The sequence below is a fragment of the Passer montanus genome, unplaced genomic scaffold (genome assembly GCF_014805655.1).
Source record: "Passer montanus isolate IOZ18808 unplaced genomic scaffold, ASM1480565v1 scaffold40, whole genome shotgun sequence".
Lineage (NCBI taxonomy): Eukaryota > Metazoa > Chordata > Aves > Passeriformes > Passeridae > Passer > Passer montanus.
This window is the reverse complement of record NW_024368819.1, coordinates 212,475-282,431: the sequence shown is the minus strand read 5'-3', so window position 1 is coordinate 282,431 and position 69,957 is coordinate 212,475. Positions and strand designations below refer to the sequence as shown.

The 69,957-nt window shown below is 45.2% G+C and overlaps 4 protein-coding genes across 7 annotated transcripts; 2 read left to right on the top strand and 2 right to left on the bottom strand.

Moving 5' to 3' along the window:
* Positions 1 to 12,394: 12,394 nt before the first annotated feature.
* Positions 12,395 to 36,854, bottom strand: HNRNPLL (heterogeneous nuclear ribonucleoprotein L like). The gene is made up of 13 exons (XM_039718971.1): positions 36,523 to 36,854; positions 28,227 to 28,345; positions 27,876 to 28,113; positions 24,585 to 24,670; positions 22,478 to 22,574; positions 22,308 to 22,380; positions 18,319 to 18,390; positions 16,523 to 16,740; positions 16,238 to 16,359; positions 15,436 to 15,637; positions 14,502 to 14,559; positions 14,303 to 14,401; positions 12,395 to 13,163 (listed from the first exon to the last, which is right to left on the bottom strand). Exons 1-13 carry the CDS (start codon positions 36,730 to 36,732, stop codon positions 13,108 to 13,110), a joined length of 1,650 nt encoding a protein of 549 aa, XP_039574905.1. The 5' UTR covers positions 36,733 to 36,854; the 3' UTR covers positions 12,395 to 13,107.
* Positions 36,855 to 49,331: 12,477 nt separating this feature from the next.
* Positions 49,332 to 60,471, top strand: GALM (galactose mutarotase). Its single transcript, XM_039718849.1, has 8 exons — positions 49,332 to 49,672; positions 50,179 to 50,333; positions 53,036 to 53,242; positions 54,607 to 54,688; positions 55,632 to 55,773; positions 55,866 to 56,040; positions 56,515 to 56,626; positions 59,872 to 60,471. The coding sequence occupies exons 1-7, from the start codon at positions 49,477 to 49,479 to the stop codon at positions 56,590 to 56,592; spliced, it is 1,035 nt and encodes a 344-aa protein (XP_039574783.1). The 5' UTR covers positions 49,332 to 49,476; the 3' UTR covers positions 56,593 to 56,626; positions 59,872 to 60,471.
* LOC120506822 (serine/arginine-rich splicing factor 7-like) lies at positions 59,596 to 65,181 on the bottom strand. Its single transcript, XM_039718831.1, has 9 exons — positions 65,067 to 65,181; positions 64,558 to 64,738; positions 64,345 to 64,425; positions 64,216 to 64,290; positions 64,024 to 64,125; positions 63,609 to 63,662; positions 61,442 to 61,486; positions 60,842 to 60,877; positions 59,596 to 59,909 (listed from the first exon to the last, which is right to left on the bottom strand). The coding sequence occupies exons 1-9, from the start codon at positions 65,092 to 65,094 to the stop codon at positions 59,855 to 59,857; spliced, it is 657 nt and encodes a 218-aa protein (XP_039574765.1). The 5' UTR covers positions 65,095 to 65,181; the 3' UTR covers positions 59,596 to 59,854.
* A 45-nt stretch (positions 65,182 to 65,226) lies between these two features.
* On the top strand, positions 65,227 to 69,360 carry GEMIN6 (gem nuclear organelle associated protein 6). Of its 4 annotated transcripts, none has more exons than XR_005628612.1 (4): positions 65,227 to 65,424; positions 66,774 to 66,919; positions 68,748 to 69,200; positions 69,283 to 69,360. XR_005628612.1 is itself a non-coding variant. In XM_039718850.1 (3 exons), exons 1-3 carry the CDS (start codon positions 65,695 to 65,697, stop codon positions 69,124 to 69,126), a joined length of 918 nt encoding a protein of 305 aa, XP_039574784.1. In that variant the 5' UTR covers positions 65,501 to 65,694; the 3' UTR covers positions 69,127 to 69,216. The 4 variants fall into 4 exon arrangements, 1 of the variants encoding a protein (XP_039574784.1); XR_005628611.1 differs by lacking the exon at positions 65,227 to 65,424 and adding an exon at positions 65,501 to 66,087; XR_005628613.1 differs by lacking the exon at positions 65,227 to 65,424 and adding an exon at positions 66,067 to 66,172.
* Positions 69,361 to 69,957: the final 597 nt, after the last annotated feature.

Below are 69,957 nucleotides of genomic sequence, written 5' to 3'. Positions count from 1 at the left end.
TGCCACTGAAAAGCACCTTGCAATGAGGAACTCCAAGGCTGGGAAAGGTCTGAGCATGGGACTGCCCAGAAGTGTGTTACTGCTTTTCCTTCTCCTTCTTGTCCAGTGGACAGTGATCCTGTTTTTCCAGCAGCCCCACTGCCAGCTGCAGTGGCCTGGCAGGCGCAGTGACCCCGAGTGATTATTTAATAGCGGATTGTATAACAGAGCAGGGCAGACATTACATTTCTGTCTCTGACCTCAGCCCTGGGACATCTCCCACCCATAAAACTTCCAGTCTAATCTTTCAGACCTCAGAGGAGCAGCCTTAGGCATGTGACACCATCCTTCAGAGAGGAGTGACCAGTGGGGACCAGGTAGCTCTGGGCAGGAATGGGCTGCCCAGCACATCTCAGTCCCACAGAAGGGAAAAGAGAAAGGAGCCTAATGCTCCACAAAGGCTCAGTTTTGGAGCCCAGACCCTGCTGAAGTGCCCAAGATGACCTTGCAAAGTCCCTCTGCTCCCTGCTATTCATCTAAATTAAGTACTACACTTGCCTCTCCATTCATAGTGAGCTGTTTCAGCAAGGTGAAAATGGATGAGCTGGCCTTAAGCAGGGCAAGCCAGCTCCACCAGCTCCCCTGCATTCCAGGCACACAACCTCTGGAATCTGGGAGCAGCTGAACCCCTTGGACCTACTCCAGTAGGGGTGGACAGTGCTCAGGAGCCTGTGGAGACGTGCCTGCTGCTCTGAACTGTCCAGAACTCAGGACATGCCAGCCTTGTGCTGGTGATATCCCCAAACTGTGTTGCTCTTCCATGGGGCTGAGGAGACAGTTCAAGGCAGTAGCCTGTAGCCCTCAGTGGTCAGGAGGATGCTGTGGTGTTGCAAGGAGACAGGCTCAGGCAGGCCTTGCTTATCAGTGCTGGGCATGTGCCAGGTGGCTCAGACCAATCTCATCCACAAATCCATCAAAACCAGCTTCTCCTGAAGCCTTACTGGAGCAGACACAACAAGGAGCTTCTTTCTGAGCTTGACTTCAGCATGTCCTGGCTCTAGGCATTCCCTTTCAGCAAGACTTGGTGGGTGTGAACAGCCCCTCCAGGATGAGCATGGAGCTGCTGGAAGCTGGAGAGGACTAGCAGGGCCACCAGGCTGCTTGAAGTCAGGGGACATTGCCTACAGGGAGAGGTGGAGACAGCTGGCTTGGTTAGTTGGGAAGGAGAGCAGGTTGGGGTGATGTAGCAGAAGTCTACAGTGACTTGGCAGCTAGAAGGGCAGATGAAACTGAAGCCTTTCCAGGAGGTAAGTCAGCCTGGCTGGTTCAGGGTGTTAGGAAAAGCTCCTTCCCTGGAAGGGTGGTGCAGCCCTGGGACATGGACCCAGAATGGAGGGGTTTCCATCCTTTCAAATTTTCCAGCCTTAGCTGCTCTGACCCAGCTTTGGCAACAATCCTGCTCCAAAGGCTGGCTGAATCTGAGACAGCCACAGGCCCCTTCTCACCAGCATTTTCTTTGAGAGGCAATTCTACACCAAACTGAGCCAAAATCAGCTTCCTGCCTTGAGCCATTTGTGCCACCTTCCATCAGACCCTGCTCCTGTACAACTTACCAAAATGTACCTGCTCAGGGATGCAGCAGTGCAGAGAGGATTTCAGCAGCCTGAGCTTAGAAGCACACAGTTTACCAACAGCCACAGCAAAAATAAGTCCAAAGGGCAAGATCAGAAAATCCAATATTTAAAATCCGTGATCCACAGCTGGGCCAGGGAGGCAGCTGCTGCAATGTGGGTCTAACCATTAACCAGGGGGCTAGAGAGGTGTGATGCTCTATGAGAAACAGGGTGCTGTGCCTGAGGGCTGTGTGTGCCAGCACCGGGACAGGGTGTGCAGCAAGGCACAGGGATGCTCCTGCAGAGCCCACTCCGAGTCTGGAAACTGCTACCATGTCTGACCCCTCTGCACTCTTCAGCAGCAACCAACTCTCAGAACTCACCTGAAACCGTGTCTCACCAACTCCTTGGCAAGGAAGAAAAGAATAAGAAGGCGCATAAATGTACTTTTAATAGGTTACATAAAGTTACATTTAAAGCTGCCTTGCAAACAGGTGACACAAGATACCAGTGCTTCCACAGAGAGGAGAGCCAGGCCTTTCATGCAGAAAACATTTTGGCTGTCTCAAAGGCAAAGTGTCCTCCCCTTGGAGGAGACAAATCTCAGCTGGAAGCAGCAGCTTCCATTTGCTAGGAGTACTTTTATTTTTCAAAGCTAGTCTATTTCATTTACAGGCAATGGGAAACTGGATGGGAGCAGGTCTGGATCTTTAAAGCCTCCTGTGCCTGCCTGGTGCCTGCAGTGCTGCTGCTGGCAGGGACAGCCCTGCCTGGCCCTCACCCCCCTGCAGTGATGCAAGAGGTGCCTTTGCACTTTGCCTTAGTAGGAAAGCAGAGCTGGCAGCAAACCCGCCTCGGAGGCAGTGCAGGAGGCTGGGGGTGAAGGACCAGAGCTCGGTCCCCGTGGCAGCGTGGGTGACAGCTCTGGGCAAAGGCTTTGCCCAAGGAGTGTCCAGGGCCAAGTGCTCCCTTATCACACTCACGGGGCTGTGTTTACCAGGCTGCTCCTCCTGCAGCTGCCTGTCAGCTGGAGTTTCTACCCTGCTCAAAGGGCAGGGGCTCACAGTGGATTTTGCCATCTGATCACACAGATCCAGCAGTGCCCAAGGGCAGCTGGCCACGCTGTGTGTTCCCCATGTCACAAGGATCAGGGGTGCCCTGGCATGGAACAGGCCGAGATCCCGGGCCCCAGGTCTCTCCCAGGCCAGCAGGACAAGTACCATGGAGTTCACTGCCTGACACAGCTGTGGGAGTGGGATTGCCAGCAGCTGCCCTGCATTTTCAGGCTACTCCTGTCCCCAGCAAGGGGACACAGAGAGCAGCCCAGAGTCTGGAGACAGAGGGCTGCCAAAAATACCAAACCAAGGTTGGTTCTTCTCCCCACAAGTGTTACAAAATCCGTGGCTGAGTTTAAACATCGAAGAGACTGTGAACTCCGGCTCTAGGCCGACCCTTGGAAACATGTGCCCCAGCCTGAAAGAAAGGAGCATAAACAAAAGGAGAACCCAAGAGGAGCAAATCCAGAAGGAAAGCATGGCAGGAACAAGCTGAAGCCAAGAGGGGAGGGCAAAGGAACAGCTTTCCAATTGGCACAACTATGCAGCTGCTCAACGACTGTTGCAACATTCCTGTTCTGAAACACCATCTAAAGCCAATTTTTCTTACATGTAATGAGGACAGAAAACAAAAAGAAGGTGGAAAATTCCCAAAATAACCAGCATGGTTAATGTGGTATCAAAACAACTGTTTTGCTCTGGGTAGAAGTGGACTGTCTCCAAGTTTGAAGCTGCCCCCACCCCCTCCCCGGAGTTAAGATAACACTCCAGGGGAGTCCAGAGAACAGCCAGAGCCCGACAGCACATGGCTGGCAGGATCAAGACTTTGCCCAGCTCCTGCTTTGGCCCATGGCAGCCTCCACCAGTGTTAGGGCTTCTCCTTCACCTATGTCTTCCTTCTGCAGCTCATTATGGGAATATGTGCCCACAGCCTCTCCCTCCCACCCCAGTCTCCCTTTTGAATCTCCCACTTGTTTTGCCAATGTGTCAGTGGCAGTAAAGTCCCTGAAGGCCCCCACACACACACACACACTCTGCTCAGCATCCTTCCAACCCAGCTCTCACCTCCTGCTCTGTGCGTGGTGAGGGGGTGTCTCTGCCTCGTGACCATCTGAAAACAGGCTCCTCCTTGAGAAAAGCCAACAGAGAGCTCATCAGCAGGCTGAGCTTGCTGCTCCCTGCGTGGGGGTGAGCTCCAGACAGAGCCTGCAGGGCATGGCTCAGGAGTGGCACCACCCAGCAGCCAGGCAGGAGCCAGGAAGACAGGCACAGCCCCACCTCTGCCATTATTTCCCTGATGCCCCCACCGTGAGAAGTGGGACAAGCCCAAAGGAAAGAGCCCAAAGGAAAATCAGGAGGAAAGGGACTGGGACCCAGTCCCGCCCTCTCCCTGCATCTCTTTTGTGAGCCCTTTGAGGCAAATGTCTCACCCTACGGGGGACCCTCCAAGCTCCACCTATGCTGCTGTGGCTGTCACTTTTTCATGCCTTTCACTGCCTCATTGCATTTATTTAATTACTACTCCTCAGGAGTAGCATTGCTCACATCTTTGGCTGTTGGATCCTTTTCCATTCTGTCCCCAGTGGAAGCAATCACACTTGTCTTGCAAGATCTGTTCTTGCTAAGCCAGGCTGCCATTTATCCATTATTATTCAAGTATCAAAGGCATTTGCACATGTTCAGAAGCACACCAGCTCCGTCAAGGAGGAGGGATGAAATATCACCTCTTGCCTGATAAATTGCTTACACAAGTGGAACCAAACCCAGGTTTCTGGATTATCCAGTGGGGCTCTTTTGCAATGCTGCTCTTAGGAACAGGGTTGTGGAGATGTCTTAGCTCACACCCCAGGGCTGCTAAGACTGCAGGAGAGATTTAGACATTGAGTTTTCCACCTTAGGTGCCTCTTGGTCACCGAGAGGAGATTCCAAAGTCAAGAATGGGTTTCTGCAGAAACAATCTTACACACTGCCCTCTCCAAAGCACAGCTGTGTTCAGCCACATATGTCCTTGCTGCCCTTGGCTGTGCCCTACACAGTCTCTCTCTTCACCCACAACAGCTCAGCAAATTCTGGGGTGACCATTTTGGTGAATGAGAGTCCAAACTCAAGCACCTGGGAGTCCTTCTGCACGTCTTGGCTGGTCCTTGAGGGTGATGGGTGCAGGACAGCATCCCATGACCTCACACAGCCCTCGAGCACGTGCCAGATCTACTTCAGAGAGTTAGTCTAAGGTTTCACTGTCCCCAGTTCAGCAGAAGCCAACACAGCAGTCCCGGCGCTGAACTCAGACCCAAGGGACCTGGATTTCCTGCTGCCACCTGCTGTCCCCTATCAGCAGGGCAGGCTCTGCCCTGCTCCCTGCCAGCTCTGCCCCAGAGCCCCTGCCTGGATCCAGGGGAGGAAACAGCAGGACCCACTGACCCTGTCCCCCAGCCCCTGCTCCCTGGGAAGCACGAGACAGACCCAAAGCCTGGATAGGAACACAAACACAAAAGCAGTGGTCTCTGTGTCCTGATTCTCCTGTTTACATGAACACTTCAAAACTACAGTTGTGCCTGATTTTCCCCCTGGAAGACACAGACCTGGGGAATAGTGGCCCACCTTTGCTGTTACCCCACAGGGGAGCTTCCTCCCTGCTAACTAGAGCCCATCACAGGGAGGGAGGGAAGGCGACAGCTGCAGACATGGAAGAAATAATAACAACAATAACAACAACAACATAATCTATGCCTGCTACTTTGAGATGGTAAGCTTCCTGCTTCAATTGACAGAAAAGTAAGTTGAGCAGATGCCAGGACACATTTCAGGTGATCAGGTGTCTGGTCCAGAGATGCAAATCAGGTAAAATGCTGCAGAAACCTGACAACAGCAGAGCTGCAGGTGCTTGGTCCTGAAGGACCCTGCCCTCTCCTCCACGGCAGCCTTCTGTTTTTCAGATAAACAGGGCAACCCAGGATTTTATCACCTGGGCTGTGCCTGGCATAAAAGGAATTTGTGACTACACATTATCTAAGGCCATTTTTTCATTCTTTTTAAAAATATTGTATCATTTATTTCTAGGCAGAACTATAGGCCATGAAAGGAACCAAAAGAGGGAGGAGAGGCAGCAGTCTGTTGTGAAACGCCTGCAGAGACATAGTTGATAAATGTCTTTGTGGCAATAGCTGCCTTATACTCCACTGAGCTCATCTCCTCACTCTCACCAGATTCCTGGCAGAAACTGGCACCCCCTGGCCTTACAAAGCCCTGCAGGCAAAACCCAGGCACAGGTAGGTTATTCAGTGTCACCTCCACACAATGCACAACCAGTCCAGTGACATTCCCCAGCATAGTCTGGACTTGTGGGAGGACAAGGACACAAACTTGGCTGTGCACCTGTGAGGACCAATGCAATCTCCAAGGTCAAGCAAGCTGCATGGGCATGCTGCAGGGGCAAGCTGCTCCATTTCATTAGGAAACCAGGAGGAACTGGCAGGAAAACAGGGAACTCAAAGATCCTGGGCCTCATGTATTCATCATGTGCAAGCCAGGTGTTACAGAGCTACCTTGTACTGAGCCCAAAGCTATCTAAACTGCATAAATAAAATCCATTTTGCCACAATCAATCTACCAGACACCTGTGTGTAAACTCAGTCAGCCTGGCTCTGAAAGCTTTACAGGCCAGCAGCACAGACACTGGTGTCTGTTCTGTGCTGCTGCCACAACCAAGAGCCAAAGGTGTGCTCGTGTTCCCCTGTTCCTTTGCTCAGCTCCCTGTTCACAGAGCAGATAAAAACGCTATCTCCCAGCTGAACACAGCTCAGCCTCTCCACCTACCCTTCTCTCAGATCTCAGCAGGGAAACTTGGTCTGGGCTTGGAAAGGACACAAAGCAAAATGCAGTTGTTATCAGCTTGGCCTCTGTGCTGCACAGCCCTGGGTACAAGGCTGATTCAGGGTTATTGGCAGGGTGCTCGGCTAAAGGTAAACAGACTCCTCAGCAAGCTGCAGGACAAGTGTGGACAAGTGTCTGAGCTCCCAGTGAAACCTGGACCACTGGGAAATTTGTTTTTAGGGCTCTTTTAGCTTAAAATATAAGGGCAAATTCCCACCCTCCTTGGCTCAGAAGCCAACCCCACAGCTGGCAGGCCTAAGCTCAAACCACACACACAACTCAAAGCAGGCACTCAAGTGAGTGACTCTTTGGAATACTGATCTACAGAATCTTTAACAGGAACCAGGCTAATGCAAGGTACAGGCAGTCACACAGTGACTGGGGAAATGGGGAATTTCAGCATCTCAAGAGGACTACAAGATAGAAGCAGCTTAAGTGCTTGCAAAATGGCTTAAGAGCAGCTTCACATGGAAAGTGACTGCTGCTTAAGCAGTTTAAAGACGAGCCCCTCTCAAACATTGGTCAGCTATGAGCAGCTTAGTGCAGGAGGGGCTCCTGCCAAGGCTGCTGGGATGGCAGCATGCCACAGGAGAGAAACAAGTGTCCCCTTGGAGCAGGGAGCCTCGCCCCACACACATCCCACCCATGAGCCATCCTGGCCTTGGAGCTGCTCTTTCCTCCCCGTGAAAGGAGCCTTGTCCTTGGCCGGATGTTCTCCGGAAAGGTCCACAAAGCAGAGCTCCTGGAAAGCTGAGTCTGCTTTCAGCAAGAAAATAAAATAAAATAAAATGGAGGCTGTGCTGGCAGTGTCAGGCCAGGAGCTCCGACTTGTTTCTTCCTGCCAGTTTCAAAGAGTAAGATTAGCTTCTGTTGTCCTTGCATCCTTGAATATCCCTGCCCTATTTCTTGGGAATTTTCAAACTGTGCAGAAGACACAAGAACAAGCTTCATTTGGAAGCTATGGGAGATAAAAAGGAAAAGCTCCATTTCTTCTTTTTTTTTCCTACAATGCCAGGGTCATCAAAGGTGGGAGCACTGGGGGTAATGGCAGGGGCAGATTGGAGCAGCACTCAAACACAAATGATGTGTTATTTGCCTGTGCTGAAGAAAGCAAGAAGAGCGGGGTTGCACTCAGCTGTGAACTTGGGGTCCATATGCTTGAAGACCTGGTGAAGTGTTATCACCTTTTTTCTCTTCATGAGAAAAACCTGCTCTTCCAACTACTTCAGGTAGGGTTTTTTTTATTATTTTTATTATTATTATTATTACATGAAAGAGCTGAAAAAAGCAAGACTAGAGAACATGTTACTTTGAAATAAATCAATAGCTCAGTCCTAATCTGGACTCCTCTGGCTAGCTCTCATTGCTTCATGTTAAAAGGACACAAAAAGGAGGAGTTAGGTGCATATAAAGGATCCTTATGAAGGCACGGACAGGTCTGTGCCCATACAGCAATACAGAGATGGAAAAAATACCACAGAAATCTTGGGCAAGGGAAACGTATTTAAATGTAACTAAAATACTCCAGTTTGAGCTCTATCCTCAGAACTCAGGAGTTTGTTTTGGATTTAAAGTGCACCCCAAGAAGATAAGAGAACTAGAAGTTCAGTAAGTAGGATTCCCACCTTCAGCTACTGAAGTTTTACGTTGCTGTGGTTCAATCAGAAGCCATGCAGCAACTTCAAAGAAAGATTACCAGGTCACTGTCTGACTAGGTTATTTCTTAGACACTTCTGAAGCCTTTTGACAGGATGCTTATCTAAAGCTCACTGATTTAATCTGATTTAGCAGTTACAGTGCTGTGGTTAACAGAAGAGAAAATAGAAGCATAATCTATATTACATGCAAATCCCTGCATCCATGCCATTCAGTTTAAAATGGCCAGAAGTTTGCACTTTGCTGATAAGAGAAAGCATCACTGAAATACAAACTGTGCTTCCTGAAACATCCAAAATCTATTGTATTAACAGCCTAAGAGACAAAAAAATTAGTATTTTCAGTAGGAAGCACTCCAATCACTTCTGGAGACTTATTTGACTACTACCCACTTGAATTTTGAATGGAGCACAAGCAATTTAATTTTTTTAGTAGCTTGAAGAAAGATGAAACCACAAATGGAAAGAAAAGATGGCAAGAGAAAATAAACAGATAATGGCTTATATGAAATTGAGTAATTACATCCTCCATTGTGCTTCAATTGCCAGCCTCAGCCATCCCCCATCCTACAATCCCATTCCAGTGTTTAATTCTGAATACTGCTATACTATCCCTGCAAAGATTAATTTGTTTTCCTGGATCTCAGATGCTTTGGAAAAGAGGGTTAATTATCTTGCCATAGCTGCTGGCTTCCTGGCACATTCCTGCAGGACTCTCTCCCTTGCATGAAGATCCACTCAGGCTGCAGCTGCTCCATGAACACCAGAGAAGGAAAAGTTAAATAAATCATGCCAGAAATTAAGACTACGCTTCAGCAGCTGCAACAGCAAGGAGGAAGAGCAGGGAACCCATCTGAATTCATGTATGGCTCCTGCCCAGGGAGCTGGCTGGGAAAGGCCAGGACAGGAAGGCTTGGCACAGGACAGATAAAGCTTTCTGAATACAAGAAAAGGGACTGAGGTTACTTCCTTCAGAGAGCCATGATGAAAGCACAGCACAAGTAATCTGGCTGCATTAGATTCCTCCACATCCTGTGAGAATTACAGTCCTTGCAGGAAGAAATCCTCTATTTTAACAGGGAAAGGCTATTATGCATTAGGAGACTAAACAGAACCCAAATATTTTGCTCTTTTAACTTGATAATGCAGCTGTCTAGAAATGGATTGACCATTTATCAAATCAGATGCTTTAGCAGTAGAACCTGGGGACCTCATCATCCCAAAAACCCTGAACACCTATTTGGTTCAGGTTATTTTTATCTGATTCTGTTTTTGAGGAACCCAAATGGCACCCTAGAAACATCACATTATCACAGGAGTGAGCACATCTGATCACCCCTCCCCACACGTGTCCATATTAATTGTGTAACTGAGAAGATACTTGAATTTCACAACGAATCAGTCATGCAGAATACTTCTCTCTGACTGGTTAGACATAAAAATAGACATAAAGTAGCCACAAAACCCTGGAATGGCTAAAAGACCCACTGGTAGCTACAGATGTGGGAATGCAAGGTATTTTTTAAAAAAAGGGAACACACAAAAGAATCCCAAATATGTTTAAACACATCCCTGAGATAAAAAAAATAAGTGAGCAAAAAGTGTTCATGATCCCAGACCTTGATGCATTATTTAACAGAAGAGACTGAGTGTCTCCTGCTAAGCCACCAGCACATTCAAACAAGTTCAAGAGCTGTTCACAAGAAAACACACAGCAGGAAAAGGAGCAAGTTGCATTTAATTACACAAAAGGGTTTCAGCCAGTAACAAGCCAGCTTGCCCCAAACATCATCCCTTTCTAAAAGACAGACTTAGTGACACCACATCCAGTTGTATCGTTCCTTTCACAAAGCAGCACACCCAAACAGGACCTCCACGTTTTCTTTTTACTCTTCTCTTTCACCACCCTAGCAATACACTCTATCTTGCTGTGGTGGTATAGAAAGTCAAAAAAACAACTCTTCACACTTCTTGCATATAAGGAAAAAAAAATATCAACAAGAATTAGAGTATCATGAGAAGAGGAACATATTCCACCTCAACACATCTTTACCCCCAATGAAAGGTGATCAATTGGACAAACAAACAGAACATCACCAACAAACAAAACCCAACAAAACAAACAGTGGGACAGATGTGAAGATGTTACATTGTGAATGACAGCTGCTTACAAGCAGGGAATGTGCATAGCAGTGTTCAATGTTTTACTTGTGTGACTTAGGCAAAAGAGACAGGGGAAAAAACCCTGCATTAAGAGACCTTGAAGGTTTAATTTTAATCTAACAGGTATGGTAATACCATTGCCAAATGAGAGACAAACCTCACTCCCTCTGGAGCAACTGATTCCCCACCTGCCCCACTGTTTGGGCTCTGTTCTGAAGAGCAAGATTAAAGGTGAACACAGACCTCATGTGTGGAAGACCAACCTCATTCCTTCCTGAGGACAAGCATCCACTCTTGTAGGCCCTGGAGAAAACATTATTTCCTTTTAACAGCAAAACACCAACAAGAAATCTTTCCTGTTCTCATGAGGACATGAATAAGATAATTATTTTGTGGAGAAAGAAGCTTGCACAATTCTTCAGTCTCCTCTCTTTTCTGCCTTGCATGTCACAGGCTACTCATTTTGCATATGGGCCTTCCAGCTGCTATCAAGTCCTCTATGATACACCCAGAACCATGCTCCATTTGATCTGGGAAGACACAGGAAAGATGCCTTTCACCTGAACATCTTAGGCACTGAATGCTGTGTTCCACTGAGGACACCAAAACATTAAAGTGCATTTCTCTTTTTTTTTTTTGTTTGATGAAACCTGAATGTTTTAAGGGTCACTCATCCCACAATGCAATTTGAAAACAGACTGTTTTTAATGCTCAACTACAAACAACTTCTGGAACTACATTAACACAACCAGCAATGGAAATTGTGACAGAAGAAACAGGCTTCCACAGAACATTCAAGTTGATAAAAGAGAAATGAGAGACTGGGAGAGATCTTTTACAGTTAAAACACTGAGCAGCACAATCTTTTTTGCTAATCTTTAACAGAGCATTTCACCAGCAGCAAGATATGGCACGTGGACCTCTGCACTGGAGCTGTCTGGAAGCAATTTCTGGGGAAAGAGCACTGAGGCTGAGAGTCTCAGCAGTGCCCCTAAAAGGAGAGTCTCATTGTCACCTTGCAGACAGGAGGCTGGGATTATTCCAAATCCTGTGCTGAAAGACCTGCCAAAGAGCAGCTGGTTTTCAGTTCCCAGTTCAGACACATTAAAAGCCTGATGTGAATACCTAAAACATCCATTACCTGAAGCATGAACAAAATGGAGGTAGACAGGGCAAAAATGAATCATTGTTGATGAAAAAATCTGAAGGACATGTGACACATTTTCCCTTGTATGATAAGGAATATTTGGCTTGAAATTAAGAATGGGGAAAATCCAGCCAATTGAAAGATGTGCAATGCCCACAGCCTGTAAATATCCTACAACATAACCTCTCAAGGACAAGCACTCTGCACAAATCATCTTGCATAAAGGATAGATATAGATAAAATCCATAAAGACAGAACCAAGAACTTGTAGGAGAAAGCATAAAATAGCTGATAAATTAACTTCTCTGCAATGACTAAGAACAGAACTGAAAGAAGCCCTCAGCAATGCACTGCAAATTCAGAAAGGGGAACACACACAGAGCATAGGACAACAGCTCCCAGACTCCACTGCTTGGATTCCTCTTTCTGGGGGCTTAGCCCCAACAAGACACAACTCCAGTTCCAGAAGACAGGTTTCAAAGTACTGGGACAAAACAAACCATCTTCTCCAAAGTGAGAGATTTCTCACCTCATTCATTTCACATCACACAGTCAGTTACTTTATCTGAATCCCACTGAGATTCCTTCATCTTAAGCTACAGACAAGCCAAGACTATTCACTCAATGAATTCTTTCATGGTCATAATAGGTGCTTAAGGTAAATCAGACAGAAGAAAGCATTGAATTAACTGTCCAGATAGGAAAGGATATGGTGGAGGCTTTCTTTTTGTTTTAACTATTTTTACTACCTTGGTTTCTATTGTGATCCATGTTGTCACCCCCCATGCCCCCACAACTTTTACCATTTAGCATGTCATAACCACTGCTTTAAAAAAAGAGTCAAAAGGATATGTTAAACACCAAAGATTTAAGTTTAAATCATGGAAAATGAGGATGAACACATTGATACAGGCTTGCAATTTTAATTTTTAAAAGGCCCCTACCGTGGGACTAGCTGTAGATGGCATCATGCTAATGCAAATGGAAAATAGGATTAAAAAAAAAACCAAAACCACTTTAAATAAGTATGAATTCATACCATACACATGTACATACTTAATTTTCTACGTTAGCTCTGTTTGAAACTATAAATGAAGTCTGTACTACTAAAAGTTCAGTATGTGCAACATTAACCCAATCAAAGCATTTTATAAATACAAGCTTCTTTTTAGTATTGCAACATACTTCACTACTTAACATACTGAAAAACAAGTTCTACATTTAAAATTCTGCTATAATAGTTCTATCTGCCAATTAAGACTACAAATGGAAAAATACTTGCTAATCTTTAACATCTTGAAAATGCAAATATATTTTATTTTTTGAAAAGAAAATCTTGTTTATCCTACTGGTGCTTCTTTAGACATTTGAAGATACTACACTAACAAAATACAAACTTTGTAGTAAGCTTACAACATGTACTTCTCAGAGGCAAAAATAAAAAAAAATCTGGTTTGTATTTATGAAGGAACATCCATTTATTATAAAACAAGATAAAAGATATTAGAATTAAGTTGAAACAAGGCAACATTAGAACAACCACTTTAGAGCTTTGTGAACGAAGTGTAGTTTTTAACTTGCAAATCCAGGTGAACGTAGCTCTTAACATGCTGTCCTCTTCTCTATAAATGGGATGAAGTAGAGAAGCAAAGCTTCAAGGTGTAAGGGTTGGAGCCATCTGTGAGGAGACAACACAGAACACACCGTGGGCACAGCTCTCCTGCTGATCCACCTCCCATCACCTGGCACGTTCACCAGTGCTGTGTGCTGCACACTCACACCTCCACTGGGGTTTGCCCTTTCCACATTGCAAGGGAAAGCTTTTCTGCTGTTACCCACTCTCCAAAGTGAGATAAAACTGAAACTGTGCAAAGTGTGTTATCCATATTATCTTCAAAAATATCCTGCTCCTAAGGTTCATTATTAAGAAGGTGGACCAAAGGTGGGGGAATAGAAAAGATTTAACCTGTTAACACTTCACAGGGAGACAAACTCCTAACAGTTAGAAGGAGGCAGTTTAAAATAATATTAGACACTGGCCTGGATTCACTATTATGTCTGGGAACACCTGGAAAAATTCAATTTAATTCAGTAAACTGTCTTAATTGTTCAGTGCAGATCTGGCCTGTTGTGTACTTGCTTAGCAGGTGAACTCACCCCACTCTATTCTTGCCATCTTGGAGCTAAATTCAGCTTGCCTTCACAATTTCTGGCTCTAAAGGGAACATGCTACAGGAGCAGTAAATTGAGAGTAGTGAGCTGAGTAACTTAAAGAATCCTCTGTTCAAGACATTGCAGATTTCTCTCTATTTATTGTGAAAGAATTACAGAAGGGTTTGGTTGGAAGGGATTATCTCATTGGATCATCCCATTCCAGCCTCCTGCCTTGGGCAGGGATGCCACACACTAGACCAGGTTGCTCAGAGCCCCATCCAGCCTGGCCTTGAACACTTTCAGGGATAGGGCATCCACAGCTTCTCTGGACAACCTGTGCCAGTGCCTCACCAGCCTCACCATCAGGAACATCTTCCTAACATCTAAAACCTAAATCTCTCTGAGTCTAAAACCCTTAACCCTTCTCCTATCACTATTTGCCCATGTTGAAAGTCACTCTCCCTCTTTTTATAGGCCACCATAAGGTTATCCTGGAGCCTTCTCTTCTCCAAGCTCAACAACCCCAGCTCTCTCAGCCTTTCCTCACAGGAGAGGTGCTCCAGCCCTCTGATCACTGTCTACCAGACACCCTCAACTACCAGAACCCTCAACTCCTTCTCCACAGCAAAAAATTCCACAGTAAGATCAGCAAAATTTACTTACTTGGGACTCTTATCTGGTAGTGATTAAGTACAGTGAGAGCTTCCACTGCATCTGTCTTACATTCCCATTCCAACAGACCAGACAGTGTTTTGGCAGAAGCTGTCAAAATGAGAAACAACAGGAAGGAGGGGATCAGTAATGGATACTCAGATCAAAACTGGAATCAAGGAACTTCCCAAACAGGTCTAATTTTACTTACGTTTTGGGTCAAACACTTTGTATTTAATAAAGCTGAGAACTTCATGATCCTCACATAACTGTCACAAAAATAAAATAAGATATAAAACTCCAGCAAAAGTGCACATAAACCAATTAGCAAAAATTTCAAGTTCCTGGAAAAGACACACAAAAAGGAAGATTCTGACTTTTTAAAAGAGTTTGCAAGAATTTAAGGCAAATCATTTTAAAAAATCTGTTTAGATTGGTATTCTAAAGGGTGACCATTCTGTAGTATGTAAAACAAGGCTCCTGTATCTGTGATATCACTGCTATCTCCAAAAACGTATTAATATAATAACAAATTCTCCTTTTTGACATTCCTACTCCAGTACAGTAGCTCTGAAGTTGTTCATACAAGGACACCACTTGGGAATCAGAGTTCACTTTCAGACAGAGTTGGAAAAATATATTTTATTGAACTGAAAAAGAACTCACTGAACTGTCAGCAATCTTACCACTGCCTCCACTTAAAGAGGCCCAGTACTGCATGTTTTAAGCATCCAGAGTTCATTTAGGATACAACTGTGCCAAGGGTCCCAGATGCAAGCTGGTCTCCATGTCAAAACATCCTAGCAGCCATTACAGGGAGTCAGTAAATCCTTTGTGAGTTGTAGTCCTACTTTCAAGTATTTGGCTTTGTATCTTTTCCCTTTCATCCAAAAACCCCCTACATTAAGCTCAATTTTATTTTCAAGATTTTGTCACATTAATTAAAAAATATAAATAAATAAAATTGAGACAGTAACTCCAGAATTGTAAACATATCCACATGGGCTATAAATATATTTTAAGGAACAGCTCTCTGCCAGTGGCTCTGCTACAAGCCTCCCAGTTACTTGTTTTTAAAAGCAGCACAAGGAAAAACCAGGACAGGGCCCAGAGAGCACTGCATGTCAGCCACTCCAAGTGCTTACCTTTACAAATGTTTCCTCAGTCACACACAGGGGAACATTGTAATAATGCAGCACACAGGAGGGTGGCTGGATGATGTTCTTGGATGCTTGGCCAGCACTGGTGAAGCGATTATTCTTACTCATGGCAAAATCCTTGTAACTACTCGTGCCATCCTCCAGTTCAAATATCTGGCTTGGAACTACTGAGTGCTGCTTGGAAACACTGGAATTTAAGGATAAAGTTTATTAAATAATTAAGACTATCATACTTTGCAGGTTATTATCTAACTAGAAAAGAGCTGATGCTTCTTGGTTTGGATTTGACACCTTCCTTAAAAAATGCAGAAAGAATGGAAAAGACACATTAGGAAATACAGTTTATCAGTGGCCAATCCATGTAATAATAATATGCCTTATGAACATAAATAAATAAAATTATAAATAGTAATAAATCTTAGAGTGGCTGGGGTTGAAAGGGACCTTAAAAATTATCTCCTTCCAACCCCCCTGCTATGGGCAGGAGCAGCTTCTACTAGAGCAGGTTGCTCAAATCCCATCCAACGTGGCCATGAACACTTCCAGGGATGGGACATCCTCAGCTTCCCTGGGCAACCTGTGCCATTGCCTCACCACCCTCACAATAAAGAATTTCTTCCTCATATCTGACCTAAATTCACCCTCCTTCAGCTGAAAGCCAAAATAAACAGTCACAAATTAGAAATCATAACTCCAACAATGATAACAGAGTAGTGTGATATTGTCCCTTTGAAACCTCATTCCATCTGCCCACTGGTGGACTATTAATCTGATAAAACATATTTACCAGACATTGAGTCTCTTTCCAAACAGCTTGACATTATTGAGATGTGTGACCGCTCTTTCTACAGCGTATTCGTCACCCATTTCAACCAGTGCTGTGCCTGGAATAGTCTTCATAAATTTCACCTAAGACAGATAAGGTAAAAAAAAATATATGTTGCAACAAAGAGCTCAACCAATAGTTTTACAAAACATTAGGCTATATTTTTAGACAACCTCAGGCAGGCTTTTTCCAAAGCATTTGAAAGAACTATAGCAGTTTCCAAGTTTCTAATCAATTATGCCTTACCTTCTCAATGTTTCCATACAAGCAGAACAGGTTGAATACCCTTGAGCAGTTCATCTTGAGCTGATGCAACCCACTAACCATGACAACTGACCCAGAAGGATTTCCCCCGTGCATGTAAGAGGAGGATGCCTGAGGCAACGGATAAGCCACGAGTTCTGGAGTGTCCCGAGACCCCATCCGGTACCGGCTTGGCAAGGGCAGCAAAGGACCATGGGAGCCTAAGGAGATGAGAGACCATGGTTTTAAGTTGTTTGAAATCATTTTCACTACTTAATCATGCATCAAAGCCCACATACATCATGTATATTTAAAGGAGGGGCAGAAGGTTACAGCAAATGCTGAAAAAAGATATTCCAGTAATTACAAAAATCATTATCTTCCCTGCAGCGTGGAAAATATTTGAACATAAATGTATCAGAGGAAATAATTAAAACCAACATTCAGAAATATTTCCATCTACATACAGAGCTACATGACACCAAGAAAGAATATTACAAAGTTGGGATAACAAACCAAAAGGAGTGAGACAGAGGTCAGGAGATGACACAGCTCTTTTTCCCAGAGACATGAGATGAAGTCAGAAGCCTGCCTTTCTACAAAATGCTCATTTGGAAGAAACAGGAATACTTAAACCTCCACACTAATGCAAAATGAAGTGGTCCTATTTTCCACTATAGATAAAGTGACAAGTTTCACTGAAATAGACAATTTCTTTTTTTTTTTTTTTCCTTTTAGTGATGAGACACTTCTATTAAGCAATACCTCTGTTCATAGAAAACGTCAGTATAACAGACCAAGGGGGGAGGATCCCTGTTTTTCTGAGACAAAAATAACGTGAAACTCACATAAGCCAAGTATAAAAGGAACCTTTTGTCTTTTTTTTTTTCCCAGCAAAAAGCAGTAATGACAGGGAAAGAATAGTATAGGAGATGGACACATTACTTAAGGTAGAAGGATGTATCAGAAGAATGAAACATCGCTGAATCAAGGTGGGACTTGGAAATGCTAGAGATTTGAAGAACCTTTGGAAGGATGTCAACCTACATTGTAAAATATCATAAATACCATATCATAATACATAAATAAAGAGGCAAGACAAATCACATTGCATTTGACAGCTGAGAGAGTAACTAACAGAAAAGTCACATGTGAGTGGGAACATTTGTTTCTCCACCCTGAGGTCTTCACTCAGCACATGAAAGTGACAGCAGGTCTTGCCTTACAGAGAGCACTGGTAACAAACACAGTACTTTAGAGCACTGATTCCAAAACATAATTTCTCTACAGTCACATAGCTGTACCTTTTCTGAATTATCTAAATTAGAAGTGCAGGAGCACTGATTCCAAAACATAATTTCTCTACAGTCACATAGCTGTACCTTTTCTGAATTAAATTAGAAGTGCAAGTGTCAACAAGTCATAGCTTTGTATGCAAAAACATTAGAGCTCTCTGTTGTACCAAACCATCGCTTATGCCATGTTGCCATTTTCTAGAAGAAAACTCCTTTCCCAATCCAGATATCATTTTCTACCCATTGCCAGGGTGATGGCAACTGAAAGGAAACTTTCTTCCAAGGAATAAACCTGTAGAGCTGGATGCTTTGGGTGACAGGAAGAGGTGAGGCAATGAGTGCACATGGATTTCACTGAACCAGCAGTGTTTCAGAAGGCAGACTGACAGCACTGCAGGTGAACTGCTCATGCTGAAGGGAATCACAGCCAAGCATTGATTAAATATTTAGAATTCCACAGAGCATGTAAGAAATCATAACCAGCTGTCATCCCATGTTACTTACCATAGCCATCATGTCTAAAGGATGATGGGTGCTCTCCCAAAATAGCTTGTCTCTGCCGGCCCTTCCCTCTGTCTAATGTGGGAAGGGAAAGAAATCAGTTTAGTATGCACAACCAGGCACTTGATTTCTCCATTTAAGACACAAAGCTTCTAGTTAAGAAGTGAAAAAGTAATTTGAGTCCTTGTTAATTTTATAAATGATTTCTCATTCACTCTATGTCTAAAAATACAAGCTGTAGCCCTGGGACACCAAAATTAAAAGACTGCCATCTGTATAACAAATTGCACTTAAGTTGATTGGGGGCAGTGGCCAATGAGGAGATGCAGACATTTAAGGTTTATGGAGATACCCAATAGTTCTCCTAAACAGACATCACACATTAGTATAGAAAACACCATACAGCAGGATTTACCCATGTGTCTCTTAAAACAAATTTGAAATGCAGTACTTTTGAAAGACAGTACCTGAATCATAATATTAGCTTCAACAGCAACACATTTTCAAAGTGGGCTTCTTTCAAGAAGTTTCAGCATAAGCCAACAACAACCTGTATTACATGGTTTCATAATCAGTAAACAGAGAGCATTACATATGTGTACATATATATTTACAGAACACCTACTGATTTATGGGCGTGCTGAAAGGATTGTACATTGTGGCACTATCAGCAGCACATAACAGTTCAACTGAGGGAAAGTATCACTGAGTAATGCACTTAAACAACAGTCAATCCTTTAAGAATATCCCAGTTCTCTAGGATATAAAGTTAAGCAAGGGGTCTACATTAATGGAGGGAGCAATGCCTCACAGCCAAAGCTGTATTTTCCAATCAGATCCATGCTGCATGACAAAAAAAAAATCTAAACTTCCAGATTTCTTTATGGTAAGCAACAATTCTTTTCTTACAATACAAAAAAAAAAAAGCCACATCGAAAAGATGGGGCAAGGCATTTATCAGTTTACAAAAATTCTCAGGAAATTTGAGTATGACTGCTGAAAAGAGTAACTCCAGCCCAATGCAGTTGAAGGTATTTTCCCCAAAAAACAGGAACTATTTGATTACACAACAGTGGTAGATGAAAACACATGTGGCCCTTTCTGCTCAGGATTTTGAGGCCAGGTTCCAAGTCAGATATTTACTTTGGCAGTAAAATCTGAAGAGAGAGCAGTCCTGAATACTTCCAAATATATAGAAGAAAGATTACTGTTGTCAAGTTTACTTTTCCACTCCCTTTTCAGGGTAACAGCTCTGGTTCTTGGCTCTAAAAAGCAAATGAGCAGTCAGATCAAGTATTTTGAGCATTTGAACTGTACGGAGTAATCATCTTTCAGAAAAATCAGTTTTGTAATTCCAATCTGCATAGCTAAACGCTTTGAAACTGCCCACAGTAAAACAGTCAAGAATCACATTCTTCAAATAAAGAATTCTGTGAGAAAAGTTTGACAAATATTTCATCCTTGTGGTGGTGCAAGTCTCTGTTTGCCCCATGCTTATTCCTTTTTTGAACAAAGCCCCTGGATTGTGCCAGTACAAATACTTGTGCAAACAAGCATTGAAACACAAGAACCAACCTGTGTTAATAATATGAAAGAGAAGGTTCTTTATTATTTTGTTTAAGCTTGGGTTCCTTGATTTTTAGTTTTGTTTTTACATCAGGTCCTTGAGTCACTGAGCAAGGTGGTACTACCACCAAAAGAAATGCTCCAAATGACAGTTTGAAATTTCTGGCTAAAGGCCAGTAGAATACTAAGTCAGGTGGGTTTATTTCATTCAGTCTAATGCAATATGAGTTCATAGCAGCAGGCACTGTTGGAAGTTTACTTTAGTGAAAAAAGACTATGGGCAATTTATTACCATAAAGAACTAAAAAACACTTCTTAAAATAAATCATTAGTAAAATGCATTTCCTTCCTAACATTTGAAGGGCAGGTGTGAAATTCTGAAAGGATTTATTGGCATGTCTGTCCTTGGAATGAAATTCCTTTGTGATAAGATCTTTGCTGCAGTGAGAGCCCTACAGCTCAGGTCACACTATGTTCAAAACCCAAACAGTGCTGTTGCAAGAGTGAGCTGAAGGACAAATACGTAAACTCTTTCAAAGAAAACCCCAACTCCTGGATTACTTTATGAGCAAAACTGCTCTATATGTCTCTTTTCTGAAGTACATTTTACTGTTCATTCAACAATTTATATTCCCATTGTCCACATAAATGGATGTGGATCACAGTAAATGAAAAATATTGCTACATACAATATGTAATGATTGAGATATATATATAAAATACAAGTCTTGGTTTTTTTCCTCTTATATGTAGTAGGGTGCTTATATATAGAGAATAGAGACAGTAATAAAAGAAAAACAAAAGAGCAGAGCTCTTGAAAAGAGCAAGCCACATCTATCCTAAGTTTTTCATTTTCCACTGTTTGCTTGAGTTTGGGGAAGTTTCAGTTCATACAGTCATACCTATCTGCAGACCAATCACACAATGCATTTAGATGCACAGTGTTACACATCAGCCTCCAAACACTGCAATGATCAAAAGATACAAGGATCAAATTAATCCTTTCAATTTTTCAAATTCAAACCTTTAGATTTTTTTTTTCTTGCCCTTGGGTTTTTTCAGAATCCCTTTTTTTGACTGAAGAATTTGAGAAAAAAAATTGAATCCCAATACCAACAGTCATAATCTACAAGCTGCACCCAATACTGTAGCTCCCTTGTTAACTTTTTACAAGAACTTCATTTTGAAAAGCCAAGCCCTATGTTTTTAGTTGTACAACAGTTTCACAAGCCCAGTGTCTCTGCAGAATTATTATGAAAGTGCAAATCTCTTGAGACAGCCATAGCCCTGGTTCTCATGTAGCCTTTGATAAGTCGATACTCTATCTTGGTCACATAGTCTTCACTTTTCTAACTTTACATTGAACATATTATTGTACATAGGTTACTGAACACTGCACTCAATAGTTACAGATTTTTGGTTATTTTAAAATAAACACTTAACAGGAGTTAGGCTAGACAGCAGTTTGACTGTACATATATAATCATAGTTTCCACTGACATGAGTTAAGCTCTGAGAATTTTACAGCTGAGTACTCAAGAGACAGTATGCCTGTACCAATTATGAATCTCCCTATTTTATTACTTAAGTATAGCTGAGGGGACTTATTGGTGTTGCACTGCTCAGTTCCAATTATCTGCATAAAAGCACTGAACTTCCCTACTACTAAACAGTATTTACATTGTTAAGTCTGAATGCAACTCTCACATACAGCAAGTAATAAAAAGATTACAACGTCAATGATATCAACAAGAGGTCCTTAATTTTGTAGGTTCTCAATTTTTCAGTGGTATTTTTAAGGGAAATACGACCAGCATACATACAAACTTGAACAGAATGGGTACAGTCTATCATGTTATTCATCCCACACAAATCTGAAGTACTGAAAATGTCCTCCTTTAAAAACTTGTGGTGGTGGTGCATGCAGTATGCAGACAAGGTGAACTGCAAGTCTGAGGTTTTTCAGAGGGTTTTTTTGTTTGTTTGGGTTTGGTTTTTTTTGCTGATGCCGATGTGGTGCATGATGAAGTGTAGAGTCAGCCTGCTGAAGTCCTCTATCCTTCTTAATGCCTTGTCCAACATAGGGGAAAAGAGTCCTTTCGAAGGAGAAGCAGTGTGCAAGTTTGTAGTTTATAAGGAATAGTCTGTGCCAGGTTTCCTCTCCTCCAAAGAGAGAGAGCTGCTTGGAGAAATGCAAGTCCTTGAGAACTGCGAAGGTGCTTGGAGGTGTGGGCTCCTTGTTGCACTAAGTGGCTCAAGCACAGGCAGTAGGGGGCACTAGGGCTCAGGGTTAATTCCCTGCGGTGGCACAGCCTCCAGCAGCACTGGCCTGCTTTGGAAGGACTGCTGCCACACAGCCTGACCACGTGTGAAGGGCTGGCATTAGTACAGTCAAACAGCTACAGGGAGAATGGATCAGAACCTACCTCGGCGGCCCAGATATGGCTTAGTGTAGTCCCAACTATCGTTGTCGTTCCTAATGACATTAAGTCGAGTTGGCTGTTCAAATAAAGTAAAAGTGAAAGAGGTTAAGCCTTGACTACATGTTTTGGGGTTTTTTTTTGAGTAAAATTAAAAGAGAAGGTCCAAGCATTACCCTTGCATATTCAATTTTTAGTGTGCAGCATCCTGCATAGATATCTGCTCCATTGAGTGCAGCCTTCGCCTTCTGGGCACAAAACACTGATTCAAATGTACACATCATGTTAAGGATCTTTTTCCCCAGGTGTCTCATTCATGTCCCTTTTATCTGATAGGGCCTTTTTACTTTTGTAGCCTGCAGGTATTTCACAATTGTATACACTACAAGAACTCCACAGAGACTTATCACATTAGTTACATCAAAAAGGATTAAGTGTACACCCTTTTTAGCTCATTAGCCAAAAACCCCCACATAACTAAAAGAGAGACTTGGAGTGAACAAATACTCATCTTACCTCAAAAAAAAAAAAAAATACAACAGGCAGATGCATGTACCAGGCTCTACCACCCAAATTATTTCATGTGCTCCTCATACTCAAAGATCAGTTTTGTGATTAGCAGAAAAATGTGCCTGAGCCTTAGCACATCACAACCCATGACCTCACCAATACTCAATAAAATATGGTGTCAGAAAGCCTGAACTTTGGAGCAGAACAGACCTTTTGCACTATTTCTAAAATGGTATCAAGACGAAGTCCAAAACAACAGAATGTGCCTGTGCCTGAGCCTTAGCACATCACAACCCATGACCTCACCAATACTCAATAAAATAGGGTGTCAGAAAGCCTGAACTTTGCAGCAGAACAGACCTTTTGCACTATGTCTTAATACCATTTAATGACATTTTAGAAAAAGTCCAAAACAACAGAATGTGCTTGGGTTTTACCACATTCCTGCAGCCCAACTTCTTCCAAAGTGACACAGGTTCACTGGGGAACTTAAAAATTAGGAAAGCTAAGCTTCCCAGATTTATAAGAAACTGACACTGGCCAGAAATGGAGAAATAATGGGTACCTCAAGTAGCATTTAAATTTGAGCAAATTTTTGAGCTTTTCAGATAAGACTTTTATTGAAGCTCACTTTCCTTGCCACCCCCAACTGTTTACCTTGCTGCTGCATTACTTCACTCACATTTGTGAGTTTTCTTTCAATTGCTGGCTGGTTTCATTTTCAATAAAAAGCATATTACAGAATTTAATTCCAAGTACATAAGGATGGTAGTTTCTGAGTGTGGGCAGGACCCTCCCCACAACTTCCCTAATTTCTCACAAGATGAAGGATAACCCCCAATTGTGCAAGACATCTGATCCTGACAATTCCATTTATGAAAAACTTAACATATACAGTAAGTCAAATTATTGTCTGTTAGGGCACTCAGTTTAAGTTTTCTACATAGATAAACAGCAATTAGTTTGATTTAATAGAAGTCAGGTAGTTCCCTTTGCCTGGAAAATCATCAAAGCAGCCATCACATTGATAGCATCTGAAATCACAAAATAATGCCAAATAATTTGGCAAATTTTGTCCAGATAACAGTTCAAAAATTGATGTAAATAAAGCTTTAGGAAGAGGGCTGTTAGAGTTTCATAAATTAAGGCCTAATCATGACAGACTTTGGACTTCACAAACCACAGCAACACACCACAATTCTGAACATTCAACTGAATAACAACTTAAGGCTGCAAATAGAGCCAACAGTAGGATAATAGAGCAGGGAATTGCTTCAACACATGATGCTCAAGAATCAAGGTTAAGGATGCCTAATGAAGTCTTATGACTTTATGAAGTCAAAATAGTAAGACAAGCAGTACATTCTGGGACTATTTGAGAAGAGTCTGAAGAAGACAAACTGCACCTCTGCAATCCCTTACCTATTTCTTGAGTATAAACACAGGCAGAAGCCATGAAAATTCTGTGTACAAAAGTGCATATAAGGGGCTGTCAAATCTATTCTATAATTCATGTCTGCAATTATTAGGCCTGAGGGACTATAAACATGGTTATCAACCACTGTTGACAATGTCATTTTCCTAAAAAGATAATATGTGCAAGTACTACTTTGTATTATAGAAATACAAAAGTTAGAAGCTACCATGTTTTAGACAGAAATTAAGAAATTATTTGGTCTCAAAATCATATTGTATTTTTCTGACATTTGCATGTTAAACCATTTGGAGTCAAGAACCTACAGGGAAAAAAAAAATCACACTCAAAAAGGATATTCAACCATGGCTTGTATTCCATTTCTCTTGAATATAACAATGCGCTGAACTTTTCCAACAGGGTTGCACACAGTGTACAAAACATCCTAAGGAAGAAGAAAAAAAAAATTAGATGTGAAATTCTAATCACTTATGGTCCACAGAACATTCTCCTGCAGTGGCATTTAACTGCCAAAAAGCAAAGAAAAGGACTGTTAACTTTCCATTTCTTATTTCCCCCTCTACAATTAATACATTCACGACTTTTATTGATCAGTATACTACAGGCAATCAAATCTGAAAAACAGGAAAATACTTCTATAAGAAGTACTCAAGCAAATACTGGTTTAACAAGTATCTTCAACTGTGTCAAAACCCAGTAACTGCATCCATGTCCCAAGCTCTGCTACCTTTGAAGCATTAGTATTTCTACCACAGCAGAGACAAAATGACACTTGTAGTTGTAACACATCCGTAGGTTTCCAGCAGCTGAGCTCATGTTCTTTTTCAGAGTAACTGGGAACAGTTCAAAGTGTAAACTCAGCTCATCAAAATGAGAATTTCAAGTTTTCATCCACCTGAGGCAAGTGAGGGCTATGCTCCTTCCTTTCTTTTTATCTAAACCAAATACTTGCAGAATTATCATTCCAAGATTTTGGTGTATATCCTCAGCTTTTTGGGGGGTCAGGAGGGAGAAGTGGCAAAGGAGGTAGGTATAATATTTATTATGTTTTGCAGAGTAGAAGAGCAACTGGAAGGCAAAGGAGTAGGGGGCATGTAGATTTCTTAAAACTAAAACAAACACAGCCCACACAGCCTGAACCCATAAAAAATAAGACCTGTGAGATCATTTACAGTATGCTTGGCAGCACAAAAGGCTACCCACCATCTCTCCTGTTTGGGAGCAAAGATTCCTAGAAACTTTCCAGCTCCAGGTGACAATAATTTTTCATATGACTTTCCTTCATAATTTGTCCCACAAAAAATATCTTCACAGCCATTTACTTAAAACAAAAAAAAAGTCTTTCAAAACATAAGGTCTACTCAAAACCCTATCAGTGTCATTAGCCAGCAGTCACACACACAGCTGGATTTTTAAATTATGTTTCATAATTCAGCTACTTTATATTACCAAATCAATCAAGTGGTTCACCAGACACAATAATGAGGGCTATTTATTAATAATTTAAGCACTTGTATCATATTCATACTGGAATATCATAATTCAGTTGCCAAGGTACACCACACCTTCCTGATCCATGTGGGAAAGTCTCTTTGACCAGACAAATGTCTGAAAAAGTTCTGCCCACAGGTAAGGAAACAAGGAAACTGAACTTCAAAGACCTGTACATGACATCTTGGGCAAAACTCTTCAAAACACCAACACCCCCTATCACATAGGGATGAAAAGCAATTAGGAATTAAATGCAGTTAATTAATTTGCCCTTCTTGCCTTTTGCTGTTATAGCCCTCAAAAAAAAAAAAAGGAAAAATGTTCTGTGAGAGAGAGAAGATGACCAGAATTGTAATTTTTACTTCTGCCACCATTTTTTCAGCACAATTTTTAGCACAGTTTTGCTTCTGCCACAAGAGGCCTTTGAACAGACCAATTTCTCTCCAAAAACTTGATCTTGTTTTTAAAGTAAAGCTCTTAAAAACTTTACAACAGTTTACTGCAGATGTTCAGACTTGCCACTTTAAACTGGTTGCAATTTTTCATCTCTTTTTTCTAAATGTAGTTCATACTTAAGAAGAGTGTTGAAGAAGAAGTAGTATTGGGCTTTGTGTCTTTTTTTTTTTAGAGAGGGAAGGATGTTTTGTTGATTTTTGTTTTCTTTTGTTGGGGGTGGGTTTTTAAAATAATGCAGACTTTGCCTGAGGCATTCTTAAATTAACTAGTTTCTAACCCACTGGACAAGTGCAAAATGTGTATTTTTCTCACCACATTTTTAGCTGTTATGGGCACAGCTGCTCTCCCCAGTTGCTGTGACTATGCTGCCTTCAATGAGCTCTGCTGCCTGCCAGTAATTCTGGAAATCTGCCTGCTCCCAGCACTCATTTGTATATGCTAAAGAAACAGCTGGGGGCAGTGGGAAGGAAGAGGTTGGGGGTGGGTTGTTTGTTTTTAAAAGGGAGCTACTGTGCCAGAGGCTTCATCCTCAGAATTCCCATGGAATTCTCCTAGCCCAGAACCAGGCTTCTGCTCCCAGTTTCTTCAAGCATCCACCTTCAAGTCAGCAGCTCAGGCAAGGCAAATTTAAAATGCATGAATGAAACAGAGTTTCCAAAATTTGTATTTCAGTCATGTGCAAAGAATACTTTAACTCAGTCAGTGGATTTGTTCACACAGCTCAGAGCAGGTTTGTTTTTAAACACTAAAAAGCAATTCATACCATAGCATGATTTTCTATAAAGAAAACTGACAGGGAAAACAAAATTCATCATTCACTGATGAATCAACAGACAAAAAGCTACTGATACTCTCAAGACAGTGAAAACAGAAAGCATGGTGTGGAACTGACTACCTGAGGTAATTTCAGGAATACTAAGTTGCAGACAATTTGCTTTCATAATATACAGCACATTAAATAAAACTTAATGCTTGCATTAAGTTACTTGGTTCCACACACCCCAAACACTTTGACTGATCCATACCATCCTACATCCCTAAGAAAAGTGACTCATACTTGTGTCATAGTACACAATTTAAATTTTTTTCCTCAAATATTTCTGTGCAATTTAACATCTACTGTAAAATCTCCTGTGAAAAATATAAGCATTTAATGCATGATAAAACATAAATGTTTAAACAATGACAACAACAAAAAAACCCTGTGTCTTGAAAAACCATGTACACGTGCCATTAACAAATGGCAATAAATTAGGATGCAACTGTATAAATGGTACAACTTCAAATACTAAAAAGGAAAATACGTTGGTCCAAACAAAAGTGAGGAAGATTCCATCAAACTGGAGTTGATCATGAGATTTTTGCCTTTCCACAAAGGAAATACTTAAGAAGAACTGCAATAAAATAATCCTTCCCTACTGTAAAAAATTCTTGCTCTTTAAACATACATCACTCAGAGCCTAAAGGCTCAATAACAATCTTGATGTTGTGGCAACACATTTGGAGATATTCCAGAAGCATGCAGCAACTTAAACATTTCAAAATCCTCACTTCCAAAGCCTTCAAACGTGTTGCAAATCAGCTGCATGAGACTGAATCCTCTTGAAACACCTTTATTTAAGAACATGTGTGTTACCTATGTGAATATACAAAAAATAATCAAAAGAAGAAGAAAAACATACCACTGTAATTGGGTAGAGAGGATTCTGAATTGACAAGAGGAGAACTTTATTCCCACCGGACGGGTCATCGGTGTTCCCTGGCCGAGTGATCCTCTTGCTTGTGGAGTAGTTGAAGAAGGCCTGCTGCCCAGCAATGTACACAGGCTCATCTGCTGCAAAGGTCACACATTTCTTTGCACTCTCCACGTTTTCAAACTCCACCAGAGCCTGGCGCTTGAACGGCATCATCATGACATAGCTGGTGAGGAAAACATCACACTCAGGCTTCCTGCTCACTCAAAACAACCCCCAGGTCCCAGGATGGTCATTTATGACATGTTTCTCACCAAACCATTCCCAACAAAGACATACCATATGGTTCCAAACTTCTCAAGAGCTTCCACGAGATCTGCTTCCACGACAGATTCACACAGCCCTCGCACATGGACGACAGGAGAAACAGAGACTTTGTGATGACTTCCCCCAGCATCCTAGCAACAAAATGACATTTTAAAATTCAACACAGAGCAAGGAACACTCCTTTCATTAATTAAAATTAAATACTTCGTAGACACTACACTGGGTCCAGAAGCAGCCATCTAAATGCACAATCTAAGCAAGTGTTAAATAATTCAACTTTTCTTTCCAAACGGATTGCCAAGTGCAGTTCCTGAAGTCTACTTAAAATAAAAAGCTTTTCAGATTTAATTAATGTGTTTGCACACACAGGATTTTTCTTGTATTAAAAAAAAAAACCCCAGCCATTTAACATTGATTGAATTGCAGGAGGTCTTACACACACCCTATTCATTAGGAGCATAAAAAAAAATTAGGACATGTCCAACAGCTAAAATATTTCTGACACTCTGCTTGCTGATGCCGGGTTTTTTTGAGACAAGCTGGGAGAATAAAGAAGCAAGAACAAACAAGGGCCATCCCTCATTGTAAACTGAGCACAAATTGAGAATTTTTCCAATGCTCCACAATGCAAGAAAATGCCAGCTCTGGATTACGGTTGAAAGAAACTCAGCCTCCCTTCTAATTCTGAACACACAAGTTTTTAAAAAGTCACAATTTCAGTACATATGGGGCTTTTTTACCCCAAGGCTGACCACTATTAATGGATCCAGACATCATACATTAGCACACAGAGTTCCCACCATAAATATTTTTCAGAGCTACTTTCAGACAGGCTCAATTCTGTGCAGCTGAAGAATTTGGGGCTGGGATCAGCTCATCTTTCCATGAAAACCCTGAAGTAAGGCTGAAATTTACCTTAAATATTCTAGGACACAGAGGATTAAAAAAAAAATAAAGAAAAAAAAAGTAAGCCAATAACAAGAGATTATAAAAAAAATTAAGAGATAATAAAGGGCACATAAAATATACTGTGAATACCCAGCACCCAAATTTCATATTTGTTACAGCAGTGTGAAGTTGATGTACTCAAATTTAGTGACTACATCAATGTGCTCCCATCTAACAGATCAAGTCTTGTTTTTTCACTTAAGCAGCAGCACAACATCTTCTGGAACTTGAGAGAGATTCTCATTTGTAGCACAAAGGAGCATTGAGCTCCACTAATTAAGTAACCACAATGATTGCTGTTACTGTTAGACATTCCTCTCTTCTCTGTCCATTTGAACTACAGATGCCAGGAGAAAACACATTCCAGAAAACTACAAATTGAGTCTTGTGTGTTTAACTCCTGTGGTTCCATGTACAGTTCTCACTAAACAATTACAGATTTTTTTCTTTAAATCAAGGATTTGACCATTCTGTTTGAATCAAAAAACAGCACTTCAGGCTTCCTCAGATGTCAGAATAATCAGATGTGTAATATTTTAAGCTTACCTTATATTTTATTTGTTTGCAGTAGGAAAGCATTTTAAGTGGCAACACATTTCTTTGAATAAGAACTGTGGCAATGCTGGGAAAACACTGCTGGTGATATTTGTATAAGTTACCTTGTATCCTGAATCAATCAGCTCCCATGTACAGCAGGAGCAGTGATCAAAGTAGTCAGGAAAGGTTAATACTTTGAACTGCAAATGCTTAGGCAATTGCAAAAGGAACAGAACTACAGAGAGATTTTATTTTCAGCTTACATGGTCTTAACCCACATACTCACTTTTCAAAGCTGAAAAAAGCACCTGAGGAAATCTTCAAGAGAAAGCTAACAATAACTACCACTTTTTCCTGCAAACCCCATTACTCTGAGATGTTGAAATAACAGGCACCTTTATTTACAGTCTACAAAACAATTAAAAATGATTACATCAATTATTCATTGCCCTGCATACTTGCTACTATATTAAGATCCCAGTTAGTGCCAGGGGGATGCATTTCCTTTTAGGTTTCTTTAATACACTCAAGAAATCTCATCTAATATTATCTGTGTCTGATCCCATGGTGAATACAAGCAATGATTTGCTCACTGAGGCAGACTCACCACAAGGAATAGTTACTAGCAACTTAGTACTTGCTACTTAGTACCTTTTTGAACTAATATCTCCATAAATCACATCAAGCTTTTCAGAGAATGGATACTCAGAAGAGTATTTCACTCTCCCTCCCCTTCCCAGCTCAAACTTCTGTTTCATTTCAGTTGATGTTTCTTTGTTATGCGCATCCCTTTGTATTTTTATCTACCAGCAGGTACTAGCAGATACAAATCTTTCCAATAGTGCAAATTGTCTCCAAAATTATGACTTTTACACTTGCATCTTCAAATCCTTTATCCATGAGTTACATGAACATGTACTGGTGTCTGCACTTCTGCAGAATATCAACAAATACAAATTTTGCTTTGTGTTATCGTTAAAGCAACGTTTGGCTTTCCAAACCCAAAAACATCATACAGAAGACATTGTTTTAGCAAGGTTTAGCAAGAGACTTAGAAAGAACCAAAACCTGCCATTATAGCAACCTGTGCAGAAGCTCAAGAAGCATGGAATGAAAAAAAAAAAAAAAAACCTCCTGAAAGCAAAACAATTAAAAAAACCCAATCCACCCACCCTCCCCAAAAAACAAAGAAAACCCAAACACAAACAAGTAATATCTTGGCCACCTGCCACACACTTAAGAACCTACCTACAGAGAATTTCAGAACCACTTTTATTCACATAAAACCACTGAGGTGACCAAATCAGAGGTTCTAGCCAGCAGCAGTGAAGAGCAGCACAGGAACCAAGCACAAATCAGTCCTGAGCCAAGAAGCCCCAAACATTCACAGAGCACATGGGGTGGTGAAGGATGGGGACACGTGCCACAGGTGCAAGAAAAGTCTTCACAAAGGGCAGACACACATATTATTGTCAAACAAGTTTTGCAGCTACAAAGCTGCAGTATCAAGCAATTCTAGAATGACCCTGGATTTCCTCTAGAAGCAGAAATAAAACCACCAGACCACATGAAAAATCAAACGTGTCTGCAGAGTGTAAAGTGTACCGCTAAGGTCAGAACATTCACAGCTCATCCAGCTGCTGCTGGAATTTCTCCCCGGAGAAGAACAATGCAGGATTTTGACCAAGATCTCACAGCTACTGTATCTTGAAGGCTCCATGTGCTACAGTTGGCACACAGACAAAGGTTACATCAAAGCATCTGCTCACACACTGACTAACAACCACCAGTATTTCTCTGCCTATAAAGGAGTCTTTCAGTAACTCAGCTCCCATGAGAGCACAAAAGCCCCGTGCAAAACTCCAACACCAAACTTGCACTCCACCAAAGCCAGGAGAACAGAGTAGCCAATGCTATGGCTGTACCATTAATAAATATATATGAGATAGATATATATATCTCTTAAGGGGATTTGAAAGCTCAGTAATGATTTCTTGAAGAATCATTAGGCTGGACAGAAAATGCAGTTAATTTAAGTAGATAATGGAACAGACTTCCTGCTCAAGACCAGTAACAAGGACAGAAAAGGTTTCCCTCAAGAAAGAAAGCAGGAACATAAAAATCCTTGCCCTGAAACAAAGCTAAATCACAAAGGGAAGCACTGACATATGCAAGCAGATGAAGTACAAACAAGTGACTTCACACACACCTAAGACTGCAACAGAAGCAGCTTCAAAGAATGGCTGTGGCATTTTAACATCCATTTCTTGGTGACCTACATACCTCTAAAACATATCGATGGTTCCTTGCCAACTAATTAGTTTGCCATTCCAAAAAGGAAGAAAATCATCATGGGCTGTATGATTAGAAAATTCTAATCTGCATTTGATGAGCAAGACATGGAATGATCCATGTCTTGCTCATCAAATCCAGATTAGAATTTTCTCACCAACTGTTTGCACAAAAATGTGTCCTTTATCCTTTCTGCAGACACTTTGCAGTCAGTATACTCATATTAGCCCTATTAATTTGTACTACCATTTTTGAGCATCTGCTTCTTTGTCTTTCACTATTTACCTCCTCCATCTCTCTTTTTTCCCCTCAGTGCAAATGGATGGCACTTCTCCTTCATATTCCCTCTGCCAAGTACCTAAATATACTCTTACTCAGTTTTCTCACCTTTTAGATTATCTTATTCACTCCCAACTTTCTCCTCTCTCTGCACCCCTCTTAACTGGTCTGAAATTTGTTTTACAGATAAAACGGAACTGGTGGTGGGTGGGGAGAAGTGTCTCAGAAGGACCAAGCAGACAAGACTAAGTTAAGGCTCCATGGCAGTGGAATAATGTATCAGTTTTGTATATCCTGGATTTGTGCTTTTTTAATTGTCGTTGGCTGGTTTAGGGGCCTGTGGGGCAGGGCTACACAGAAGAAGGGGATTAAAATTAATCACACCCCATGCTCTGGAAGGCAATTTAGTTTTGTTTTGAATGAGGAGTTTAGGTATCATTTCTGTTTGTTTAATGCATCTCTACCATTGTGTCCTTTCAACTATTTCAACTGCTACAGAAAGAATGCCTGCACTATGACCCCTTCTGTTAACTCTGAATTTGACCTGAAATGTTCAGGTATTTGGACCATATCATTGTCCCAAGTCCCTTCCAACTGAAACAGTCTATTCTATTTCCCCCTCTGCTCATGACAATCTGAATATCCTTAAAAATACATATAAATAAATAAATAAAGCCAAGCAAACATCATCCCAAACCAAAATGCTACACAACACAACATCATCAGGAGATTCAGCCTGAGATACTGGAAGAAGAACCAGCCTGAAGGCAATGTTTTGGAATTATTTTTTTTTTAAGGAGGACAAAGGAGGGAAGATTATTTACATTTATTCAAAACCAGCTTCTAGGATGGAGTTCATTGAACAAATGGACAAGTCAGTGCAAAATAGGTGAAGATCTGAACTCACTGCATTTAGCTGCTGTTACCACACTGCCTGTGTTAGACACGGAGCAACTGAGTTGCAAGGAGAGCTGCTTTCCATTTAGCACACAGGAGGTTTCAACAGAGTGGCTGAGAAGCTGCAAGATCACATCCCTGTTTTACCTTGCAGCAGCTGATAGCTGTGTTTGTGTGTTCAGACACCACATCTCACTTCCCCAACTGTAAGAACAGAGATAACAGATCTTCCTGACTTCACAAGAATGCTCAGGAGTAGCTATGTCAGAGACAGTGAGGGAAGTGAATGTTACAGGTGGTACAAATACGACATTAATCCATAAAACCAACATTTAAGGGAGGGACAGGGGATGGAGCTGAAAGGCCCTCAAAATTCCCATAAACACAGCTCTCAGCCCACATTACCCCAGTGTCCTGACCCTCTGCTACGCTGCAATTCTGATTCCTCTGACAGGGCTTCACCACCACTCAACACTGCTTCTGTAAAGGTCATTCCTCCAAATCACACTCTCTCCCACTGAATGCTTCTGCAGGAACACATCCTGCTCCTTTTCCCTGGTCAACATCCTGGTCTGGTCCTGGCTCTCCTGGCTCCTCAGCCATGAAGCAGAGGGTACACCTCTGGCTTAGGAGAAGTCTCCCCACAAGTGGGAAACAGAGAAAAACAAAGAGCAAAATAAATGTTGGATTCCCTCTGGAACTCACACAGAGATTTCTAGGCACCCTTTTCAAAATATCAAACCAAAAGAAACCCCACAACAACAAAAGACACAAAACAAAACAAAAAAATAGAGGCATGAGGGGCTTCTTCAGCCAAATGCAACAATCCCAGAACAGGAAAGGAAACTGCCACGACAATAAATACAGCCCAGGAGGGCGACCCACCAACCTGCCAGAGGAGTCCTAGCACAAATGAGCTTTTATACAAGGGCATATAACCCATGAGTGTAGAGTTCACTGATATTCCACTGCACATGTGAGGGAAAAATAAATTAAAATAAAATTTAAAAATAATTAGAGAAAAAAACCCAACAAATCATATGGCTGCCAGACTCATATCACTCTTTTCCCTGATCATCCATTTCTTATCATCATTTTGCCATAATTTCCCATTTCTCCTCCAAATTCCCCATTCATTATAGTTCCTCCTACTTATTTTTCTGCTCTCTTCTAAGGAATCCAGGACACTTGCACTTCTTCCCTCCCCTCAGCCTACCTTCATCTTATATGTCTGAACCACATACAACTTTTATAAGCTGAGAACATTTCCCTGCAGAGGAATCAGTAAGATACATTACAGAATATGTAAGTTTCCTGCACATTTTTGTATCTGTTAGAGAGAAGAAAACATGAAAATTCACATTAACTAACTCGACTTAATAGAAGTTGGCATTTTGCTATTAAAAGCTTCACATAAAATTACTAACAAAAGCACTAGGTCATTCACTTTTCCTATCTGCATTTGATGTTACAGCTTATGCTTAAGAAACCAGTTTCACCTCCAGCACCAAGACAACTCCTGCCCCAACACTGAATCTGTGAATACAGTTTTGCCAATAAATTGTCAATGGCAGTGCCACTGCCACAACCAGCTGCTGAAAACCCCTCCTGTTCTTGCCTTGCTGCACGTTTGTTTCAGTTTCCTCACTCACAAGCCTCAGCACATGCCATACTTGAGATGCAAAAGGTGAAGTCACATACCCCATGGTGTCATTACCATGAAGGGTAAACTTGAGTAAACTGAGACATTGAGACATCATGAAGACACTCTGAGCCAGAGCCCAGAAAGAAGGAAAAAGAGACATATAAGAACCAGTTGATTTCATAAAGGTGCAGAAAAGAGGAAAGGCAAAAGCAGAATTTCCTTTCTACTTGAAACACTGCATGGCATTCAGCTCTCCTACACGACAAACCTTCCAGATAACTTAAGCAAGTATAAGGATTTCTTCCAGCACTGGCCTTTAAGACAGAGCACATTATTATGTCTTCACCAGATGATGCTCTGTCACAAGAAACTTGAGAGTTAAAACAGTTCTCTCTGGAAATTTAATTTGTTACAGTTTATCAGGAAACTTTTGTAATAACGTGCTGCTTTGGGCTAGGGCAAAACTAATTTTCTCCACAGCAGTATGGGCAATATTTTGGATACGTGCTCGAAACAGTGTTGATAATACAGAGATTTTCCTTCCTGCTGAGTAAGAATCAAAGCTTTCTCTGCTTCTCCTGTGGCTCCACATGTGAGCACAGCCGAGACAGTGACCCCAAGTGACCTAAGGGATATCCCAGACCCTATGGCATCCCACTCAGCATGTAAAGTGGGGGAAGAAGAAAGGAGAGCAGGATTTTCCTCACTTGTACCCTTTTGATTCCCTCCCCCATCAGCCCGGGCAGGAGTCAGCTGTGCAGTGCTTGGTTGCAGGAGAGGGTTAAACCACGACAATAAATTCAGCAGGCACCTTCTCTATCAATAGATTTAACTGATAGAGAAATGGTAGCAGCAAATGCTCCCTCATTAACTCATCCCAGTGACAAGCAAGTTCATTTTAACAAATCACAAAACAAGCTTTGACATTAAATCAATGTTGTTTTCTTGATTTGGCTTATTCAAGTAAGATACAGAAAGAGCCATCAAGGAGAAAAATGGTTGCAATCAGATGGACAATTAGTTAGATAAGGAATCAAACAGCAGACAGAAAGGCCTCGGTAGCTCAAATTTATGGGTCAAGGACTACGTTGCTACTTAGAAGCAAATTCACGAGAAAAAGGTACGAAGCAAAAAAAAAAACAAAACAAAACAAAAAAAAAACCCAAAGTGAACCATCGCGCTAATAGCAGAGGGAGGGAGAAAGCAGAATTAGAAATTGATTTTAAAAGGAGGCAGTGGTTTAAGATCAGCCCTATGGCCGTGTGGCGCCAGACACAAAGGTGGGACGGAGGATGGAAGGAGCCCTCGGCCGCGGTTTCAGCCCCCCCGCTCGGTGTTTCCATAGCTACGCTCAGCAACAGGGCCGGCACCAAACTTGCAATGGCGATACCCCGAGAGCGCCCAGCTGCCCGCGGAACAGGGCGACCCCGCGCTCCCTCACCCACCTCCCGCACACCACCCGCCCCTCAGCCGCCGGCCCGGCCCCTGCCCGGCCACGAACAAGACAAGCGCACGGGGGCCGGAGCCCCCGCCATTCCCACCCCGCCGGAAGCGCCTCCATGCCTGGGAAGCGGGCAGAGGGCCCGACCCCGGGCAGGCCCCGCGGCCGCGGGAAGCCCCCGGCCCTCCCGGGGCGGGGCGGGCGGGTCCCCTCCCCCCGCCGGCAGCCTGAGGGGAGCCGCCCCCTGCCCCCGGCCCCGCGTCCCTCACCCCGCCCGAGAAGCCGCCGCCGCCGCCGCCGCGCGATGCCGGGGGCTTGTCCCGCCGGCCCTCGCTCTCCTCCGCGCCGCTGTACTCGATCTCGCCTTCCTCGGCAGCGGCGCTGGGCTTCAGCCGCTTGGCCTGGCTCTCGTAGGCGCCGTCTTCCTCCTCCTCCTCCTCTTCCTCCTCGTACCGCTCTCCGGACGACGGCGACGACATGTCCGCGGGCGGGAAGGGGCTGCCGGCGGCGGAGGCGGCGCGGGAGCAGGGACGGAGCCGGCGGCGGCACCGAGCCCGAGCGATGCTCTGTGCCCGGCCCCCGCACACGGCCCGCCCCGCGCCGGCACACGGGCCCGCCTCCCCGCCCGCCGCAGGCGCCGCGATTGGCTCCAAGCCGAGGAGGGAACGGGCGCGCTGCGACGATTGGCTAATAAGCGTGTCCATCAGGCAACATCGCGGTTCGATTGGGCGGGGATCACGCCCGTCACCGCGCTGTGTGGCCGCCTCGGCCCCGCCCCCTCGCCGCGGTGCCTGAGGGCTCGGTCGGGGGGAGGCGGCGGAGACGCTCCGAGGGTCTCCCGATGCCCGCCCTGCGCCCTGGCCCCGGGGCCTCTTCCCTGCCCATCACCGCCTCCCGCTGCCCCCGCCGCCTTTGTCTCCTTCCTGGAGCCACGGGCTGATGGGGCAGCGCGGGACGCGGAGCCCGGCGCTGCGGTCCGCCAAGAGCGGCGCGGCCGGTGTGCCCCGGCTGCGAGGGCCACGGCAGCCGTGAGTTAGCAAGGTCACGGAGGCCTCGGTGAGACCGCTCCTCACCACCCGCGGCCCCGGGCAAGGAGCCGGTTCACGGGAGCCGGCGGGGTCCGGTGTCCCGCGGGTGAGAAGCAGCAGCGGCCTCAGTTCTGTGTGGGCCCGGCGAGCTGGAGAGCTGCGGGCAGCCGGCACTGTGGGCATGCGGGTCTGCCCCTGGCAAATGGTGCGGCTGCGCTGGTTCCTCCCTCAGGGCCATGCTGGTGGGGATGGCTGCAGAAGCCCCTGCCAGTCTGCACAGAATCAGAACCATGGAACAGCCCAGGCTGGAAGGGAGCTGGCAAGATCATTGGTCCAACTTTTGTGTGAGGGAGACTAGATGAGCTTATCGAGCAGCTTGGAAACCTCCTGTGACAGGGACCTTACCACTACACGCCTGTGTTTCAGTCATTGGTTGATCTCACCATAACAAAATGTATGTTGTGCCTTGTTTTCTCCGTGTGGTCCTTTGTGAGGAGAGCCTCCACCCTCTTTGTAGCACTCTGGTATATTGAGATTAGCATCCTGCCTCCAAGCCTTCTCTCCTCCAGGGAGATAAGATGGAACTCCTTCGTTCTTTCCTCACCACTCCCTTTAGTGGTATCAGCAGCCTGGGTAAAGTTGCTTTCAAATCCATCACCCAAATCCTTGTGAAGATGGACAGTGTGGAGCCCAGTGGCAATCTCAGAGACCCCACTTGAAACAGGCTGCCACCCTGAGTTAAAAACATTGGCCACGACCCTCTGAGTGCAGCCTCTTGGCCAATTTTCTACACGTCTTGCAAACCACCTTGCAAAACACAGTCTGTGTCTCACCACTTAGTCCAAGAGAAGGCTTCCTCATCCATGGAAGCAGAGTGAGTAGACTTCCCATGTAGTCTTTTAGGACTTCCTAGCTGAATTCATTTCTGTGGCTGCCAAACCCAAAGGGGTGTGGAGTGGAACCGTGCTGGAAGCAGATCAATGGAGAATGGATATAGGATTGCTTTTTCAGTTGAGCAGCCAAATAAGAGGGAGGGAAATAATTCAGAAGACAGCCAAAATAAATATTATTTTCTTCTTCCTTTGCTGTGTGTGTGGGGAAAAAGTAAAACCCCTCCACTTGTGTCAGATAAAATGTTGTTCAACCTGAAATGGTGCTTGTAGGAAAGCAAATGGTGTGCTGTTTACTCACTTTCAGTTATCCTGGAACACAGTAATAGAGAAGTTGGAGGAGGTTCAGTTTCCCAATTCTGCCTGGCATGATCTGAATTTCCATCTCTCAGCTCGTCTCATCATCTCTGCAAGCACATACATCTGATTTAACTCAGCTTGCTGTTTTTCTCACCACCTTGTTTTCTCTTTGGTCTTTGTTTTTTAGTTTGTGTTTTCCTTTCAGTATTTCTTATACTTGTACCTATTTTTATTTTTTATTAAAAAAACCCCCTGCAACTCTGAGAGCACACAGCCCACAGGGCTGGAGCTGTGCACGCATCTCTTGTGGTTGAAACAGGCAAAGAGGAACATGCCATCTGTGAGCACGAAGCTTTCTTTTCTTGGCACTTCTTTCCAAACACACCACTGAAATTTCTGCTATGGACAAAAATGCTTACGTGCCAGATGACATTTCTAGTAAATTAGTTTTGTGTGATAAGGCCCTGGGATTTTAACAGACAGTTTCACCATAACACTGCAAAAAAATAACAGCCTGAGAAATCACGGAATGTACCGGAGCCAGAAAATTGCATTAAAATACTGCAATAATCAGGTTTTCTTTATTAATTACATTTTCTTTCCTGCATGTTTTTAGAACTGCTTTTCTAAATGACATACTGTTTGACCAAATTCTTATTTACTCAGTGTTCCCTGAAACAGAAGAGTTTCACCCTGCTTCTGTGCAGCGTATGGGCTCCAGTGTCCCTGGGCAGCAGACCCTGCTTTGCTGACTTAGTAAGTGTTTAATTATCCCGCCGTGGAGATGTTAAGATATTTTAAAATTTAAGTTGAAACATTGTAACTTCCACTCAGCTGCTGTGAGCAGCCTTGGAGCAGACATTCCCTCTGTCTGTGCCTCGAGTGCAGGAAAGGAGGGAAGGAATATGGAAATACACCCCAATTATGTAAGTTTGAGCAGCAGACTCAGCAGAAGGATTTCACTGTCATGTTGCTTGTCAGACCTGCTTCTTTTGGATAAAAAGAGAGAGAGAGAAGAAAGATGCTAAAGCTGCCTGAAATAGAACTTTTCATACAATTTTTATTACCTGGAGCTGATAAACAGAATTCATGGTTTCAGTCCACTACCCTCCAATCAGAATAACAATTAGTGTTATTTGCTTGCCACCACGCAGTCAAATGCAACCACATAATTGCAGAAGGAGGAGAACAATGACATGAAAAAAATTCCCCAAATCTGGTAGAAATTTAAATCACATGATTATGCTCATAGTTTGGAAGAACATGTTGTTACTAGGACATTTTTATCTCCTCTTCCTTTTGTGCCTTGTCTTTCTTACATCCTTTACTGTAATTTAAATTACATTATTAGTTCACTGTGGCAGGGAAGGTGTCTTACAATCCTAAAGCATTACACTTGCAGAGTTTTTGTTCCTCCTTTGGAATTTAGTCTCAGCAGTTTAAAAAAGAAGTGCACTGATCACCCTCCTGCTGGAAGGTAACACTGCCTCGGTTGCAGAGGGATGGTGAAAACACTGGCATACCTGGACAAACTGAACTAGAAATTTTTTTTTATTTTCTTTTCAGTTTGTCCATGCTCTCCTCTAGGCTGGACAGCACTTACTGCTACTTGCCACTTGCTACTTGGCATCAGACTCCAAATAACTCTGAGTTTAATTCTCTAAGCAAACTTGGTCTAGTGAGTACTTCTGGGGGAAAAAAAAATCCTTTGATTGCAACTGAAAAGCATTATTTTTAAATGGTCCCATGCCAGGGGAAACCCAACTGCAATCAGTCCAAGTACACGATCCATAAATTCCCAAAACCAGAACCGAGTGCCAAATAAAATTGCATTATCTGTGAAATGTGGTCGTAAGCATTGTAAATGGTCCCTAACTAAGTACATGGCTGGAACATATCTGGCCAAAAGCTGTCTGCACATCGGTGCTCTGCCCCTGCAGCACAGCACAGCAGCTGCTCACCTCACATGGCAGCGCTGCACTTTCCCTGAGGCAATGAAAAACACTCAGAAGAAAACAAGGCAGCTTTAGCAGAGGAATTAAGAGCTGAGGGGCTGCTCTGGGCACGGCCTGGGCTCCCTGGCTGAGTGGGAGGAAAGCAGAGCCTGAGCTCAGCCTGCTCAGTGCACCCAGGGAGGCTGAGGGCCCACCAGAAAATGAATCAATGGATGGAAAATAAAAGTCCTTATCACAACAAGTGAGGCACAGGGGACAAAATCAGTCTGCTTTTGCAACTTTCATCTTGGCATTTTCCGCTATGTGTATTTTTTGACTTTGCATGCTTTGTTCTTTTTCTTTGTTATATACAGGGTATGTGATTAACCTCTGTTAAAAGGATAAAAGGGCAACCTGGCAGGTTATCCTGTGGGATTTTTCAGATGTGAATGCAGCAGAGATACAGCAGCAGATAAGAGCCACTACACTTGTTTGCACTAGTGCAGCCACAGCAGAGATAAAATTCCCATTGTCACAGCTTTTACCCAGGTATGGGGCCCTCGGTGGGGGGTGGTTGCTTTTTTACCTCTATGGTTTCTTTGGTTATCGCATTCCTGCTTGGATGGACAGGGTAACCACTCAGTCTAGTCAGTACTTCCTCTCTCTGGTTCATGCCACTTTTCTCTGCATAAACAATAGACACCGTTTGTTGCTCAAGACCCTGCAATAGCACTTTCACTTCCCCATGCAGGGATGCCTTTGCTTCTTTGGAGCTGTAGAATAAAATTACTGCAGTTCTGAAATGCCTTCCTTTTGCTGGCAGGTTGCTGAATTGTCAGTCTCTTTGGAAGAGTTGGACACCTCCAGTGACATATGGATGTGCTGCACACATTGCCTGTGCCCTGTGCAAGGTCAAGTGCTTGGAAAGAAGCCCAAACAGCTTCCTGGCTCAGGAAAGGTGGATACAGAGTGAGCAGCACATTGGGGTGATGGAGAGAAAAGAGGACTGACCCACATGGCCTGCAGGGGTAAGAGGCCCTGGCTACCTGTCAGTGGAATGCTCTCAGGACTGCTCACACAGAATAACCCTGGGGCAGCTTGTCCGGCTGAGGAAGCCAAGAGCCTTCCTCTCCCAGGGACACAAACCATGCCCTTAGCCAGCTCTGACCTTTGCTTACACCCTGAACTGTCATCTGTGGGGACAGCTGTATCCAGACACCCAGACTGTCTCCCTATCTTACAGCTGCTCCATTTTAAAGAGATTTTTGAAGCATTTTTTGTTCCTGAGTCTTGCATCCCCAGAAGAGGAAGGGGTAACAATTCTGTACTTACATTAGGCACAGTTCCTAAAAATTATCAGTGCTCAATTAGTGAAGCAGGGGTTGCTTCTCAGAATCACCATTTGGTAAGCACCTGTGAAGAGCTACCAGAAAGAATATGATTGACTAAAATAGTAAATGAATTGATGTCTGGTGGCTTGTATTTTGCTCTTTGATGGTGAAAATTTAACAAGCATAAAGCTCAGTGTCAAAGCAAGGGAACTTCTGGGAGCCAGGTGCTCTCCTATGAATTTTTCATGTTTCTAATCTTGATTTTCTATGTCTCTTTCCATTCAGGATGAAGCAGCAGCACTGGACTACTTTGCTTGCTGTGGTAGGAGCACAAACTGGTGCTGGATTTTGATCTGACTGGTACACAAGGATGTCTACAGGGTAAGGCTTGGTACAATGCAGAGGTTTCCCCACTTTTGTGCTGGCTGGAGATGCACCACCCCAGAGCACAAACTTGTCTTTGCTTGGGTTCCCAGAGTGATTTAATGCACGTTACACAGCATGAATACTTTGTAAGACCAAAGCAGCTCTGCTTCCTGATGTCCTTGTGCTCGATGTGGTACATGAGGATTGGCTCTATTGATTAGCACTAAAATGTTGTCTCTGCCTATTTTTGCCTATTCCAAAGAAGGTTCTGCTGGCTAAAGCCAAACAAAACATTTTGTACCATTTCACCCAGCTAGCTGCAATAGCCTTGATGTAAATCCCTTGTGATTTCCTTACTTTTGCCACATTCCTGGACTCCCTGAGCCTGACAGTAAACACAAAAAATTTTGACTGTAACAAAAGGGGTGAGTTCACCAAGTGTTGCTTCACAAGGAGGAAATAAAATATTAAATTAAAATAAAATAGAGTAAAATTTTAAAAAATAACTTCCACTTGTGCTTTGCCCTAGCTGACGGCATCTAAACCAGTGACAATGACGTGGCTGCTGCTGGCAGCCACAGCTGACAGTGCTCTGGTGGGGGTGGAGGATCAGCTCAGTGAATTCATGGTAGGTATCTCTGTGCATTCAGCTTTTTCTGGTGCAAATGCAACAAAATTCACCACCTGAGCTGTGCAGGACTTCTCATTCAGCTGGCACAACCTCCCTGCCTGAGGAAGAGCTGTTTATACAAATAAGGGCTGTGGACCATCTTTGCTGCCCCTTCAGGGCTCCAGTGACTTGGCTAGGAAGTTGCATGTGATGAAGCATGTCCCTAAAGTGCCATTGACACACTTACTTGGGTGACACTCCAGCTTTTCACACTCCAGGAGCATCCATGCATTGTCCAGCTGTTGCCACACATTTAGATAGGCTACCTGCCATATGGTGATGTAAGATAAGTCATTTTAATGATATATGGGAGAGCAAACTTTTGACATTTTTTTCTCTCATCTTATGGTGTCTTTGCTGGAGAAGAGTTCTGCTGAGAAGAAATCCTTATTATGCCAGCAAGAATACTTGTCTAGCACAAACAATTTCTCCAGCAGAGAAAAGTTTTTGCAGCCTCTGTGAATTTTTAACGTAGCTACAGCTTTTGTTCTTAATATAACAAGGCTTCCTGAAGTACATGTTTTAAATAACTAGAAGCTCATTGCAAATGCCAAATATCAAATAATTAATAACAAAATTTACTCGCAAATTAAAGAAAAATTTAGTAGTTCAGTAATACTCTCATTAATCATTCTGTAGACCAGTAGAAATCAAAAGTCGTTAATTAGCCTTGTCCTGTTCTTCCCCTATGCCACGGCTTAAAAATCAGACATCATATTTTTGTGGATAAATCACTCTGAATTATTTTCTTCAACTTGTGGTAACTTGAGCCTGTATCTCATAGTTGGATCATGTTTTCAATTATGATTTGAAGTCCCCACAACAGCTGCAGATTTCCTGTTTAAGGAAAGCCAAGATTCTCCCGCACCTGACACATTGCGGGTAAAGAAATGAATTTTGTTACTTTGCTAAAAGTGCAGGTGTTGCCACTGTGAATACAGGTGGTATGTTTCAAAGAGAAACAATAACCTACAGAATCAAATAATACACTGGACTGATTGTGAAATTTTATCTTCGTATGCTTTTGAGTTACTTTTTTGTTTCCTAAGGCGTTTTGCCAGATAAATACTCCCTTTTCCCCCTTTGCATTTCAGATTTTGCATCTTAAATATTTTTTCTACTGCTGTGCTTCAGGAAAAAATGTAAGTTCTTGTATGCCACAATTCACCAGGACTAAAGATGAACCTAAAATTTCTGATACAAAAGCAGAAAACAGCCCGAGAGGTTTATAAAAAGGCCATAGGAAACCCAGCTTTAGTTGCAGCAGCATTGTTAAATTCAAGCCTCAAACAGAAGAAACAGGTGGGCATGGCAAAGGGTCCTTTATCCATCATTACCTGGGGAGGGTGAGGATGCTCGTGTAGCTCCCTGCTGCTTGAGCTCTTTTGGTACAGCACTGTGCTTCAGCTGCAGAGCTGTGCAGGCACAAAACCTGTGTGTAAGCTGTGCCTAAATTGGGGAGGGGGTGGGGGGTAGATCTGCACATCTACACGTGGGAAGCAAGTTCTTATCACCTGCTGCCTGCAAGCCAGGCACATCCCCCTCACACATGAAGGCCCAGTTTTGCCCTGTGGTTTCCCCAAACACCCCCCTCCCTGCATCTCTGTGTAGCTGTTGCTCAAACAGGAACTGTTTTGCCTTCACAGCCTTTAGCAGATGATGCTTTAATCTCCCTTTGGCATCTCCCTGCCAGTTGCCAATGCAACCATGTGCACATCTGAGAGCAAATTTTCTAGGATAGCACTGGGAGGTAAAATGATTTCCCTATTTGTTTTCTCTCTGCTTTCATCCTAGCTCCTCCTGCTCCCTTCTCTGACCCCTTTTTATATCCTCCCCACCTTTTGCTGGCCTCTGGCTGGTGCTGGGACCCTTATGTAGGTCAACCCCTGTGAGTCAAGAGTCTGAGCTGCAGTCATCCTGCAGCTGCTCCATGATGCAGGAGGGTAACTGGGCTTACCACTTCTTGTGCCACTTGCCCCTGCCTCTCTTCTGCTTCCTTGGCAGACCCAGAAAGGCCATGCTGTGCCAGCCCACCTGGCTGCAAGCTGCACAGAAATCCCTGGTTTGTCAGTCCAGGAGCCCAAAGCAACTGAAAGACCTTCCCAGAGCCATGAGCATGGGGCTTGTCCTACTGCTGGGGAATGCTTCTGCACAGTGTCCTTTCAAGCAGACATCCAGAGCTGCAGTTTAAAATGCACTCAGAAATGCTCTGTGCCTGCAGATGGAAGGGGGAGATGGCATCTGCCAGCTGTTGGGTTGCCCTGCAAGGCTGTTTTGCCCACTGTGAGACCCCCTTGCCCTCTCCAGAGATGCAGGTCTATACAGGAGTTACCTCACCAGAGAGAAAAACGTTGAATGATGCAGAGCTGCCCTCCTTGTCACGTTCCTTCTTGACTTGCTTAGGCTCCTCTGAGCCCCCCCTCCCCAGTGTTCTGCAGGGTCCTTAGCACTGAAAATCAGTCTCAGCATGAGCCTCAGTCCCTCTCCTATCAGCTTTCAGTAACAATAAATTGAAAGCAAATCCAAATCTTTGCCCCATCAGAAACCGCAGCTGCAAAGCTGTCCTATTGTTTCATAAGCTACTTTTATTTTTGAGCCTTCAGACCTGTGGCACATCCTCTGCAAAGGTTAAATGCAAAATTTGCTGCACAAGCATAGTGAGGAAAGTCTGTTTCTCAGCATACTTGAGAGTCCCCAACCCCCTCCAAAACAAAATGGAAGTGTCTCTGGTTCAAGGCAGCCTACAAGGCAGCGAGCTGCAGGAGCTGTAAGCTATTATTTTAGTTCCCAAGAAAAGTAATTACTATAGCAACCAACACATCCGAATGGCTCTTTGGCTGCTGCCGAGACACAAACAACTTGCACACAAAGGCACATCAGAAACATGCTGTGTAAAATGTTCTCGAGTAGCTCTGTGTTTTCCAGAGCTCTATAAAGTGTGCGTAACAGGCTTCTGAGAAATGACTGCCAGAAAAACAGCAAGCAATTGTGCCCTGCCATAATCCCAAAATAACCTAATCAATGGCTCAGTATATTTGCCCCTGAAGAGATGAAGCAAAAAAAAAGCAGAGGCTCCATTTTAAGCCTGTGTGCCGGGAAGTTCCCAGCAGAGCTGAAGATACATTCAACAAACAGACAATAAAATGGTGGGGGAACGTCTCTGCTTTTGTTCTGCCCGCTGATTCCAATTCCCTGCAGGCTTCACGTGCCAGCCCATCCCCTCGGGCTTATGCAGAGAGTGTTGGGAAAAGGGATTTAATTACAGCCTTGTAGTGCTGGAGGGTGTAAGAAGCAATGTCTGCGTTCCTTTCTGTGTCTGTGCAGCAGCCAGCCCCCACGGATCACATCTCCAGCTGCAGCGCTGGGCACATCACTGCTGCTCTTACTGAACAAGGAAGTTTCTTGAGCAACAGTGAGCTGTAACCATTGGCCATTGCTAAAGTATTACAGTGTTTGGAGTGTGTCTGTCACATTCAAATCAAAATGCCACTGGTGTGATAACAGCTCAAAAGCTCCTGGCCTCTGCCTGCAAAGCTGCACCACTTCACGGTGCTGAGACAAACACCCTGGGTTCCCCAAACCAAGAGATCTGGTCCAAGCACCTGGTCCAGAAGTATTGTCCAAAGTTTTCTTCACAGGACAAACATCCTGTCACCCGTCTCAAGGATGGTGAGTGGCATGAACATCCCTCTGCTGTTCCATTGCAGAAGGTAGCTGTGATGAAAACGGAGGTTATGGATCTGGGTAACTCAGAACAGAGTTGGATCCTATGAGTGAGCACAACACATCAGAAATTGAATTGCCCTTTAAAATTATTTTCTTAACCAGGTGAGTCCTCAAGTCTTGCTCTGCGTCCAGAATAAACTGAAAATCACAGTTGGATTTAACATAAAGACAAAATGAAGGAAATGTAGTGATGTAATTTATTACAGGAGTGCCTGATGACCAAATAAAAAGAGATCTCATAGAGACAGAGTTTTGGTTGACTGTAGCCTTTTCAGCAAAGTTACTTTATTTTAGATTAAAGAAAATCGTGGGGGAAAAACAAAGTATTTTGAAAAATACTACAAAATGCTACAAAAATAGCATAAGAATGGATAATATCCAATGCTTCACTTCTGTTGTGCAAAATGGTAGCTGCCCTGCAGGCACCTGGAATTTTCAAGCTTCTGATCCCAGGTAAATAAATTCTCCTCTGTAATTTTTCTCATAACAACTTTATTTTGTGATACAAGTTGACTGTATGTTAAATGGCTCCCTTAAAAAAAACCCCAAAGCCAAAAAAAAACAAAAAAAAACCACAATAACTAATTTATTTTTCATAGTGTGCCTTCTTACCAGCTTTGTGGTGGGGGAAAGACAGGATCACTCACAGGCTGACTTCCCAGTTTGCCTTTTGTACTAAACAGAAATATCTTGTCTGGTGTAGAGGAGCTGGGACCAGTGGGACCAGGCACATAACCTGCCTTCATGTCACACTTTTTCTATACCTGCTGTGATACAGCAGATAAATCCTTGTTTTTCACCAGCATTTTGCCTTTTGGCTTGGGAAAGGCTGCTGCATTTCCAGGTGTGAGAGAGAGCAGATAAGGACCAGAGAGCTGATGCACTACCCAGCTGCTTGTGCAGAGCTGCAAGGCAGAGAAGTGAAACCGAAGTCTCAGAGATGAATAGCGAGCTCTTCTGAGCACTCCCTGGCTGTGGAAGTGCCCTGCTGCCAGTGCCAGGCATGCTCAGGCCCAGTACTGCAGTTTGCTTCTGGAAAGAAAGGGCAGAAAATGAAAGGAGCTTGCATTTGACCATCAGTCTAAGCTAAAGTCAGTGTCGCAGTGAACAAGGCCCCAAAACCCCACTTTCTTAAAAATAGGAGTGACTAAAAAGAAAATCCATTGTGGTGAGATGTTGAACAGGACTTGCTTGTATCCTGCCCTCCCCCTTGCTCACCTCCCCCAGTCACCGGCGGCAGAGAGCAGGATGAATGTGGAGATCAGCCCTGAGAAATCCTCCAAGTCATGAAGCAGGATTCTTGGAATACCTTGCTCAGATCCTGACGCTGACATTGCTTCTTACTGTTCCCTGCAGGATTCAGGCTTGTGCAAGCTGGCTTCTTTTCAAGTTTATCTGCCAGCTTGAAAATCGTGTGGCTGGTTCATGAACAGATTGGTCTCTGTATTTCTTCTGCAAGCACACAGCCTTAGATGGCCACTGGGGCTCCAGTGGTCTTGTATCTGTGAAGGGAGGTGAGAAAATCAGTGTTCATGACTGTCACATCAGACAGAGGGGTGGATCTGGACCTTTTCTGGTGTGAATCAGAGAAGTAAATCAAAATGGCAGCTCCTCTTGTGTTAAAACCACCACAGCTTAATGAAATCTTGTGTTTGCAGAGCAGAAACGCTTCCTGCGTCTGGAGTACGTTAAGAAAGAGGTGTTGAGGGAGCTGAAGTGCTAAGGAGCAAACTTCTGGGAATGCTCTTCACATGAAAACACTCCATGAATCAGTTATAAATGAGACTGACCTCTCATCCATCCGTTCATCCATCCATCCATCCATCCATCCATCCATCCATCCATCCGGAACATTCCTCACTTCAAAATTTGGGCTGCTCCCTATCCTGTCTCATATGGGAGGTGATATTGATGAGCAGAAAAAAGGTATGTTTGCTTCAAATGTTGTTTGTGGATAGAGAGCAGGGGTTGTTATGGTGCAGAAGGAAACACAGAAACTGCCTTCAGTAACAAAGAAATGAACATTTCCAAACCATCTCTGCCCAGTCCCAGGTGGGAGGTTTGGTTTCTGTGTTCATTGGAATTTGTAGCTGGTCTTGTCAAAAGATGATGGCTGTGTTGGAAATTAACATTTAACAACCTCTGGTTGACCAATTGAGTTTTTTGGCGGGGGAGTTATTGGTTCTTTGAACAAATTTTGAAAATGGGCCCTCACAGAAATACAACCATACCAAATTGTAGTGAGGTGCTCTTGTGCCTTGCACTAGAGAGGTCAAAAATGTGCACATACATTGCTTAAATGTTGCCGGGGCTTTCCCCACAGACTGAAAATACCTGCAAAGACAGGCAGAAGTCGGGATTTCAGAAGATGATAATTTTAATGGAGTCTGGATCAGAGCCACCGCTTTGATAATAGCCCCATGGCCAGCCAATGCCCTGAGCCTGATTTACAGCACCATCAGCAGGCACTGCCTTGTGCCTCTTGTGGAGGGGCTAAGGGAGGGCACAAGGGGAGGAAACACCATTTGCCGTGCCACGCTTCGCACGGGCCCTGAAAGTCGTGTCCGTGGGATGCAAGTGGGCGAGAGAAGCTGCTGGCAGAGATGCTTCGGCCCCCGAATTTGCGAGGTGGCGGCTGGGCTGCTCGGCCTGGCAGCGCCCTCAGCCTCGCTCCCTCCCCTCGGCACCCTTCCCGCTGCCCCCGGCACCCTTCCCGCTGCCCCTGGCATCCTTCCCGCTGCCCCGGCCACCTCCCGGCTGCCGCTGTCCCGCGGTGACAGCCCGGGATGCGCGGCGCTCCGCTCGGCCGGGCACGGGGCGGCTCCGCCCCGCACGAGAAGCGCCCGGCGGTTGTACTGGCTGCCCTTTGGAGCTGGGAGTGCTCCGCAGCCGCCGCCATTGCTTCTTCGTCCTCAGCGTCCTTCCCCGGCAGGGCTGCGGCTCCCGCCGGAGGCGCCGGCGGCCGGCTCTAGGGAGCGATGACGACGGTGCGGAGAGAGGCGTTCGGGCGGATGCCCCCGGAGGAGGGAGGCGGAGAGGTGGAGAAGTTCGTCTTAGAGTCGGACAGCGTGAGAGTGGAGATCCTGTCTTTTGGGTGCATCATCACCACTCTGGAGACAAAAGACAGGGATGGGCAGTTTTCAGATATTGTCCTAGGATTTGACACTTTAGAAGGTGGGTATTTATACGTTTATTTGGAAAAAAAATTTAAAACCCACAATCAGGCAGTTTAACCGGCACTTACTGGTTCACTGCCACACTGCCTGACCGGCTTGTAAGGCCAATCATGGGCTGAAGGTGCCAGTCAGAAACTGCTGTATCTCGGTCTGCACTGACAGATTCCTGCTGCCTCTCCTGGCCTCTGTGGTGGATGTGGACCAGGAACAGCGAGGGTGGGAGTGTGCCACTCTGTTGGGGCAGCTCTGAGTCATTCCTTAACTGGCAGTGACAGAGGGCTTTTCTTCGAATCTGCAAAGAATACAAGATCCCATCAGGCTGTGTTAATCAAAGATGCACATGACTAATGAGCTGTGTGTTCTGTGAAACGCTGGGATTGCAGTCACCTATTTAGGGAAGCAGGGAGAGACACCTCTGAGTCCCTAAGCAGGATGGGCAGGTCCTGGAGACCACCCAACCTCTTCCAGTGGTTCTGTTTAACCGTGTGCTGTTTCTCTGGCCAGGTTACAGGGGGAAGCACCCGTTCTTTGGTTGTGTTGTGGGCCGTGTTGCCAACAGGATTGCAAACGGGAAGTTCAGCCTGGATGGGAAGGATTATCAGCTGTTCATCAACAACGGGCCCAACAGCCTGCACGGAGGAGCCAAGGGATTTGACAAGGTGAAAATCCCAGTGTCCTGTCAGCATACAACGTGTGGGGTTATGGCAAGAGCGTGTGATGTCTACACCCCTGAACCCTGTAGCATTTTCAGGTGGTTACTGAGTTGAATCAGGTCAGAAAGTGCTGTGAGTGCAGAAACAGGGGGAAGTGAGACAGATCCTGCAAGCTGTTGGGTTGGCTTGTCTTTGCCTGAGTTTGCAGGGCTCACTTATGTCATCCTTGGATGCTGAGCAGAGGGTTGCTGTGCTTCCTCTGTGACTGCAGCCTTGAGCCTCATGAGCCCCTGAGTTCTGGCAGGGTTGTTCTGGGCAAGGTGCTGCTTCTGCACAGCCCAGGTTGGGGCATGGCAGTGAGGACCTACCCTCAGGAGCAAGGGAGGCTCCCCGGGCACCAGCTGCACCACCCTGGAGTGCATCATGGAGTTGTGCAAGTGCCCGAAGAAAGTTTCCTTGGGAACAGTGGTCTGTCCATGCAGACTCATTTCCACCTGCATTTTCACGGCTTTTACCTGCCCTTAGCTCCTCCCAGAGTCAAAAGGACAAGGACAAGGACAAGCGAGTTTGCAGAAACTTATCATTGTTGCTCGCCTGTGAAAGCACTCCCGAGTAAGGTGAGAGCAGGGTGGTGCTGCAGGTTCGGTCATTGCATTGCCCCCTTTGGTGCCGCTTTCATCCTGCAACATGTCCCCAGGGCTCTCACTCTGACTCACAGCAGAGGGGGATTAGATCGGGCCTGCAAAATGCCCCAGGATCCAGGATCACTGTCTCTCTTTCCCAGCCCTCCCCTATGACCTCCTGAGATGAAACAGCCTTTCCCTGGCCCCAGGGCACTCAGCTTTTTCCCTGTCCTCCCAAGAGCTGCTGTCAAGTCAGGTATTTGTGTACAGATGGTAAGAGCAGTGCAGGATCTCTTGAAAGCCGTGCTCCATTGCAGAGCAGGCTCAGAAGTCTCTGCATTCCTGAAGCCTTGGGTTTTGTTGGATCAAGTGCATTTGTAACCATCAAGTAGCTGATCCACCATTTACCCCAAAGAGCACATGAATGTGCTGGTGCAGCTGCTTTCATGGGGTTAATGGGATTTTTTTTTTTGAGAAAGGAATCCAGGCTGATGGGAAAAAAGCCAGGGTGCCTGAAAAAAAATCAGAGTCTGAACTGGCTTCAGGTTGGGATGAAATGCTTCTCAGCAGCCTTAGAAAAAAGGGAGCACTGGGGATAAGCTTGGCTGTTGTACCCCCAAAGAGGACAGTTTGGTTGGTTTAAAGTTTCGTTATACACCCTGACACCTGTGTTGTGCAGCTGAAAACATGCAATTCTTCACACCCAAGGCTTCCAGGCTGTTTTCTGCAGGCAGGGGATGTGGTCTCTTCTTCTGCTTCTTCACCTTGCTTGCTTGCAGAAGTCTCACCAGCTTGCTGGGGACAAGGTAGCAACATCTCCCAGCCAGAGCTTTGTGTCCTCTGGCCCACAGGGCACGCTTGGACACCTGCCCAAGACCCCCTCCAGCCAGGAAACAGTCACTGTTCAGAGACAGTGAGCCCTAACTGGTCATCCCCAACAAAAACCACATACTGGCATTTGGCTGTGATTATCTTGGTCATCTTCTGAGCTTTTCCTGATTTTGCAGACATCAGTGCTGCGGTCAGTATGTGGTCTGATGAGAGCATTTTGCAGCTGCACTTACAGGGCTGCAGTGTGTGACCACACTGCTGGGGGATTTTTGAAAATAACTCTCTTATCTTAGAAAAAAATAGTGATACCTGTACCTTTCCTGGACTTTAAAAGCTTTTTTTCAAAGAACTTAAATAGAAACTTGTACTTAAAACCCGCAGCATCCTTACTGTAGCCATGGAAGCTGCAGTCAAACTGCACACTGTGTAGGAGGGCCTACTCTGCAGCCAGGTGTATTTGTCACCCTCAGGTTCTGTGTTTGGTGAAAATAATGGCTTTTGACCATGCTCCATGTTGGTGATTTCTGTGTAGGACATGAGAGGGATTAACTCAACAGCGTTGAGCTGGTCCCTGTTTCTAAATCTTTATTCCACTTTGATTAGACAATAACTATTCCTCAGGGAAATGTGAAGCTTCAGAGCGCCTCTTGTTGCACATCCATCCTCCCAGCATGAGGCCCTGGTAGGGCCAAACAGGCTGTCTGGGCAGCTGAGTACAGTGGGCTGGCTTGCTTCCCTTGCCAGCATGTTTGGCTCCAAGCTGAGCACTGGTGCAGGCTGCTGGCAGGGACAAGAACCAGAGAGGTCCCAGTTCTCTGGATGTGTCTGACAGCATATCTGCTACCCAGATTTAACCCAACCCCAGTCCCTGGGCAGGAGCCCCCAGTGTGTTCTTACACTGGAAGCCAGGGCCTGGGTGGCAGCTTGTTGAAGTGGTGTTGCACATGAGAAAATCCATGGAAAGGGGGAGAAGCCCAGCTGCAGGGCAAAAATCAAACTTGTGGGCTCTCAGACATGGCATAACACAGGCTGGAGCAGACCCCTGTCAGGCTGCCAAATTGCCTCCTTTGTTTGGCTGCTCAGTGGAAAGGCTTGTTCCCTGCTGGTGGTGCTTGTGTTTTCTTTGGAAAGGTGATTGAAAAAGCCTTTGTTTCAGTGCAACATCCCTTGGGTGCCTGGTTTTAGCCCGGCCTGGGGCAGGAGGGAGGGCACTGTGTTCCCATCCCTGTCTCACCAAGGCCATGCTCTGTGCAGTTTCTCTGGAGCGCCGAGGTGCTCCCGAACGGTGTCCGCTTCTTCCGGCTCAGCCCCGACGGCGAGGAAGGCTACCCTGGTGACCTGAAGGTCTGGGTCACCTACACCCTTAGTGGCAGGGAGCTGGCCATCAACTACCAGGCCCAGACCAGCAAGACAACCCCCATCAGCCTGACAAACCACGCGTACTTCAACCTGGCAGGGCAGGTAAGTGAGGGATGGGCCCCGTGGAGACAAACTGTACAGGGCAAGAAAGCCTGGGCACCCGTGGGATGGTCACTGGCACCAATGTGCTGGTCTGGGGACACATCGTGGTTTTGGGGACACAACAGTGAAGGTTGTCTCTGTGCATCATGGGCTGCATGCAGGAACAGGAACGAATCATACGTGGATCCCAGCTGAGAACACATGGTCTCAGGGCTTCTTGAACAGAGACACCCAGCTGAGCATGTTGGTTCTCCTTTTGTGTGTAACTGGGGAGTTTTGCTCTCTCCTCATCCCTTGGGAAGATTGAGGAGGAGGTGCAGAGCTGGCATGCCCTAGTGGTGGCCTGGAATTTCTTAGTTGTATTCTGAGAGGGTGATACAGGTCAAAATCAGGGCCTGGAGTGGCAGCACCAAAATACCCAGGTCAAAATGGGCAGAAGAAACATCACAGAGAGAGGATGTGAGATAGCCAGGATTGCAGACTAGCAAGGTTGCAGCAGCAGCATGCAGAGGGCTCCCACACACCTGTACAGGGTCATGTCAACCACACGGACAGTGAATTGCAGCTGTGTTTTAATCTCACAGTTTATAACTGGGCTTGGAGGAAAAGGCTCTGAGAAATAAAGTGTTGCTGGGCAGAGCCACAGGATAATACAGTGCAGTCACACTTGGATGTGAGACAAAGGCCCTTAAAAGTGTTTGTAAGAGACAACTCGGCCCTCTGAGCAGGAGCTGTGCCCAGGCTGCTGCCCTGAGGATGGCTGTGCAGTTGTTGGTGCTGGTGCTCCCAGGGGTGCAGCAATACCAACACTTGCAGTGTGCAGCTCAGGCGTGTTCCAGAGGAAAAGGAGACCTTTGGGCACGAGATTGCTGCTCAGATTAGATAGTGACCTGCAGGCTCAACTTTGAGCCTGCTCCCCTTCCAGCCCAGCCGGTTTCCTGCCAGCATTCCTGAGGCTGTGGAAGAGGAGGAGGAGCACACCCCTGCAGCGATGCCGATGAGCCAGGGGGATGGGTTGCATTTCCCCTTGCTTGCTTCCTTCCCCTTCTCCCTGCTGCTGTGTGCTCAGCAACCAGCATGTTTTGGCTGGTCAGTCTGCAGGGTGGTAGCCCTCAGTGAGGTACAAGTACAGACTGATGGCCTCATCCTGTGGGATTTACAGCTCCTAGGGCCCATGAAGGTTTTCACCCAGGCTAATATCTTTGTCCTGTGCCCAAGATCAAGATGGAATGAGGGCCAGGAGGTGCTCCAGGCACTACCAGATCAGCTGGGGCACCACTGTGGTCTGTCACTTCACAACTGTGCTTAGGGCTGTTTGAACAGAGGCTGCCCCAGGAATCCCAGCATTTCCCATCCTCCTGCAGGGCTCCCGGGATGTCTATGACCATGAGATCTCCATTGAAGCAGATTCCTACCTGCCTGTGGACAGCACCCAGATCCCTACTGGTGAGTGGTGCCTGTGGCACCAGGTGGAAGTGATCTTTATGAGCAGTGTTGGTGGCTGTGGGCAGCAGCACTGCCTGGCAAGGGGAGACACCAGCAGCCAGGGAACCCCAGGCACAGCGGGGCTCTCACCTTTGGGTTCAGTCCCACTGCACATGAGCAGGGGGGGCAGAGCCAGGTGCTGGTAACCAGGCCCATCACCAGCCCCAGGGAGCAGGCAGGAGCAGCTGGAAATGGGGCCAGAGGCACATGGGATGTGAGGCTGTTTTGTGGGTCCATCCAGGAGACAAGCTGCCTGTGGCACCTGGAGGAGTGGATTCTTTGGTCCAGGTGGCTTCTGCTCAGCTTGGTGTGCTATGCTTGTGGACAAATAGGGAAGAGCTTAAGGCCATACCCAATCCACTGCCCACTTCTCCCTGCTGCTTTCACCATGGAGCTGTTTGACATCTCAGTTGTGGCCAGCTTGCTACCCCTGCCTTTTGCAGTTCCTTCTTGTGTGGGTAGTCTTAGTCTTGGGGTGAAAATAAGATTGGTGCAATTATTAAAGACAGACCCCTACATCCCCCCTAAATACAGCAATACATGCTGTATTTTATGTAAGTGCCTGAATTGGAATGGTTTCATTTTTTATCCAAGACATTTAGTCTGCCCTCCATGCAAAATCTTTGGGTTGGGGTGACTGTTTTGCACTGTGCTTAGTATGTCCTGGGGTTGTCTGTACTGCTTTATCACAGGACACTGTATGCCCATAGCAGTCTTACAAGGACAAGGGAGAAAATGCTGGGTTTGTACACACACAAACTTCATGTGTTTCCTTGCTCCTTGTCTGTGCTCTGTCCCTGCTGAGTACAGCAATGTCCCCAGGAGCTGCCAGCTATGCTGGGGGACAAGGTAGGGTTTGCTGGCATGTGGCTGAGTGGCTGAGCCTGCTGTTCCCCTTGCTTAGGGGAGGTGGCCGCCGTGGAGGGCACTGGATTTGATCTCCGGAAGCCTGTGGAGCTGGGCAAGCACTTGCAGAAGTTTCACCTGGATGGCTTTGACCACAACTTCTGCCTGCATCAGGGACAGGATCGACGCCTTGGGGCCAGGTAGGCTGGGTCCTTGGCAGGAGTTCCCACCCCTGGAGCCAGGGGGTGCCCATTCAGCCAGCCCGTGTCATCCTCCACTGGCATCTCCGCAGGGTGTTCCACCCCCGCACCGGCAGGACCATGGAGGTTCACACCACCCAGCCTGGCATCCAGTTTTACACTGGGAACTTCCTGGATGGCTCCCTGAAGGGCAAAGGTGCTGCCACGTACCCCAAGCACTCAGCTTTCTGCCTGGAAACCCAGAACTGGCCTGATGCCGTTAACAAGGTGAGCTGTCCATTCCTGTCCCACGGGTTACTTGGGTCCTGTGGCAGGGGACATACCCCCACCACCCTCCATGTTTCTGGGTCCTAAATGTAGGAACAGAGTCTCCTTGTCAAGGGAACACTGCAGACACCAGAAGTGAGGCAGGCACAGGTCACAGTGCCTTTAGACAGGAGTCAGTCAGTGCAGCAGGGACTGGCCCTGTGCAGCCCAGCTTCCCAAAGGTGTGGGGTCTAGAGCAGATGGCCCCACTGGGGCCTTGCCACATCCTCTCATATCTGGATCCTCACAGCCTGGATTCAACCAGTGGTGGGACTCGCCCACTCAGCCCCCTGGCAAGTGGTGGGTGGTTACACACTGCTGCTGGAAATGGCTGGGGGGAACTGTGGGAATATGCCTTGGGAAGAACAAAGGGATACAGCCATGCTTCCCACAGAATGTGCTCACAGTCACTGATGTGCTGCTGCTTCTCCCCAGTCTCACTTCCCCAATGCCCTGCTCCGTCCGGGTGAGGAGTACAACCACACCACATGGCTTGTGTTCAGCACTGCTTGAGGAGGAGGGCTGCTGACTGCCAGCACTGAGAGGGGTAAGTGCCTCCACAGCTGAGCCAGAAATCCTGCCAGGTGCCAAACAGAGCTTTCCAGCTACCCTGGGTGATGCATCTGATCTCGGAGCCTTTATCTTCCTCTGTGGTTTCCACACATGGTTTCTGCTGGCTTTAGCTCCTGTCACCATCTCTGCTGCTGTCTGGTCTGTGCCAAAGTCTTACACTCTGTCCAGCTTCTCACCCTGGGCATTGGGTTTTGTTTTGCAGTAAAAATGCTAGAAATGCACTGAAAACACCTTGTTTATGGGGAAGGCCATCACAGCTCCAATGACAGCAAGGGAATATCTAGTAATATTCATGTGGAGCATGTGGGAAGGCTGATGCAGTTGTGGTTGTTTGTTACAACATCTGTTCCTTCCATCAAAGTGCTCTCTAAGTGCTGTGCAGTGCTCATGCAGGACATCTTTGAGGAGGACAGTGTGTGTTTTGTTGTGTTTCTTACAAGTGTACTGGGATTATCCCAGCTGGCTGCCCTGGGTGCTCTGGTTAAACTCCTGTGCTCTGCCTTGGTTCCTGAACTGGGCACACCCATTTAGTCCTGAATATACAACTGCAGGAGAAAACCCATCATCCTAACACTGTTTCCACATGAAATCTCCAAAGTCCTGGATCAGGGAACTATGTGATGAAAACCTCCATGTTTTTGAGGGTTCCAAAAAATTGGCACAAGCCAGGGGATGACAGAACTATCTTATTAGGGAGCTGATAGCCCACTCCCCAGGGAAACAGGCAGACAGTCCTTGCATTAGGCACTGTGTCCCACCTTCTCCTGCCATGCTGCTGCAGCCAGGGCCTGCAGCACTTCACCATGCTTCCTCAGTGCAGAGATGCAGGAATGCCCTTGCCCCCAGGGGAAGTGCCTGGCCATTGGGCTGGCAAATGTGGCAGCTCTGTCACAGTCAGTTCTGCCACCCTGACACCTAAAGACTAGACAGACCCACTACTCTCCTGCTGTGCACAGGTCATTGTCTGTGAGGGCTGGTATCCCTTGCAGAACAAAGGCCACCAGCAGGGAACACCAGGTGGCAAACCAGGGGAACCCCATTTTCCCTGAGAGTGGGGTTTGCCCACCACACTGGAGACCTGAGATACACTTCCCTTGCCCCCACCCCCAGCCAGCCTGTGTGGGGTGTGCACATCCTGCCCAGAGGCACCGGGTCACAGCAGCACCAGTCCCACAACGCACCCCTGTGTCATGGCATCTTTTCCAACTGTCCACAAACACTGCATGGAATTTGTGGGGAAATCCTACCAAACTCAGGCCAGAGCTCAATTTTGGACAGCACAGCTGCATAAAAGCACAGATGCCATCTTTGCCACTGCTCCCCCTCTGCACCTTCCAAGTGCTGGCTGTCCTTCAGACTGGCTGTCCGCACCAGCAGAGCCCTGCTCCTTGCTCAGGTTCTCATGTCTGGGTTTAGAGGAACCCCAGCCCCCCTAGAGGCCCCAGGCTCTTCTGCTCAGTCTTCCAGTGTCTCTGGGTACTGAAAAACAGGTACCAGTAGAGCTGTCATGTCAGTCTGCAGGTTTATTGTGGAGCAGGTTTGCCTTGAGAGTACAGAAAAGAAAAGGTGATGAAATTCCAGAGCAGCGGCGTACGTGTGCCTCTCACCAGGTACACAATGCACAACCAGTAAAATATTCCAAACACGTATCACAGGCTTCAGGCATTTGGGCTCAGTCACTGCGGGGTGACATTTGTGTCAGCCCTGCCACAGTGGGGTTTGTGACTATGGCCAGAATCCACCAGGAATACCATGGTGAGCCCCAGAGAGGATCCAGGCACAGCAAGGACCAGGAATAAAGGCCAGAGGATGCTGCAGCAGAACAGCACCTTCAGGATCTGGACTGTTGACTCATCCACCGGAAAAGCTCCATGCAGTCATTAACAGGAAATCTGTTTCTTGAAAACCATGTGTTACCCCACGTGTAACAAAATCATCTTGTAACTTTATTTAAGCTTTCTGCTGTGGTTTACACAGTGGAAGCAAACTGCTGATAGATTTCATTGGAAGCCCAAACAGGCCTGGCTTTCCATTTCAGTGCTTACCTGCTGCTGAAACTGGCCTTTATTTCTGCCAGATAGCCAATCCCAGCAAAAAGAAAATAGGCTTTTCACCCCTCTGCCTACCAGTTTTTTTTGCTCACAGTCCAACACTGTTGCCAGTCCCTTGCTGTGATCTGTGCTGAAGTGCTTTGTCATGCAATTCCTTCATACAAAGTGAGGACAATTTGACACACCTATACACAAATAATGACTCCTGCAAGTTGTGTATTTGCTGTAAGAAATTTGGATCATTCAACAAAGCCACCTCCAGGATATGGGCTGCTTGACAACCATACCAGTTCAGTCTGTGAAGCAGGTTAGAACTCCTGAGGGCAGCTATAGTCTTTCATTTTAAGGATCTTTCCTCAAAAAAGGTAAACACGCCTTGAGGTATTTTAAAAAGTTTTCTTTACATCAACAGCCCAAGGAACTAAAAAATGCAACAAGTGAAAGTAGCAATTCTCAAATTATTAATAATTGCTATTACCTTTAAAGTTTTCTGCAGATGTTATTTGCTTAAAAGATGTGTTTTGGAGGAAAGTTTTTCCTTAGATTTTTGAGGCATCTGGTATCAACAGTCAAACACCAGAGAATAAGCTTTGCAGAATAAGCAGATCAGGCAGAAAAATGAATGCCCGCTAAATATCAAGGCATGAAAAGGGCATATGCAAATTTTTATCCATCTGCAGACAGAGATGGATTTTAAATTCCATTTCAAGGAGAACAGGAACTGATTCTTTCACCAAAGACCATTCAACAGTAGATGTGAAAGGTGACTACCTTGAGAAGACACCAGCTGGGATCAGTGATTCCCATTTTAGACATTTTTCATCCACGTTACATGGCACACAGCTAAAATTACCCAAACATTAACAGAAGCAGCAGGGTTACTACAGAGAAGTTTTAGTTAAAAATACACATTTTATTTCAATGTGCCAATAAAAAAGTCCCACATTTTCATATCACAGGAAGTTAATTCATACAATAAAAAGAGACCTGTGCTAGTCTATTGGTGTGACTAACTCAGAAGACCCAGATCATGCCAAATTTTAGTTGATATACTCTTCTATCTACATTCTTACATTTACAAAGACACCACAAAATCCCTTATAATAATGTAAGCAAAATAACTTTCTCCCTAAAAGATTAACTTCATAACTTTAATCCATTCTTTCAGGACTTGCACTTCGTTGAGGGCTTCCTGATGGTGAACGGCTGAAAGGAAAACAATCCACAATTAACATTTCAGTAGTTGCTTGGGAATCGCAAATACAGGAAAAAGCAACAGGAGTATACCAAGACTGGCTCCCTTTAAGCACTTTTTAAATAAAATAACCAATCACTACTGACAAAAGTTAATGGGTTGATGATCTGGAGATAACACTTTTTTTCTTAACTGTTATTTTTAAAATGAGATCCCTGTGAGGCAATCCAAAGGGTATTACTTATCGTGACCTCCACAGGGGCAAGATACTTCTTCACTGTTCTGATACAGCAGCTTGTCAAAACCTATCATGGTGATCACTCAGCATTTCTGAGCACTTTTTCATGCCTTTGTGATTGTTTGACACTAAAGTTGTAAAAATGAACTATTAAAGAATTCTAATTAGGGAAAAAAAGCTGCTGATTCTGTCACTCTACATATTCTACACATTACTCTGTGCAGCATACACAGAGATAGAGAGGACTATTTACTGACTTAATGCAGAAGAAAAAAAAAATAAAATCTAACAGCAGTGAACATAACAGGTCTGATTTTTCATTCCTGACTGCTGTACCAGGGTACTGTACCTTCCAGGGTACCTTCCCCAATGTCAGTGTAGCATTTAATGAGACTGAAACCTGATTTCCTACATTTATTCTATGCTTTAAGCTCAGTGTCTGTGCAATAAAACTGTCAGTGAAACAAAAGAACTGGAGAGCAGACAACAAGAAGACACTGCTACATAACCCTGAGCATTTATCACCACATATACATATTACCATATAAAAAGCCTCAACCACAACATTATTGCTGTGAAAGAGGTCGCAGCAAAACACCTCTCCAGTACTTTCCTACAAGCAGCAAACTCCTCAGCAGAGTTCAGTGCAGACACTAAAATGCCAGCTCTAGGGAGTCTCTGCTATTAGCAGGGAGACCAACATACCTTCTCTTTGGAGACAGTGACCGAGACTTTGACCGGCTGCCAAAACAGAACAGCATCAATGCAGCTTAAATGTCAAATGCAACTTTTATGTTTAAAACACCCCCAACCTATCAGAAAGTGAATTACAGGAATCTAGCCAGCTCTTCCCAATGGTAGTTTTCAGATCAACTTTTACTCTGACAGGGATTCTCCATTTATTTAGTGTGGAGATGCATTTGAAACAACTTTCTTCATCAGACAAACAGAAAAACAATGGGTGGTATTAAGGTGAGGCTTTGAGAAAAGCAACATCACCAGACTGCTGTTTTATGAAAAGCATTAACAGAGCCCAAGGTCTTTATTTGATGGATAGAAAAATTTAACAGAACTGAGCACAAAAATTAGTACTATGTTGGAAACAACAAAAAGTTAATGAAAACCCAGAGACAGGTAAGGAACGTGTTCCAAAGAGCTGCAGAGGAAATGCCATCATTTCTGTCATATCACAAAGAGATTAGCTGCGGACCCATGTTAGGGGAGTATTTTTCTAAAGGACCAGGCTCTGTTAATCATGCAAACCTAAATTTGAGATGCTACAGCAGGCTCTGTGTGTGTGCTCACCTCTTAGCTGGCGAGCCAGACTTTGATCTGCCATGAGACCTAGACCTGCAAGAAAAAACACAGCTCAGCAGGGAACAGAACATGCAGGTTCCCACGTTTGGGACAGCAGGATTCACACTCAGTGGATGAGCATGTCATGCTGAATACGCTGCAAGAAAAAACACAGCTCAGCAGGGAACAGAACATGCAGATTCCCACGTTTGGGACAGCAGGATGAGCATGTCATGCTGAATACACAGAATCCTGCAAGTTTTCAGGGTTTTGCCTGCTAAGTTTCCAAAGAAGTCTTTTCATGGATGCTGCACATGTTGCTCTGTACTTCGGTCCCTAGCTGATGATCAGTGTTTGCTGATGCAGGTGGCAGCAACACAGGAACAACCCAAATCCTGACTAGTATTTTTAGAGAGATAATAAAAAGCCTTGCTCTCAACTTGCAGGTTTTATTAGACTTGAGCAACATCTGCCACTGCAGTGGCCAACAGCTCATTCTCAGAAGTATCTTCTCTGTGAAGTTCATCTTATATATCCACTTACTTCAAGTATTTTTTTTTAATGTTTGAACTTAATCCTTATGAAAAAATGTATAAAATGTCCACCTTTGAGGTTTTTGCACCATGGGAACACTAATACTGCCTGAAAGCCTCACTGAAATTTTGAGATCCCCCAAGAAGTGTTCTACATTCCACATCCAAGGCTTTCCACAACAATTTCCAGATGCATGTTGTGACAGTGTCAAACCAGCAAATGTCATGTACTCATTTAGTCTCCCTCATGAACCCAGAGCCTGTCTCTGGGTACAATGCATTCCTTGGGCTCTTCTGTAAAAAAAATAATCTTTCAATTACATAAGCACAGTTCTTCTGCCACTTCTGGCTAGTTGTCCATCTGTAACTTCCTATGCCTCAGACACTTAATCCCTACTTACAATGCAAAGTGTCACACAACTGTCTAGAAATGTCACTACAAGTATCCTTTACCCTGCAGAAAACCAGCACGGTGCCAAAAAGAGTAAACAATGGTGGTAAAATCAAGATGTTTTCCTCTTTGAGAGTCTGCTGCCTGTAGCTGTTTCTGGCTCATCACTGACAGTGGACAGTGATAAACCATGATTAAGTCATGGTGGAACAACCATACTAAGATTCAACATGGTTTAGCCACAGGTGTACCCAGCCAGAGAAAGGCACTGCTCTACTGCCCTGGGCAACCTTCTCTCTTTATCAGCTTCTGGACTATTTGTGTGAGTTTCTGCTCTTAGTTAAGCTATCTGGTCTTCATCTCTCCTTTCCCCTAAAACTCCCATCACTGCTTGCTGTCCATTCACAGAAAATGCCACCTTCAGCTGTGGGCTTTTCCACCTGTTCCCTTTAGCTGAAGCTCTCCTGTATTTTCCTGTTTCTTCATGGTTGACTGTTCCTTGTTTCAAAGAGCAGCCATTGAAACCAGCACAGCAGGCACAGGGATAGGCTGGGCCATAAGCAATTCCATATCCAGAGCAGAATTTCCATTTACTATTGCTCTTGTGGAGGACACCCAGCCAGCCCTCTGCCAGGACAAGGCTCCATGAAGCACAGGCTGCACTTACTTACTGGCAGGTAGTTTCAAGGAACAAATACAATCCTGTGTTCCTTTATAAAGTGACTGTTACTCCTGTGACATGTTTATTATTGGTACAAAATAATTCTGACAGGCGTTTTTCTCAAATCAAAATCAGCTCCTGCAGATTGACACTGATATTCAACAGAGCTGGAATTGCAGCTGTGACACTCAGGACACCAGCAAGCCCTTCAAGACTTGCTTGGCTGCAGACAATACAACATTAACACACTAATGGATGGGCATCCTGCTTTCTCATAAAAATAATAGCAAGAATCCCAATCCTGTGTGTGGTACACAAGGAAGAAGAAACTTTTGAGATTAATTCTACATTTGTTAGCTGTTAATGCAACCTGATCAAACCAGTATTTCTGATGACTATGGTGACCTAGATGTCAGTGGTGTGCAAAAGAATAAAAGAGGAAGAACTATCTTCTTCACTGCTTTTTAAAACTACAGACCCCTGAGTTAGTGGAGGGAGAACACATATTTTCCTGGAAAAAAACCTTAACAATTGTTAGAGACCCTAAGGAGACTTCTAAGCAACTTTTACCAAGTACCTATAGTCACATACCTGCTTCGGGGCCATGTAACAGATCTGGATCTAGATCTGGACCTTGATCTAGACCTGAAAAAAAAAATTTAGATAAATGAAAAATAAATAAACTAAAAAAGAAGTGATGACAATTACAGAACTATATAAATTAATGTCTACATTGTGACATTGTCTACATTAAGACCTACATGATTATAGACATATATGATCATTAGACATTTTAGACAAAGAAATTGAGTCATGGTAGACTCAGGTTTCAAAACTCATTAGCATGCCTGTGAATTTAACTAGGATTATCAGAAACTTTTAAAAGCTTGCTGACTTCCAGAGGTCAGCATCTTTTGAAACCTGCTATGCAATATCTTCCGGAATCTAATAAAATAAGAAAACACCAGCAAAAATAAATCACAGAGAAAAAATTAGTACTAATTACCGTGATCTCTTCAAGGAACCCGACCGGGACCGGCGGGGAGACACGGACCTAGACCTACGAGGAGACACGGACCTGGACCTACGATAGGAAGCTGACCTGGACCTGCAAAGAAAACAATTCCAAGAGTTGTTCAAGTACATCTTTTTCTAGGCAAAAGAAGGCAAAAGGGATAAAAGACAAACTCAAACACACCTCCTACCACGGCTGCGGCTGCGTGACCGGGAATACCTTCTTCCTCGGGACCTCGAGCGGGATCTCGACCGGGACCTGGGTTGAGGTTAGAAAAAACAGGTATCAGCAGACAGCTGCAGCACCCAGCACGTGTGAGGCCCTGCTGAAGTCAAAACTTTTTTCAGACAACTAAAGAGAACTTCCACCCTGACCCTGGAGCCGCATATCACCCTGCAACGAGTCCATGAAGGGGCTGGGTTAAACCTCTCAGTCCATGACAGAACTACTAAAGCACAAGGACCAGCGAGATAAACCCCGATTCTCTCTCAGAAGCCTCGGGAAACACGCGGAATGGACACGTACTTCCCATCAAGTCCACGGACAGCATCTTCAGCATCCCGGGGGTCTTCGAACTCCACGAAGGCGAACCCCGGCGGGTTCCTGGCGATCCACACGGTTCTCAGCGGTCCGTAGTAGCTGAAGGCTCTCTCCAGCTCGCCTTTGCCGGCGCCCGTGCCCAGGTTCCCCACGTACACCTTGGTCTCTGCGGGAGCGGGCGGGGGGTCAGCGCGGCGCCGGGACAGGGAGCGGGCTCAGCCCCCGCCCCGCCTTCCCCGCCCGCCGCCATCTTGTCCGCGCGGCCCTTCCCGCCCTCAGCGCCGCGCCGCGCGCCCGGCCGCGCGCCCTCCCCCACGGCCGCTGACGCAAAATGGCGGCGGCAACAACGGCGGCGGCGGCCGCATCGCCTCCCTCCCCTCCCCGCCGGCGCCCGCCAGCCGCCAAGCTCCCCGCGGTGATCGCCTCTCTCCCACACCCTCTCGCCTTTCGGCCCGCGCAGCCGCCCGCCGCCCGCGGCCCCCGGGAGCTCTCACCGCCTCCATAGCGGCCGTAACGCGACATCCCCACGGCTCCGCCGCCCGCGCGCACGCGCCGCCGCACGCGCCTGCCCCCTGAGCTGCTCCCCCGCCTCCCCCGCGCCGCGCGGAGGCGCGCATGCGCGGGGGGCGGGCGTCTGAACGGGAATTGGGGCCTGCAATAGGAATTGGGGGAGGCAGTGGGAACGGGAGGGTATTTTCCTGGGAAAGCGGACTCCCCGTCCTACTGCGGCTGCTGCAGGTGATCATCTGCCCGATGGAACTAAAGCCAGTGGGGCATTTCTGTCCTGGCCGCTCCTGAGTGGGAGCAATCCTTGGAGGCATCCAGTACTGGAGGCGATATTCCCAAAAGCTGGTGCGTAGCTGCCTCTGGAGTGCGGGCCAGTGCTTGTTTGTGGAGCGAAAACAATTAGATGTGCTCTCTCTGCTTTCTAATAGACGAGCTGTGGCTGAAAGGCAGCAGTAGCTGAATGCAGAGGCACAAGCCATTCACACACAATCGCTGAGTTGAGATTCCCAAAGAGAAAGGAAAAAAAGGAAGTAGCTCCTTTGAGCCTGCAAAGTATGACTGTCTCATTTTATACCCTTTATATTTTTTTTGTGTTAGCAGTCACGAAACCGTTGCATGCTCGCCTTCACAAATTCCCAACAAATCACGGAATCCATGACTAGCAGCTTGTTTGGCTCATCCATGAGTGCTGCTGAAATGGAGCAGGAGTGGGTGCTGGAATCGAGCTTCCCGCCTTCACGGCGGCACGGCAAGCCTTGCCAAAAGCAGCTCGAGAAGCAGGGAACAAAACCACCGTATTTTTATGCAGCAGATGCACAGAGCGTGCGTCTGTCCCTGTTAAAGCACACGGACGAGGCACGGCCTGGCGCGTGCGAGCTGTGCCAGCAGGAGCACCCCGGGAGCAAATCCAGCTCCAGAGGGGCCACACGCCCCCCGACTCCTTGTTTTGCGACCTGGCCTGACGCGTGCCGAGCTCTGTGTCGTTTCCGTGCCGCATGGGAGCATTGGGTGCGTAGCCCGGGCCGGGGGAAGGCGCTCGGCGGTGCCGCCCGCGGCAGCTCCCAGCCGGGAACGCGAACCGGAACCGGGGCCGGTGAGCGGGAAAGGGGGATGGGGACCGGGTCCTGCCCCCGCCCAGCTGGCCTCTGCAGGCTCTTCCTGCTGGGAAGGCATTCCCGGGGAACGAAGCGCCCTCCAGCCCCTTGTGCTCCCCGAAGCGGCCCCGCTCGGGGGGAGGGCTGGGCTGGGAATGCCGGACGGGGGAAAAGAGTGGAAGTGCACTTGGTGGTGCTCCAGCGCAGGGAGCCGCGTGGATAGCGCTTATCCAAGGCGGTGCAGGGGCTCGGGTACCAGTGATGCGCCAGTGCACAAAACAAAGGCGCTAAACTTCTGCCTCCAAGGTTTTGTGAGAAGGCAGAGCAGTAGATGGAGTGTTGAATGCAACGGGAAAGCTTAAGGTTCCCAGAACACGGGATTTTCTGGCTTTGTTGTGTGCCTTTAAAAACAAGCAGACTCCGTGGGGAATTACAGAAGTGCAGCTTTATGCAAACCACTTGTGTGAGTGTCTGCTTAAAAAAAAAAAAGGGCAAATTTTGCTAAAGACAAATCTTTACATGGAGGCAAACCCAATCCTGACATGAAGACCAAAGCAAAAAGATTGACTGCATCTGCTGACTGATTTGGTTGTTTTCTAGGTCCTGGATGTAGGAAATATGAATGACTGGCAGAGAAAAAGCCCTCTAGACTGGGAAACGTATGTGAACAAGTTGGTGAAAGTTGTTGCAGTTGAGAAATATGAATACGAAGGATGGCTTTTAACAGTTGACCCAGTTTCTGCCACGTAAGTACCAAAGCTTTTATGCAAAGCAAGATTTTTAGGAGGAGAAAAGATTCCAAGGCTGAAGCAAACTTATTTGGAGCAAAAATGGCATGTTATCTTGTTAAGTTGCAGTTCCTGCTGATGGCTGCAGCCTCTTTATCTTCTGGTTTGTACTTCCTGTGCACCTCATCTCTGGCTGAGCATGGGAAACTAAAAAGTCCTTGGTTTAGAATAAGCACTGCTTAGCAACAACCAAAATATCAGGAATGTTATTCTCACTGTAAATTCAAAACTCAGCACTGTGCCAGCTTCTAGGAGAATTGCTAAAAAATCAGCTCTCTACCAGCTGAATGCATGTGTTCAAGGTGAAAGTTCAGAGCTTGCAGCCAAGGCTTCAGCAAACCCAGCTACTCACGCTAAGCAAGTAAAGCTAAGTGAACAGCATATTAAATCACACAGTATTGTAATTCCAAGTGACTTACTCTAATTTAAAACTTACATATTAAGCTATACTATTACCTCTCAACAATCTATGTGTTAAAGATTGTTTTTGGTACTACACCAAGCCCTGCTTTACGAAGAGTGCTGGAGTGTTTTCAGTGCTTTAGGTGTTGAAATCCTTAGCCTTTGTCCAGAATCCTTGCATTGATGCCTGGCTTTCCACTCCAGCCAGACACCCAGGAAGGTGTTGAGGCTTCATTGGAGAGCAACCTGGGAAAATCAGGGGCACTGGACAGAAAGTGGTACCACACATCTCTGGTATCCCAAGTGAATAACTTGAAAACAGGGTTTGAAAGGCAAAATGCACCAGAGAATGGGCAGAAATTTGTCTCCTTGCTGCCAGAACTCTTTCATACCTTACTGCATGTGAGCTTGTCCCACATGAACACAGGCTGGAGGCTGAAAACTGAAACATTTCGCTTCTGATGTGTTTCAGAAGAACTGGTTGTTGCTTCAGCTCTGAAGTAGCTCCAATAATCTCCTGAAGTTTCTTGTCATTTTGGTAAGGAAGGTGCATGCACCTGTGAATGATTCAGATGATGGTCCAGGCTGAAATCAAGGCATATCTCACTGGACACAGCAAAAAAAAAAAAAAAAAAAAAGTAATTACTTCCAGTAATGGTGGCAGTATTTGGCTAGGGAAGTGCTGGTATCAAGTCCTGGAATTTTGCTTCCCACAAGAGGAAGGAAATAGTTTCTGATGCACTTTGTTAATATATGAGGGAGAGATCCTAGAAATAAAACCAGCTGCCTTCCTACTTGCATTTTAGGACTTCTGGGATGCAAGTGCCCTTGGGAAAACACCAGGCTTTACAATGTGAGCCTGAGCCTTCTGTAGTGTTCTGTTGTATTTTCATTTCATAAACTGGCAACAGTCATTAAAAAAAACCTTCTTTTGGCAATGATCAATAAATATGACTGCTTCATTAAAAGGTTCTGGTGTTGTTAGCTGCCTTCAGCATTCAAGGTGCTGTATGTATGAAGGTATCACTGTTCCTGAATGTTGAAGTGTTTTAGGTTCTTCAGCAGTGTTGGGAAAGCTGCACAAAAATATTTAGATTTCCAGACTTGACTTTATTTTTTTGAAGCAAAGTGTACATTAATATTCTGCTTGACAGTGTCTAGAGTAGTTTCAAGCCCAAGACCAGCAATTCCCTGCAGAGCCCCATATTTTTAGTATTTTAAGGGTATAGCAGCATGTTTTTCAAAGGAAAATGATGGGTGCTGGTTATTGCCTAAATACCTGGATTAGACTGATGCTAATGAGCTCTTATCTCCAAAACCTTGGAAGCTGCTTCTCAGTCTTCAGTTAAGAACAGGAACTTACACAATCTTCTTTCCTTGACAGCATTGTCCTCGCAACATTCCCAGAGAACGAGAAAGGATCCTTGTCATTCATCATGGGCCACGCTGTCCAAGAGGTGGAGATCCTGCAGGAAGGGGACAGTGACATGAAGCAGCGCCTCGCTCGCATCCTTGCGCCCGAGGAAAGCCAAGCCTACAGCGCGGAGGAGCTGGAGAAGAGGAAGAACGCCTTGAAGACGTGGCTGGAGACAAACCACATCCCTGTGGGCGAGCAGGGCGAGCTGGGCAGGACGCTGAGCGTGGCGGGCGTGCTGACCATCGAGCCCCCGTACGGCCCCGAGCAGTGCAGCAGCACCAACGAGATCATCCTGTGCCGCGTGCAGGGCCTGCTGCAGCGCTTCCTGCAGCAGCAGCAAAGCTGAGGGCTGCTGCAGCGCTACCTGCAGCAACAGCACTGAGGGCTGCTGCAATGCTACCTGCAGCAACAGCACTGAGGGCTGCTGCAGCGCTTCCTGCAGCAGCAGCAGCAAAGCTGAGGCTGCTGCTGCTGAGGCTGCTGCAGCGCTGCTGCTGCTGAGGCTGCTGCAGCGCTACCTGCAGCAGCAGTGCTGCTGAGGACTTCCATCTCCTGGAGCTCTCCTGCTTTAGGAACTGTCCCGTTTCAGAAGCTCTCCTGGGTGTCAATATTCACAGTTTGCAGAAATGCTGCCTTTTGGGTACTTTTGTCTTGTTTTGTTTTGTATGTAAAGGAAGGAATAAAGAAGAATAAACTCAAAGCACAAGCATTTTTTCATGTGCTATTTTTATTAGTAGCAAACTGTTGGATAATGCTGATGTAATAAACTGATTTGTCAGTTAAGAGTTTTTGTAACAATATTGTAAAAGGTGATATATAATACATTTAACCTGTTTTCCCTTTAAAACTAGTTTAATTATATAGTGCTGGAGGCATGTTTATTTGAACTGCCTACCAGATTCTTTTTTTTGTTTTATGTAGAAAGCAAATTATGACATCTGGACTTCCCAAACCAAATTTTAAAAATGTTCAGAAAGCTGTTTTGTTTTGTTTTCATGGCTAGTTGGTTTTTTGTTTTTCCCATTACTGTTCTCCTAGAACATAAACTACACTGTATATCCGAGTTTGTAAAATTATTAGAGAAAGTTAGCAGGCAAATAGCAGGTTTTAAAACCATTACCTGTCTATATTTGTTATTTTAGAGCAGCAGTGCTTGGAAAACCAGTGTTCTGTAAAA

Coding starts and splice junctions, on each gene's coding strand:
- HNRNPLL (XM_039718971.1), bottom strand. CDS start 36,732: ATGTCGTCGCCGTCGTCCGGAGAGCGGTACGAGGAGGAAGAGGAGGAG. Junction 28,346..36,522: donor GCGGCGGCTTCTCGGGCGGG/GTGAGGGACGCG, acceptor TTTTGTTGCTAG/GATGCTGGGGGAAGTCATCA. Junction 22,575..24,584: donor GGAATACAAGCCATGGTTGA/ATATCCTTTTTG, acceptor CATGATGTGTAC/ATTTGAATCAGTGTTTTGTG.
- GALM (XM_039718849.1), top strand. CDS start 49,477: ATGACGACGGTGCGGAGAGAGGCGTTCGGGCGGATGCCCCCGGAGGAG. Junction 55,774..55,865: donor GATCGACGCCTTGGGGCCAG/GTAGGCTGGGTC, acceptor GCATCTCCGCAG/GGTGTTCCACCCCCGCACCG. Junction 56,041..56,514: donor GGCCTGATGCCGTTAACAAG/GTGAGCTGTCCA, acceptor GCTTCTCCCCAG/TCTCACTTCCCCAATGCCCT.
- LOC120506822 (XM_039718831.1), bottom strand. CDS start 65,094: ATGTCGCGTTACGGCCGCTATGGAGGCG. Junction 64,739..65,066: donor TTACGGCCGCTATGGAGGCG/GTGAGAGCTCCC, acceptor CCGCTCCCGCAG/AGACCAAGGTGTACGTGGGG. Junction 64,291..64,344: donor ACTTCAGCAGGGCCTCACAC/GTGCTGGGTGCT, acceptor ACCTCAACCCAG/GTCCCGGTCGAGATCCCGCT.
- GEMIN6 (XM_039718850.1), top strand. CDS start 65,695: ATGCTCGCCTTCACAAATTCCCAACAAATCACGGAATCCATGACTAGC. Junction 66,088..66,773: donor GTGCCGCATGGGAGCATTGG/GTGCGTAGCCCG, acceptor GTTGTTTTCTAG/GTCCTGGATGTAGGAAATAT. Junction 66,920..68,747: donor GTTGACCCAGTTTCTGCCAC/GTAAGTACCAAA, acceptor TTTCCTTGACAG/CATTGTCCTCGCAACATTCC.